This window comes from Heptranchias perlo, chromosome 1, assembly GCF_035084215.1.
Source record: "Heptranchias perlo isolate sHepPer1 chromosome 1, sHepPer1.hap1, whole genome shotgun sequence".
NCBI lineage: Eukaryota > Metazoa > Chordata > Chondrichthyes > Hexanchiformes > Hexanchidae > Heptranchias > Heptranchias perlo.
The window spans coordinates 129,623,256-129,695,344 of NC_090325.1; positions in this window are offsets into that span (position 1 = coordinate 129,623,256).

The window sequence follows — 72,089 nt, forward strand, 5'->3', positions numbered from 1 at the left end:
GGTTTAGAGTGTGAGGGGTTTAGAGTGTGATGGGTTTAGAGTGTGAGGGGTTTAGAGTGTGAGGGGTTTAGAGTGTGAGGGCTTTAGAGTGTGAGGGCTTTAGAGTGTGAGGGGTTTTGAGTGTGAGGGGTTTAGAGTGTGAGGGGTTTAGAGTGTGATGGGTTTAGAGTGTGAGGGGTTTAGAGTGTGAGGGTTTTAGAGTTTGAGGGATTTAGAGTGTGAGGGGTTTAGAGTGTGATGGGTTCAGAGTGTGATGGGTTTAGATTGTGAGGTTTTTAAAGTGTGAGGGTTTTAAAGTGTGATGGGTTTAAAGTGTGAGGGGTTTAAAGTGTGAGGGGTTTAGAGTGTGAGGGGTTTAGAGTGTGATGGGTTTAGAGTGTGAGGGGTTTCGAGTGTGAGGGGTTTAGAGTGTGAGGGGTTTCGAGTGTGAGGGGTTTAGAGTGTGATGGGTTTAGAGTGTGAGGGGTTTAGAGTGTGAGGGGTTTAGAGTGTGAGGGGTTTAGAGTGTGAGGGCTTTAGAGTGTGAGGGGTTTAGAGTGTGATGGGTTTAGAGTGTGAGGGGTTTAGAGTTTGAGGGGTTTAGAATGTGAGGGGTTTAGAGTGTGAGGGCTTTAGAGTGTGAGGGGTTTAGAGTGTGATGGGTTTCGAGTGTGATGGGTTTAGAGTGTGAGGGGTTTAGATTGTGAGGGGCTTAGAGTATGAGGGCTTCAGAGTGTGAGGGGTTTAGAGTGTGATGGGTTTAGAGTGTGAGGGGTTTACAGTGTGAGGGGTTTAGAGTGTGAGGGGTTTAAAGTGTGACGGGTTTAAAGTGTGACGGGTTCAGAGTGTGAGGGGTTTAGAGTGCGAGGGGTTAACATTGTGAGGGTTTTAGAGTATGAGGGGTTTAAAGTGTGAGGGGTTTACAGTGTGATGGGTTTAGAGTGTGAGGGGTTTAAAGTGTGACGGGTTTAAAGTGTGACGGGTTCAGAGTGTGAGGGGTTTAGAGTGTGAGGGGTTTACAGTGTGATGGGTTTAGAGTGTGATGGGTTTAGAGTGCGAGGGGTTTAAAGTGTGAGATGTTCAGAGTGTGATGGGTTTAGAGTGTGATGGGTTTAGAGTGTGATGGGTTTAGAGTGTGAGGGGTTTAAAGTGTGAGGGGTTTAAAGTGTGAGATGTTCAGAGTGTGATGGGTTTGGAGTGTGATGGGTTTAGAGTGTGAGGGGTTTAGAGTGTGAGGGGTTTAGAGTGTGATGGGTTTAGAGTGTGAGGGGTTTAAAGTGTGAGGGGTTTAAAGTGTGAGATGTTCAGAGTGTGATGGGTTTAGAGTGTGATGGGTTTAGAGTGTGAGGGGTTTAGAGTGTGATGGGTTTAGAGTGTGATGGGTTTAGAGTGTGAGGGGTTTAGAGTGTGATGGGTTTAGAGTGTGAGGGGTTTAGAGTGTGATGGGTTTAGAGTGTGATGGGTTTAGAGTGTGATGGGTTTAGAGTGTGATGGGTTTAGAGTGTGAGGGGTTTAGAGTGTGATGGGTTTAGAGTGTGATGGGTTTAGAGTGTGAGGGGTTTACATTGTGAGGGGTTTAGAGTGTGAGGGGTTTAGAGTGTGAGGGGTTTACATTGTGAGGGGTTTAGAGTGTGATGGGTTTAAAGTGTGAGGGGTTTAAAGTGTGAGATGTTCAGAGTGTGATGGGTTTAGAGTGTGATGGGTTTAGAGTGTGATGGGTTTAGAGTGTGATGGGTTTAGAGTGTGAGGGGTTTAGAGTGTGATGGGTTTAGAGTGTGATGGGTTTAGAGTGTGAGGGGTTTACATTGTGAGGGGTTTAGAGTGTGAGGGGTTTAGAGTGTGAGGGGTTTACATTGTGAGGGGTTTAGAGTGTGATGGGTTTAGATTGTGAGGGTTTTAAAGTGTGATGGGTTTGGAGTGTGTGGGGTTTAGAGTTTGAGGGGTTTCGAGTGTGAGGGGTTTAGAGTGTGATAGGTTTAGAGTGTGAGGGGTTTAAAGTGTGAGGGGTTTAGGGTGTGAGGGGTTTCGAGTGTGATGGGTTTAGATTGTGAGGGTTTTAAAGTGTGATGGGTTTGGAGTGTGAGGGGTTTAGAGTGTGAGGGTTTTAGAGTGTGTGGGGTTTAGAGTTTGAGGGTTTTCGAGTGTGAGGGGTTTTTAAGTGTGATGGGTTTAGAGTGTGATGGGTTTAGAGTGTGAGGGGTTTAGAGTGTGAGGGGTTTCGAGTGTGAGGGGTTTAGTGTGCGATGGGTTTTGTGTGTGAGGGGTTTGGAGTGTGAGGGGTTTAGAGTGCGAGGGGTTTAGAGTGTGAGGGGTTTAGAGTGCGAGAGGTTTAGAGTGTGAGGGGTTTAGAGTGTGAGGGGTTTAGAGTGTGAGGGGTCTTGAGTGCGAGGGGTTTAGAGTGTGATGGGTTTAGAATGTGAGGGGTTTAGAGTGTGAGGGGTTTTGAGTGTGATGGGTTTAGAGTGTGAGGGGTTTAGAGTGTGATGGGTTTAGAGTGTGATGGGTTTAGAGTGTGAGGGGTTTAGAATGTGAGGGGTTTAGAGTGTGAGGGGTTTAGAGTGTGAGGGGTTTAAAGTGTGAGGGGTTTAGAGTGTGAGGGGATTAGAATGTGAGGGGTTTAGAGTGTGAGGGAATTTGAGTGCGATAGGTTTAGAGTGTGAGGTGTTTAGTGTGTGAGGGGTTTAGAGTGTGAGGGCTTTAGAGTGTGAGGGGTTTAGAGTGTGAGGGCTTTAGAGTGTGAGGGGTTTAGAGTGTGATGGGTTTAGAGTGTGAGGGGTTTAGAGTGTGATGCGTTTAGAGTGTGATGGGTTTAGAATGTGAGGGGTTTAGAGTGTGAGGGGTTTAGAGTGTGAGGGGTTTAAAGTGTGAGGGGTTTAGAGTGTGAGGGGATTAGAATGTGAGGGGTTTAGAGTGTGAGGGAATTTGAGTGCGATAGGTTTAGAGTGTGAGGGGTTTAGTGTGTGAGGGGTTTAGAGTGTGAGGGCTTTAGAGTGTGAGGGGTTTAGAGTGTGAGGGCTTTAGAGTGTGAGGGGTTTAGAGTGTGATGGGTTTAGAGTGTGAGGGGTTTAGAGTGTGATGCGTTTAGAGTGTGATGGGTTTAGAGTGTGAGGGGTTTAGAGTGTGAGGGGTTTAAAGTGTGAGGGGTTTAGAGTGTGAGGGGATTAGAATGTGAGGGGTTTAGAGTGTGAGGGAATTTGAGTGCGATAGGTTTAGAGTGTGAGGGGTTTAGAGTGTGAGGGGTTTAGAGTGTGAGGGCTTTAGAGTGTGAGGGGTTTAGAGTGTGAGGGCTTTAGAGTGTGAGGGGTTTAGAGTGTGATGGGTTTAGAGTGTGAGGGGTTTAGATTGTGAGGGGTTTAGAGTATGAGGGCTTTAGAGTGTGAGGGGTTTAGAGTGTGATGGGTTTAGACTGTGAGGGGTTTAGAGTGTGAGGGGTTTAGAGTTTGAGGGGTTTCGAGTGTGAGGGGTTTAGTGTGCGAGAGATTTAAAGTGTGAGGGGTTTAGATTGTGAGGGCTTTAGAGTGTGAGGGGTTTAGAGAGTGATGCGTTTAGAGTGTGAGGGGTTTAAAGTGTGAGGGGTTTGGAGTGTGAGGGGTTTTGAGAGTGATGCGTTTAGAGTGTGAGGGGTTTAAAGTGTGAGGGGTTTAGAGTGTGAGGGGATTAGAATGTGAGGGGTTTAGAGTGTGAGGGAATTTGAGTGCGATAGGTTTAGAGTGTGAGGGGTTTAGTGTGTGAGGGGTTTAGAGTGTGAGGGCTTTAGAGTGTGAGGGGTTTAGAGTGTGAGGGCTTTAGAGTGTGAGGGGTTTAGAGTGTGATGGGTTTAGAGTGTGAGGGGTTTAGATTGTGAGGGGTTTAGAGTATGAGGGCTTTAGAGTGTGAGGGGTTTAGAGTGTGATGGGTTTAGACTGTGAGGGGTTTAGAGTGTGAGGGGTTTAGAGTGTGAGGGGTTTAGAGTGTGAGGGGTTTAGAGTGTGAGGGGTTTAGACTGTGAGGGGTTTAGACTGTGAGGGGTTTAGAGTGTGAGGGGTTTAGAGTGTGATGGGTTTAGAGTGTGAGGGGTTTAGATTGTGAGGGGTTTAGAGTATGAGGGCTTTAGAGTGTGAGGGGTTTAGAGTGTGATGGGTTTAGACTGTGAGGGGTTTAGACTGTGAGGGGTTTAGAGTGTGAGGGGTTTAGAGTGTGATGGGTTTAGAGTGTGAGGGGTTTAGAGTGTGATGGGTTTAGAGTGTGAGGGGTTTAGAGTGTGAGGGGTTTAGAGTGTGAGGGGTTTAGAGTGTGAGGGGTTTAGAGTGTGAGGGGTTTAGAGTGTGAGGGGTTTAGACTGTGAGGGGTTTAGAGTGTGAGGGGTTTAGAGTGTGAGGGGTTTAGAGTGTGAGGGGTTTAGAGTGTGATGGGTTTAGAGTGTGAGGGGTTTAGAGTGTGATGGGTTTAGAGTGTGAGGGGTTTAGACTGTGAGGGGTTTAGAGTCTGAGGGGTTTAGAGTGTGATGGGTTTAGTGTGTGAGGGGTTTAGAGTGTGAGGGCTTTAGAGTGTGAGGGGTTTAGAGTGTGAGGGCTTTAGAGTGTGAGGGGTTTAGAGTGTGATGGGTTTAGAGTGTGAGGGGTTTAGATTGTGAGGGGTTTAGAGTATGAGGGCTTTAGAGTGTGAGGGGTTTAGAGTGTGATGGGTTTAGACTGTGAGGGGTTTAGAGTGTGAGGGGTTTAGAGTTTGAGGGGTTTCGAGTGTGAGGGGTTTAGTGTGCGAGAGATTTAAAGTGTGAGGGGTTTAGATTGTGAGGGCTTTAGAGTGTGAGGGGTTTGGAGTGTGAGGGGTTTAGAGAGTGATGCGTTTAGAGTGTGAGGGGTTTAAAGTGTGAGGGGTTTGGAGTGTGAGGGGTTTTGAGAGTGATGCGTTTAGAGTGTGAGGGGTTTAAAGTGTGAGGGGTTTAGAGTGTGAGGGGATTAGAATGTGAGGGGTTTAGAGTGTGAGGGAATTTGAGTGCGATAGGTTTAGAGTGTGAGGGGTTTAGTGTGTGAGGGGTTTAGAGTGTGAGGGCTTTAGAGTGTGAGGGGTTTAGAGTGTGAGGGCTTTAGAGTGTGAGGGGTTTAGAGTGTGATGGGTTTAGACTGTGAGGGGTTTAGAGTGTGAGGGGTTTAGAGTTTGAGGGGTTTCGAGTGTGAGGGGTTTAGTGTGCGAGAGATTTAAAGTGTGAGGGGTTTAGATTGTGAGGGCTTTAGAGTGTGAGGGGTTTGGAGTGTGAGGGGTTTAGCGAGTGAGGGGTTTAGACTGTGAGGGGTTTAGAGTGTGAGGGGTTTAGAGTGTGATGGGTTTAGAGTGTGAGGGGTTTAGATTGTGAGGGGTTTAGAGTATGAGGGCTTTAGAGTGTGAGGGGTTTAGAGTGTGATGGGTTTTGAGAGTGATGCGTTTAGAGTGTGAGGGGTTTAAAGTGTGAGGGGTTTAGAGTGTGAGGGGATTAGAATGTGAGGGGTTTAGAGTGTGAGGGAATTTGAGTGCGATAGGTTTAGAGTGTGAGGGGTTTAGTGTGTGAGGGGTTTAGAGTGTGAGGGCTTTAGAGTGTGAGGGGTTTAGAGTGTGAGGGCTTTAGAGTGTGAGGGGTTTAGAGTGTGATGGGTTTAGAGTGTGAGGGGTTTAGATTGTGAGGGGTTTAGAGTATGAGGGCTTTAGAGTGTGAGGGGTTTAGAGTGTGATGGGTTTAGACTGTGAGGGGTTTAGAGTGTGAGGGGTTTAGAGTGTGAGGGGTTTAGAGTGTGAGGGGTTTAGAGTGTGAGGGGTTTAGACTGTGAGGGGTTTAGAGTGTGAGGGGTTTAGAGTGTGAGGGGTTTAGAGTGTGAGGGGTTTAGAGTGTGAGGGGTTTAGAGTGTGAGGGGTTTAGAGTGTGAGGGGTTTAGAGTGTGAGGGGTTTAGATTGTGAGGGGTTTAGAGTATGAGGGCTTTAGAGTGTGAGGGGTTTAGAGTGTGATGGGTTTAGACTGTGAGGGGTTTAGACTGTGAGGGGTTTAGAGTGTGAGGGGTTTAGAGTGTGATGGGTTTAGAGTGTGAGGGGTTTAGAGTGTGATGGGTTTAGAGTGTGAGGGGTTTAGACTGTGAGGGGTTTAGAGTGTGAGGGGTTTAGAGTGTGAGGGGTTTAGAGTGTGAGGGGTTTAGACTGTGAGGGGTTTAGAGTGTGAGGGGTTTAGAGTGTGAGGGGTTTAGAGTGTGAGGGGTTTAGAGTGTGATGGGTTTAGAGTGTGAGGGGTTTAGAGTGTGATGGGTTTAGAGTGTGAGGGGTTTAGACTGTGAGGGGTTTAGAGTGTGAGGGGTTTAGAGTGTGATGGGTTTAGTGTGTGAGGGGTTTAGAGTGTGAGGGCTTTAGAGTGTGAGGGGTTTAGAGTGTGAGGGCTTTAGAGTGTGAGGGGTTTAGAGTGTGATGGGTTTAGAGTGTGAGGGGTTTAGATTGTGAGGGGTTTAGAGTATGAGGGCTTTAGAGTGTGAGGGGTTTAGAGTGTGATGGGTTTAGACTGTGAGGGGTTTAGAGTGTGAGGGGTTTAGAGTTTGAGGGGTTTCGAGTGTGAGGGGTTTAGTGTGCGAGAGATTTAAAGTGTGAGGGGTTTAGATTGTGAGGGCTTTAGAGTGTGAGGGGTTTGGAGTGTGAGGGGTTTAGAGAGTGATGCGTTTAGAGTGTGAGGGGTTTAAAGTGTGAGGGGTTTGGAGTGTGAGGGGTTTTGAGAGTGATGCGTTTAGAGTGTGAGGGGTTTAAAGTGTGAGGGGTTTAGAGTGTGAGGGGATTAGAATGTGAGGGGTTTAGAGTGTGAGGGAATTTGAGTGCGATAGGTTTAGAGTGTGAGGGGTTTAGTGTGTGAGGGGTTTAGAGTGTGAGGGGTTTAGATTGTGAGGGGTTTAGAGTATGAGGGCTTTAGAGTGTGAGGGGTTTAGAGTGTGATGGGTTTAGACTGTGAGGGGTTTAGAGTGTGAGGGGTTTAGAGTGTGAGGGGTTTAGAGTGTGAGGGGTTTAGAGTGTGAGGGGTTTAGAGTGTGAGGGGTTTAGAGTGTGAGGGGTTTAGAGTGTGAGGGGTTTGGAGTGTGAGGGGTTTAGAGTGTGAGGGGTTTAGACTGTGAGGGGTTTAGAGTGTGAGGGGTTTAGAGTGTGATGGGTTTAGAGTGTGAGGGGTTTAGATTGTGAGGGGTTTAGAGTATGAGGGCTTTAGAGTGTGAGGGGTTTAGAGTGTGATGGGTTTCGACTGTGAGGGGTTTAGACTGTGAGGGGTTTAGAGTGTGAGGGGTTTAGAGTGTGAGGGGTTTAGAGTGTGAGGGGTTTAGACTGTGAGGGGTTTAGAGTGTGAGGGGTTTAGAGTGTGATGGGTTTAGAGTGTGAGGGGTTTAGAGTGTGAGGGGTTTAGAGTGTGAGGGGTTTAGAGTGTGAGGGGTTTAGAGTGTGATGGGTTTAGAGTGTGAGGGGTTTAGAGTGTGATGGGTTTAGACTGTGAGGGGTTTAGACTGTGAGGGGTTTAGAGTGTGAGGGGTTTAGAGTGTGATGGGTTTAGTGTGTGAGGGGTTTAGACTGTGAGGGGTTTAGAGTGTGAGGGGTTTAGAGTGTGATGGGTTTAGAGTGTGAGGGGTTTAGATTGTGAGGGGTTTAGAGTATGAGGGCTTTAGAGTGTGAGGGGTTTAGAGTGTGATGGGTTTAGAGTGTGAGGGGTTTAGACTGTGAGGGGTTTAGAGTGTGAGGGGTTTAGAGTGTGATGGGTTTCGAGTGTGAGGGGTTTAGAGTGTGAGTGGTTTAGAGTGTGATGGGTTTAGAGTGTGAGTGGTTTAGAGTGTGATGGGTTTAGAGTGTGAGGGGTTTAGAGTGTGAGGGGTTTAGAGTGTGAGTGGTTTAGAGTGTGATGGGTTTCGAGTGTGAGGGGTTTAGAGTGTGAGGGGTTTAGAGTGTGATGGGTTTAGACTGTGAGGGGTTTAGAGTGTGATGGGTTTAGAGTGTGAGGGATTTAGAGTGTGAGGGGTTTAGAGTGTGATGGGTTCAGAGTGTGATGGGTTTAGATTGTGAGGGATTTAGAGTGTGAGGGGTTTAAAGTGTGAGGGGTTTAGAGTGTGAGGGGTTTAGAATGTGCTGGGTTTTGAGTGTGAGGGGTTTAGAGTGTGAGGGGTTTCGAGTGTGAGGGGTTTAGAGTGTGATGGGTTTAGAGTGTGAGGGGTTTAGAGTTTGAGGGGTTTAGAGTGTGAGGGGTTTAGAGTGTGAGGGCTTTAGAGTGTGAGGGGTTTAGAGTGTGATGGGTTTAGAGTGTGATGGGTTTAGAGTTTGAGGGGTTTAGAGTGTGAGGGGTTTAGAGTGTGAGGGCTTTAGAGTGTGAGGGGTTTAGAGTGTGATGGGTTTAGAGTGTGAGGGGTTTACAGTGTGAGTGGTTAACATTGTGAGGGTTTTAGAGTATGAGGGGTTTAAAGTGTGAGGGGTTTAGAGTGTGAGGGGTTTAGAGTGTGATGGGTTTAGAGTGCGATGGGTTTAGAGTGTGATGTTTTTAGAGTGTGAGGGGTTTACAGTGTGACGGGTTCAGAGTGTGAGGGGTTTAGAGTGCGAGGGGTTCAGAGTGTGATGGGTTTTAAAGTGTGATGGGTTTAGAGTGCGAGGGGTTTAGAGTGCGATGGGTTTAGAGTGTGATGTTTTTAGAGTGTGAGTGGTTTACAGTGTGACGGGTTCAGAGTGTGAGGGGTTTAGAGTGCGAGGGGTTCAGAGTGTGATGGGTTTTAAAGTGTGATGGGTTTAGAGTGTGATGGGTTTACATTGTGAGGGGGTTTAGAGTGTGAGGGGTTTAGAGTGTGAGGGTTTTAAAGTGTGAGGGGTTTAAAGTGTGAGGGGTTTAGAGTGTGATGGGATTACATTGTGAGGGGTTTAGAGTGTGAGGGGTTTGGAGTGTGAGGGGTTTAAAGTGTGAGGGGTTTAGAGTGTGAGGGGTTTAATGTGTGAGGGGTTTAAAGTGTGAGGGTATTAGAGTGTGAGGGGTTTAATGTGTGAGGGGTTTAGGGTGTGAGGGGTTTAAAGTGTGAGGGGTTTAGAGTGTGAGGGGTTTAATGTGTGAGGGGTTTAGGGTGTGAGGGGTTTAGAGTGTGATGGGTTTCGAGTGTGTGGGGTTTAGAGTTTGAGGGGTTTCGAGTGTGATGGGTTTAGATTGTGAGGGTTTTAAAGTGTGAGGGGATTAGAGTGTGTGGGGTTTAGAGTTTGAGGGGTTTCGAGTGTGAGGGGTTTCGAGTGTGAGGGGATTAGAGTGTGAGGGTTTTAAAGTGTGATGGGTTTAGAGTGTGAGGGTTTTAAAGTGTGATGGGTTTAGAGTGTGAGGGGTTTAGAGTGTGAGGGGTTTAGAGTGTGAGGGTTTTAAAGTGTGATGGGTTTAGAGTGTGAGGGGTTTAGAGTGTGTGGGGTTTAGAGTTTGAGGGGTTTCGAGTGTGAGGGGTTTCGAGTGTGAGCTGTTTAGAGTGTGATGGGTTTAGAGTGTGAGGGGTTTAGAGTGTGAGGGGTTTTGAGTGTGAGGGGTTTAGTGTGCGATGGGTTTAGATTGTGAGGGGTTTGGAGTGTGAGGGGTTTAGAGTGCGAGGGGTTTAGAGTGTGAGGGGTTTAGAGTGCGAGAGGTTTAGAGTGTGAGGGGTTTAGAGTGTGAGGGGTTTAGAGTGTGACGGGTTTAGAGTGTGAGGGGTTTTGAGTGCGAGGGGTTTAGAGTGTGATGGGTTTAGAATGTGAGGGGTTTAGAGTGTGATGGTTTTAGAGTGTGATGGGTTTAGAGTGTGAGGGGTTTAGAGTGTGAGGGGTTTAGAGTGTGAGGGGTTTGGAGTGTGAGGGGTTTAGAGTGTGAGGGGTTTAGAGTGTGATGGGTTTAGAGTGTGAGGGGTTTAGAGTGTGAGGGGTTTAAAGTGTGAGGGGCTTGGAGTGTGAGGGGTTTTGAGAGTGATGCGTTTAGAGTGTGAGGGGTTTAAAGTGTGAGGGGTTTAGAGTGTGAGGGGTTTAGAGTGTGAGGGGTTTAGAGTGTGATGCGTTTAGAGTGTGAGGGGTTTAAAGTGTGAGGGGCTTGGAGTGTGAGGGGTTTTGAGAGTGATGCGTTTAGAGTGTGAGGGGTTTAAAGTGTGAGGGGTTTAGAGTGTGAGGGGTTTAGAGTGTGAGGGGATTAGAATGTGAGGGGTTTAGAGTGTGAGGGAATTTGAGTGCGATAGGTTTCGAGTGTGAGGGGTTTAGTGTGCGAGGGGTTTAGAGTATGAGGGGTTTAGAATGCGAGGGGTTTAGAATGTGAGGGAATTAGAGTGCGATCGGTTTAGAGTGTGAGGGTGTTTAGTATGCGAGGGGTTGTGAGTGTGAGGGGTTTAGAATGTGAGGGAATTGGAGTGCAATAGGTTTAGATTGAGAGGGGTTTAGAGTGCGAGGCGTTCAGAATGTGAGGGGTTTCGAATGTGAGGGGTTTCGAATCTGAGGGAGTTAGAGTGCGATGGGTTTAGAGTGCGATGGGTTTAGAGTGCGATGGGTTTAGAGTGTGTGGGGTTTAGGGTGTGAAGCTGTCAGAAGTGGCCTTGCAAGCAACTGGGGCAATAAACACCTGCCTTCCACATCCCGAGAATGAATATAAAAGATAAAATAAAGAATAATTGTAACTTTCCCTGCAACTGACAACTGACTGTGGTATCGATCGGCTTCAGCTATCCTTGTCGCAGACAGAACAGAGGTGTAAGTGGCTCTCTGCGAACCTGGAGTCTGCAGTACCAATTCTCCACAGTCATTGCAGGTTCGTGTGTTCGAGATGGTTGTTGGCATCATGGTGGGTCTTGCCAAATTGGTTCTGACACCTGGTGATCTTCTGGGTGTGTCTGCCTTCACCTCGTGCCACTTCTCGCCTAAAAACAGAGAGTAGTGATGAACGGTTGTTTTTCGGACTGGAGGAAGGTATACTGTTCCCCAGGGGTTGGTGATCGGACCAATGTTTTTTTTGATATATATTAATGACTTGGACTTGGGTGTCCAGGCCTCAATTTCAAAATTTGCAGATGACACAAAACTAGGAAGTGTAGTAAACAGTGAGGAGGATTGTAATAGACTTCAAGAGGACATAGACAGGCTGGTGGAATGGGTGGACACCATGGCAGATCAAATTTAATGCAGAGAAGTACGAAGTGATACATTTTGGCAGGAAGAATGAGAAGAGGCAATATCAACTAAATGGTACAATTTTAAAGGGGCACAGGAACAGAGACACCTGGGGATATGTGTGCACAAATCTTTGAATGTGGCAGGACAGGTTGAGAAAGCGATTAAAAAAGCATTCGGGATCCTGGGCTTTATAAGTAGGCATAGAGTACAAAAGTTGAACCTTAATAAAACACTGGTTCGGCCACAACTGGAGTATTGTGTCCAATTCTGGGCACCGCACTTTAGGAAGGATATGAAGGTCTTAGAGATTGTGCAGAAAAGATTTATTAGAATGGTTCCAGGGGTGAGGGACTTCAGTTACATGGATAGACTGGAGAAGGGGGAGTTGTTCCCCTTGGAGCAGAGAAGGTTAAGGGGAGATTTGATAGAAGTGTTCAAAATCATGAAGGGTTTAGATAAAGTAAATAAAGAGACACTGTTCCCATTGGCGGAAGGGTCGAGAACCAGAGGACACAGATTTGAGGTGATTGACAAAAGAACCAAAAGTGACATGAGGAAAAACTTTTTTACACAACGAGTAGTTATGATCTGGAATGCACAGCCTGAAAGGGTGGTGGAAGCAAATTCAATTGTGGCTTTCAAAAAGGAATTGGAGAAATACTTGAAGGGAAAAAATTTGCAGGGCTATGGAGAAAGAGCAGGGGAATGAAGCTAGCTGGATTGCTCTTACAAAGAGCCGGCACAGGCTCGATGGGCCGAATGGCCTCCTTCTGTGCTGTAACTATTCTATGATTCTATGATTCTAATTATGTATTTTCAAAACAACCCCAACATAGTGACTTGCTGTGGAATGAATGTTGGTATCATTGCCAACATTTTACTGATCCTGCCTTCTTTAAGATTTGACTTGTTCTGCAGAATTCTTGTAAAGAGTTGCTATCTGGTCCGTTTCTTTGTGATTTTGTTAAGAATGATTCTATTACTTCAACATTTCACAACCATTCCCATCACGATGTGATCTACAAACACAGAAATAATACCTTAAATGTTAGTTGGGGAGAAAAAGTGTTAGTTGTAAAAAAAACTACACAATAAACATTCGTTGAAAATATTTTTTGCTAGGAACAATAAAAAATATATTTTTTTGATTCTGTCCCTTTAAATTGGGACTTTAAAAAAGCTTCCCTGTAACATCTGCTCGCAATGGGTGGAAATTCCATTGGGGAGACTCCCAGCGGACTTTATAAAACACTGGTTCGGTCACAACTGGAGTATTGGGTCCAATTCAGGACATTGCACTTTAGGAAGGATGTGAAGGCCTTAGAGAGGATGCAGAAAAGTAAATTTAATGGGTCTGACAAAAGGCCCAGATTAGCTGCTGGATGCATGAATAATTAGTCTTCCATTTATTCTGAGAAGTAGCGAATAATATGGATGTTCAGATTGGGCAGAAATAACAGTGAAGTACATTTTCATCAAGGAAGTGCTTGCCTGAATTCCACCGCCAATAGTGATCTGCTGGTTCAAACTCATGGCTCCTGCAACTTCCCATTCACGGCAAATCTCACATAACCTACTGTTATGAGTGTGATATCCTGCTTATAGATATATGTGCCCACAGACATAGGTCCTAAAGTTATCCTGTGGGGTCCTGGTGTGTAAACTCAATACATTCATCTGAAATTCTTCTCTCTGCTATTTTATCAGAGGCATTAGCCCAGAGAGGAATTTCAGGTGGATGTTCTAAGCATTTGTACTTCGATATTCTACAGTGTATTTTAAGGATCAAATGGTATTAGGTGTTTCTAGAAATGGTGCCCCTTCTATATTCATTCTGGTATTATACTGTATATTTTCTTAATGAGAAAGTGATGGGTCAAGACTCATGGTCCAGGACACCACCAAGGTTGAAAAGAGTAAGAAAGGATTAAATCTGTTTTGTTGTACTCCTTTTCTGAAAGCAGCTTACCTAATTACGGTTTGAATAGCAGCATAAAGCAGAAGGTGGTTACTTCCATTGAAACAGTTCGCCTGTAATTAGGTGAGGTCATGTGAAGGGGAAGAAAAGGCTTTTACTAGTGATAACTTAAGATAGAACTTGTTGGGTTTAAGAACGGGCAGGTAAACGCTCCTCAGAATGTAGATTGTTCACCTTTGAGCAGTGAGCTGGACAGAATGGGATGAGAGTATTAGCCCATTAAGTGTAGGCTACTCCATTATGATAATTACAGATAATAAGGAACAATTGTCAAGGCTTAGATAGCGATCAACATTCATTGCTAACCTTACCTAGGCATAATGAGACCAATCGAGTGCATGGAGATCATCTTTTGAGAATGGCAGGCTCATTTTGCAGTCTATTGAGCAGATAATGTTTTAGGCCTGTTCAGATAGTAGCAAATTATGTTAAATAATACTGTAACATGGGCCAACAGACCCTTAGCCAACGAACTCATTACATAATATATTTTCAACCATATCCTTAGAATATTGTATTTCATATTTAGCTATGCCATAATTAATGTTCTTTATTGTTTAGAATAGCATTTCTGTGCCCTAGGCCTGACTGGAAAATTCTACAGCAATTCATAAGTAAGGAGTATGAATGTGCCAAATTATTTGGAAAGTTAGGCTGCGATTGCTTAAAGTTCACAAAATTTAGTCTTCAGAGAATATTTGGATAATAAATGGAAAAAATCACTGAAGGAGAAGGTTGCAGTGCCTTAGCATACTGCCATTTAACCTTTGGAGCATGGGTTCAGATCCAGCCCAAATTGATGGGATGAGTCACTTCTCTCTGATCTCCGAAGATCCCACGAGAAATAGGATAGCACAAAAAATGCCTACATGCATTATTTGGAAAAAGGTATGAGCAAATTCCAGAAATAATTATTCTTAGAGATGAAACATTAAAAAAACATTAGCTTAAACTTTGGATAACAAAGCCACTGTCTGCCATTTTGAATCAGAACGATGGTCAATTTGGGATTCAAATCTCACCCAGGACAGATCAGTTGAATGGTTGGTGAAAAAGAGGTTGGAGCTGGGGAAAGCAAATTCAGGACCAGGTGTATTTTAGATCAGAGCTGAGAGGAATTCTAGATCAGGACCAAGAGCATGTCAATGGCAAGTAATGACAACTTGGAAGCAGAACTTTTAAAAAATGTTTGTGCATCAATGTAACTTTGACCTTTGAGTCTGCAAGACTTTGTTAACACTCTCATTATCATTAAATTACTATGTCTCCAAATGTTCCTGCTATTTTTAGGGAGATTAAGGCATAATGACAGTGGGAAACTGATTCCAGAAACAGACTTTGGGTGGGACCCACTCTTATTGGGTTTTACCTGACAGAGTTTGTGGTGGAAGTCGGAGTAGGCATTTCCTGCAGCCGCCCCTTTTACCCATCTGTAATCAAATCATACAATAGTGATACGATAACTTCATGTGCCAAATTTCCATCATACTGTTGCTATCAGACTGGTTCTAAACAATGCCTTTATAAATAAGGTGCAGTGTTGCCAAGATCAGAAAGAACAACTGCCATATGACCCAACTAGTACCACATAAAACAAAGGAAATGATTGTGCAACAGAGCCAATTCATTCAGCAACATCACCTGAATGACTGGCCTCAGTGCCCCATGCCACAGTCCTAGCTACTTTTCATCGTGTTTCCCCTAGGTGTGTGGACGTGTCTTCCTATGACCTATCCTAGTGCTCCTTCTAGGTACAACCTGAGGGCCGGTATTATGAGAAGTATTTGGCAGCACATGTGGACCAAGAGTTTCTTGGGACTTAGGTGACTTTTGTCCAATGGCAGCTGAGTCTTGGTATGCACCAGCTGTTGGCTGCATTTCTGTTGCAGCTTGGTCCTGTTTCCTTGATATGAACCAATGAAAAAGGTGAACTGGTAAAGGCCAACTAGTTCATCGAACCTGTCCCATATGCAACTCAGCATCAGAGCTCCCATTGTCCTCCACCCACCAACAGCCACACGATTTCATGACAGGCAAAAAAAGAGAAAGAAAACCTAGCCCAATTCAGGGGAAAAAAATCTGGGAACTTCCAGAAAATCTAAATTCAAGTTGTTCCTTTCCTTTCCTTTATTCCTTTCTGACCCTTGAAGATGATTAAAACAAGTTTCAAGAGACCAGTCACCATGGGGCACATTGTCCAATGCCCCACCTACCTTTTGTAAGCTGCAATATCAGTTATAGCTAAGAACTTTTCCAGCTCACTTTTGAGCACTTTCAGCAAATCCAGACTTACTGGGCTCTATATTAGCACCCGCTATCGGGTGCGTTCCTGGCGGGGGACTCCGAAAATCGGGGAATCCCGGAGCGGGTCGGGAGCCCGGCTCCAACCCGCCCACTTCCGGGTTCCCCACAGACGCGCCGACGTGTGCACGCAGCCCCCGCTGGTGGGACTCCCACAGGCAATTAAAGCCAGCGGGATGCCACTTAACAATATTTATCTAGCAATTTCAGGTCATTAACAGACTTGATTAAGGGAACAACTGGGACTGTTTCCCATACTGGGGGAAACACTCCCATTTGAAATGGACGTGTTGCCTGTGGCAGCTGCAAAGGTCTATTTGACAGGTGGTGGGGGGAGACCCTCACTCATTGCAGGAGGCCACTCTGTCACTTGGGACAAAGTTTGGCCTCCACCACCCTCCTCCTGACAAGAAAATTCACCAATTACCTTACAGACCCCCTCAGATGTACATCTTCCGGATGGGGGCCGCCGTAGCTGCAGTCATGACCTCCTCAGAGGGCGAACAGCATCACTAGCCTCGCCATCCACGCCGTCCACCTCTGACACGTGGAGCTCCACAACACAGTGCTGTGACACATCCACCTGCACAGCAGGAGGGAGGGCAACTGCAGAGAGAGATGCATCGCAGAGGGCACTACCCTCGCCACAGGGTCCACAGACCGAGGCTCAGCTTCCTGGACCTCTCTGAGCAGCAGTGCACACGGAGGCTCAGAGTCACTCAACATGTAGTCGTGGACATCTGCAGCCTCCTTCATGCCGAGCTGCTCCCGGCTGGCCCAAGCACCATCTTCTTACCTGTCGCTGTCAAAGTCACCACTGCCCTCAACAACTTCTCCTCCGCATCCTTCCAGGGTGCCACCGGGGACATCGCCGACGTCTCTCAGTCGTCTGCACAAAAGAGCTCTGCAAATACACCTAAACCCACTTTGCAGTGACACAATGGGTGGCATCAGTTGTGGGTCTTTATAGTAATCCTCAGGAAAGGGCATTATTGCACAAACCAGACAAGATTCGCAAAGATGTGGCAGTAGTGGTGCCAATATAATATGTAATGTGAGTTGGTCAGAAATCAATAGAAATAAAAACCATGACAAACCCTCAAACACACTTGTGCATCCCCTTCATGCTCACAACATGTTTGCCTTACGCTGCCTACTGCACATATGTGATGCATGCCCTGTGGCTGCAGCACAGGTAGTGGCAGGTTGAGTGAGGCTGACTGTGAAAGAGATGCACGAGAGGGTGAGTATGAGATAGAGCTATGAGATTGTATGAGGATTGGGTTGAGTGGTAGTGGCGGGATGAGTACTGGTGAGGTGAGTAAGTGCAGGTAAGATGAGGATGAGGTTTGAGTGGGTGTGAGGGGTGATGTGTCAGAGTAGTGTTGGCAGTGCAGAAGGAGATGTGGGGTGGGGGCGGTGATGTGGCAGACGGAGTGTAGGGGAATGAGTAAGTGTACTCACTTTGGCTGACCTACTTAGGTCATTGCAGCGCCTCCTGCACTGTATGCAGGTGGGCGATATGTTGGTGGTGCAGGTGACCTCCTCTGCCACCTCGAGCCAGGCCTTCCTGGTGGCAGAGGCAGGCCGCTTCCTCCCGCCCGCCGGGGGGAAGATCTCTGTCCTCCCCCTCCTCCTTACCCCATCTAATGATACCTGGAGTTAGACATCATTAAACAGGGAGCAGCCTTCCCCCTGGGCTGCTCCATGCTGTATTTTTTCCTATTTGTTGCAGCATCAGTCAGTGGAGGACTGCCCCTTTAAATAGAGTTCCTCCAGCATGCGCAGTCCACCCGACGTGCAGCTCAGCAATGGCGAACCCGGAAGACCAGGTAAGTGGATCCAATTGGGCTGCGATCGCGCGCGGGGCAGACTGATTTCACTGGGCGCATTACCCACATGCCCAATAGCCCTCCCGCCGCGAACCCGCAGCCCTGGCAATATCGAGCCCACTGTTTCAGCTGACAATTTGTTCCAGAGGTCGATGACCCTCTGCAAAAAGAAAAACTTCCTGACGTCTAACCTAGTTCTATGCTTACGTAACTTTAAGCTAGGCATCAGTCTGGTGGTTCTCCTCTGAACCTTTTCCAAGACCTCAATATAACCTGCTATGTGAAGGGACCAAAACTGGATACAGTATTCTCGGTCAGGCCTTTCCAGGATCTATTCAAGGACAGTATAGTACATTTTGATTTGTATTGGACTTGCCTGGCAATATATCATAAAACTCTATTTACTTTTGTTATAACCCAACGGCACCGATCGTGAACCTTAAGAGATTCATGTATTATGACACTTAGGTCCTTCTCCGCTCAGCAGATTTAAGTCCTGAACTTCGCATGGTATATTCGTGCTTGGCATTAGCCCTTAGCACATGCATAACTCTGTATTTATCTATATTAAATATCTGCCACACTCCTCCATTAAATCTAGATCTGGTTGTAATTGTTTTTTTTACACCTGAGGTCCTAACACTCATACAAATCATCCGCAAACATTGCGGGCAGTTTCCACAATGCCTTTGTTCAAATCATTCATGAAGATTGTAAAGAGCAACGGTCCCAACACCGATCGCTGTGTGACACTACCAGTAACTGGTCCCCACCTAGAACCACTGCCATTAATACTTTTAATGTAACATGAATAGACATCTTAGCAAGAAGTTTGACATGTGCTGCTATCCTGAGAGATAACAGCATCGTGTAAGCATACTCCTGCCATGTAACTGGATTGGGCCCAGCGTCAGGATGGCCACTGACCAGTGGAAGGCCTGTTCTAATGGTTCCCCAATAGATCCCGACAGCTCTAAGAGAGGTGTCTTGTAACCTGGCCATAAGTATCTGAAAACTGAAAGCTCTCTCCAGTCTGTTCCCCAGGAGCTCAATGGCAGCAATACGTTTATCTGAGGAGGAGGCACCAATTTGTTCTGGGCTATTCTTGCAGTGGCAGAGGACGACTGCAAATTGCAGTGAACCTGCCACATGCTCCGTTGATACCAGCAACTGAAAAGGCTCCTCTGATGTTGCCATATGAGGTAAGTATGACCACTGACAGCTGATGCATGTCCTAGGAGATGGACCTCAGTGCCTGCATGTACAGGAGATAGCCATCGATCCTCTTTCTTTTCAGAGCAGTACCCCTGAGATCTGAGTGGGGTGGGACATATAATTTAATTAGAGCACAGTTCTGAAGTTCTGGAGTGGAATTATTTGATTTTCATGTTTTCTACGAGTTCCTTTGCACATAACTTGCTCCCGCCACGTCCATCGTTGACAGTAAAGGCATGAATTTTCATAGGGATTCCCCCATTTATCCACCGTAACTCCAACAAAAAAAGCTGTGGAAACCCTGCAAAAATAATGTAAACATCATTTATATAATTTTTCTGGGGTTTCCGTGGCTCTTCCACCTAAGTTACAGGACAAGTGGGGAACCGCTGTGGAGATTCACCCCCTAAATGGCCAAACTCATCTTAATTCTAAATGACTCATTTTTAACACTTACTTTTGGTTGTATCTTTTAAAATGTGATGCTATTAACATAGTTACAGCACCACAGGTGGAGATAAGCTCTGCAGCTTATTCTTATTTATAGAATCTTATTAACTTATAAACACTTTGTAGTGGTAATCCAAAATGTAAGGTCATCTAATACATTTATTGCACAATGTCGGCAATGATTGAATGTTCCACCCTACAGTTTTCATGTTGAATTCACTTGGGGAACGAATCAGTGCTTCTGCACAAATCTCTCCAAGTTTATTGGGACACATGTTGCTAACCTTTGGTCAGACACCAGTCCCTGCCCCTAAACTCATGATGCCACTTTCTCTAAAACTTTTATTTACAAAGAAATGTTCTCCACTCACGTTATATACCTAATATATCCTCTCTAATTACAGGAAGATCATTAATTAGTAACACCTCATCATATGGTTGACCCCTCTTCGGGTCTTGCTCCACTGACGTTCCCACTAATAAAATGCCCCCATTTCAGTTCCACAGTCAGACATACTTCCAACTTCACTTCCATCTACATCGTCTCATTGTCCAAAAGTAACCTAAATCCCTGACTCACAATAAAAACCCTCTCCCATCGCATAGGTATTCATTCTACCAGTCTCTCTAGCTTAGAGCTCAAACACTTCCTACATTCACCGGAACTTATTTAACTGAACACAAGTTACCAATCTTTTCTCTCTTCCTCTACATGCCTATATCATATCAGAGGACTATCATTTCATCCTCTCTTCATTTACATGGTACTCTGGCTAAATCACTAACTACAATAGCTTGTTACGCCAGGTCTAGGTTTTAACTCTGAGTTTCTGGGATTCCTTTGTGGGGGTGGAGTCCCCGACCACCACTACAAGGTTATCAACGTAAGGGGCTGGGGGTCAGATATTCCTTGCCCCACTGTTATTCGGGAATAGTGTTACCTACAGAAAAGCTGGATCTCACTAGGACCCTGCCGTCCCCATGCGTTCAAAAGGACTAAGCAGCTGGAATGGCCTTCCCAGTGGGCATACCCCTGTTCTGCATAATAATAGAAGAAGAAGGGGAGCAGCAGAGTTAAGAGGCTCTGAGATTGAGGCACCCTGACAGAAGACAGCAGTCCACTCGCTATTACCCCTACCGGTGGTGCTGCTTCATTTGCGCTTATTTTACGCCAGTTTTTATGTTCCTGCGTAGGGAAATGAGCTCCACAGGAAATTTGGACATTAGTTCCCGTCGGCAAGATCGGCGTAGAAACGGGAGTAAATTCTGGCATAATTTCTATGTAAATACAATCCAAGAAATTCCAGGCCGTGGTATTTATCTTGCAAGTGGTGGGGGCTGAATAACTCACAGCTAGAGAGTGCATTGTGCAACATCTGATCACATTCAGGAAAAGTACTGCACTAAATCTTTTAAATATTCTGTTCATATTAGTACTACTGCACAAAATGTCACTTGAAAGTAATTTTACTGTATTTTTTTAATAAGAAGAATAAAGGACATGTAAAAATGATTATGGGAAACAATCTCACCAAAGAAGTTTAGGTGACATTGTAAACTGTAAGAATGAAGCTCGATGGTTTAATGTCGAAATGAGCATAATTTTTTTGTAATCTTTCTCACTCATTGCTATTTAATAAATTACATAGAAATGTTATTTATAATGATAAAATTACATTGCTCCCGGCTCAACTGAATCCCAGGCCAAATAAATTGCTTCAAGCCTTACTTGTGCATTGCTCTCAGTGCTTACACAGCCATTGTAATGTCAATGTGGGGAGAAGGCTTTTTCACTTTCCCATTTGTACTATTATGCACTTTTGCACATTAAGCAGGTCACTGTGCATTGTTCACCAGGGCAAAAGCCTTCAACATTTTATCCTCGGAAAGCTAGCAGCAGAATTACAGGACACTGTAATTTTTCCAAATCACATGTTTCCCCAAGTTCAGGGTGTCCATGTGACCAGCAAGTCCCTGCACTTAATGCCACAAAGTTCATTAACTGCAACGGGTTCCACTCTGTCAATGTGCAGGTGGTCAGAGATCGTCAACACCTGATAATAGCCGAAGTACTGGACTCTTCACCTTATCTCTTTACTTTCCTTTACTGTCTATCCCAGTTCTTCATTTTCCATCTTAGTCTCTCCATCTCAGTCTTTTCCCTCCCAGGCTCTCAGTTACTCTTTACTCTTACTCCTTCCAGCTTCACCCTCTCACTCTTTATTCTCCCTCTGTGGTAAGCTCTTCTTTTCACTTTCCTTCAGGTTTAACTCCATCATTTGGTAGTTGGTCATACTTTCCTCCAACATTTATCTGAATCTTTTCCTCATATGAGGGTCGATTTTAGGATGGCCGAGCAGGTGCGTTGGAGGCTCGTAAAATTAGGGAATCCCGGAGCGGGTCCGGAGCCCGGCTCCAACCCGCCCACTTCTGGGTTCCCCAGTGATGCGTTCGGGTGCGTGCGCAGCTCCTGCATGCAGGACTCCCACCGGCAATTAACGCCGGCGGGATGACAATTTAGATACTTACTTACCTAGTTGACTACTTGACAGACCTCATTGACAGGAGATTTTGGCAGGGGTGCAATTTTCATAGATCCTCAGCGTGTTTCCCGTGCTGTGGGAAACACTCCCTGTTGGAGCAGACGTGTTTCAGCCAGCAGCCAGTGGGAGATGCAAAGGATTTTTTGACAGTTGGGGGGAGTACCTCATTTATTGCAGCGGGGCACTCTGTCACTTCAGACTAAGTTTTGGCTGCAACACCTTTGTCTTTTCACTCAAAATTATTAATTTATACCCTAAACTCTGCTGTGCAAACACATTTGCCTACTTTGTGGACCTCCTCAAATTCACATCGTCAGGATGGGGGTGGGGGCGCCATAGCTGCATTCATCACTTCATCAGAGGACGAGCAACATCACCAGCCTTGCCAGGCACGCCATCCACCTCCGCCACGTGGAGCTCCACAACACAGTGCTGCGCCACAGGCACCTGCACAAAATAGTCGTGCAACTACACATACACCCACTGCAGGGTGACCCAATGGGTGGCATCAAGTGTGGGTGTTCATGGAGAACCTCATGAAAGGGACTTATTGCACAAGCCAGTCAAGAATGGCCAAGACGTGGCAGTATGGTGACAATATAATATTTAATGTGAGTTGAACCAAAATCAAATATGAATAAAAAACATGACAAACCGTCAAACACCCTTGTCCATCCCCTTTGTGCTCACAAAACCTTTGCCTTACGCTTCCTACTACTCATACGTGATGCATCCCCTGTGGCTGCAGCAGAGGTAGTGGCAGGTTGAGTGAGGCTGACCGTGAAAGAGATGCATCAGAGGGTGAGTATGAGATAGAGCCATGAGATTGTATGAGGATTGGGTTGAGTGGTAGTGGTGGGATGAGTACTGGGGAGGTGAGTAAGTGCAGTAAGTTGAGAATGAGGTTTGAGTGGGTGTGAGGAGTGATGTGACAGAGTAGTGGTGGCACTGCAGAAGGAGTTGTGGGGTGGGGGCAGTGATGTGAAAGACGGAGTGTATGAGAATGAGTAAGTGTACTCACTTTGGCTGACCTAGTTAGGTCATTGAAGCGCTTCCTGCACAGTATGCAGGTGCGCGATATGTTGCTGGTGCTGCTGACCTCCTCTGCCACCTTGAGCCAGACCTTCTTTGTGGTAGAGGCAGGCCACTTCCTCCCATCTGCTGGGTAGAAGATCTCCCTCCTCCTCCTCATTCCATCCAGTAAGACCTGGAATGAGGCATCATTAAACCTGGGATCAGCCTTTCCCCTGGGTTGCTCCATGCTGTAATTCTGGTTGTTTGCTGCAGGAGCAGCATTGGAGGACTGCCCCTTTAAACAGGGCTCCTCCAGCTGACAGCCTGTGATGCGGGTACGCAGTCCGCCCACTGCGCAGATTTCCAACGGGAAACCCGGAAGCCAAGGTAAGCGGCTTCAATTTACTTGCGATCGCGTGGGGAACCCACCGATTTTACTGGGCGGGTTACCCACGCGCCCAGTCGACCCCCCGCTGCCAACCCGTCTCCCTGGTAATATTGGGGCCCATGGTGTTTTTAATTTTCAGAAATCTGGTCTTGCACTATTGCTCTTCATTGATGATCTCAATTGTCATCACGAACATTTCTTTACGAAAATGGACTACATTCTTTTCACAAAGCTGAGATCTCACTTCTCTATGCTACTGTACCATAGCATTACAAGTTTGTAATATCACTCAGTGGACTGGCCTCCATATTGGTAAGTATAATTGCAAAGAACATTATTTTCTTCACTTGAAATAACTAAATACATAAAATATCCTCATTTTATGGAATGAAGCATGAATAGGATACATGGTGGAGCTTAGTGGCATCTTGAAAAGTAAATTATTGGATCAGTTGGATGACTTAACTTTTGGTGCAGTTAAACTGTCACTTTTGTGTTTCTTCATTCTGGATTCAGATCTTGCTCTAGCTTTGGAGTGCAGTGGTGTGGAGCACATTTGGGAAGCTGTCTCTTACACTGCTTAGACCCGACAGTGCATGGAATACAACTCTAATGCAGTACAAAACCAGGTTTAAAAAGTGCTCAGAAAATCCTAGGCGCTTTATAAAGTGACGCTCCCATTTGTTTAATTTTGGGGCATATCATTTCTGTGGGTGTTCTCATGATCTCCCACTGTAACTTTGGACGAAACCTTAGAAAACCATTTCTTCAAGGTTTCCGTCTCTTCTGCCAATGTTATGATGGGCGATTGGGGAACTCCCACATAAATTATACCCCTAAATGTTTTGAGGGTATGGGCAGGAGCACGTGCCCTGACATGAGGTGGGGGGTATGCAGAAGATCTGGTGATGCCCCAACTTATGGAAAATGGCAGGACAGAAGAAACAGGGTGGAACCCTGATGGAACTCGGTTCGCTCCAAATTCTTGCCATAGGTGGGTGATCCACCCGCTCTCTGCCAGACCGGAATTTTGAGCCTTAACATTTAGCAGCTGGGAGCAGATCTCTGTGCACACAAGTATGCATCCATATAGCTCTACCACAGCAGAAGGAGCTCAGATTCACCATGATAGGCAGCCCACAATATAAATGCAGTGTTGTAGGCTGTCATGTCACTTGGTGACTTTTGGATTGGAAGTACAAAGTTCTACCACTAGTCATTTAATTGACTCCAAGATTTAAATACCTTCTTCAGCTAACCATTTGGCTAGGCATTTATTCAGTGAGCGATTTTCCACTGGCAGGTGTTTTATGACAATTTATCATCATGCAGGAAATAGCAGTCAAGTCATTCAATCACACTTGGGTGGTAATACTTGGTTTGCAAATTATAACATAGGTTTAACAGACTAGTAATCTTTTCAGTCCAGTGGATGAACACCACAGATTTAGCCTATTATTATTGTGGAAGAGGGTGATCAGATTAAGTTTAGTAATGTTGAAAATTCCAAATACGTACATAATGTAAGCTGATGGAATTATAAGACACACTTGGATCTTAAAATATACCAGTTTACTAAGTCAATATGGAAGGAGTCACCTTTTTAATGTCTTTCAGAATGTGCCACTTAAAATGAATGCAAATACCATCATGTGCCAATGAGTAGTGTGCACTGAAAATGGGCAGCAAACCACTGTGGCATCATATTACATTAGTTCATTATTCTGAATGCACACATTGAACGTGGCTGATGTACAACATTTATTTGGAACAAGTCATTTCTCAGTTGTAACTGGTGCAATTCAAGGCCACCTCGACATAAACACATTGATTACAGTAGGTCTACAGGATAAAAAAGAGCATTACATATCAAAGAACATTCCATAAGCTGAAACAATTACATTCAGATGGATTGACAGCCAACATGCTGCAGCTTCCAGATTCTATATGAACTGGGTTTATAAACTGTCATGCAGTAGGAAAAGATGACACAAGAGAGATAGGTGAGACAAATCAATGGCATTTTTACAGCAGCTAGAAGAACATTATAGGCAAATGAAACCTTTGTTTCTACTGTAAACTGATACACATCATTGGAATTAATTTTACTATAACTTTGGGTGATATGTGTAAAGGAGTAGACAATAAGGTTACTTTAAAAAAACACATGTGTATGCATTGTCAGCAATGTCACTGTAACTTTGCAATAATATATACATTAAAGAGAAAGGAACTGATAATATTGCTGTACCAATACATATGTTATTTTTGGTATGATTTGTGAACCATTTGTTCTGCTCATAAATTTACATTGACAGTTTTGGGAGTAACTGGTTTTGAAAGGATCCTACACTGAGTGGTACTTTGTATTGGGAGAGCCACTCCAGCCACAGAAAGACAGGATGTTGATCCTAGAACTCTCAGAAAAGACTTGAGAGAGCTCGAGAGGTTGTGATTAGCAATGTTTTAGAGCAAAGAGGAGGAATATTGGTTATGCAAATGTACGATGAGCAGCTTGACTAGTGAGCTATGTAAGTGTTCACCTGGGTGTTACCAGATTGCACAATGGAATGAGCATTGTTAGTGGCTTGATGTAACAGGAATGACCATACTCCAGCAAGCTATTGTGGTGGAGTATGGTAGGTCCAACATTTGTTCCTCCTAATCTGTTATTGCTGATATTTCTTCTAGTCTCTTATTGTAGACCCTCCATCTCGTATGGTACATTTCAGAGAAGGAGCTGCAGGGGCTCTTGGTGACTGATGAATGCTTTTTATTCTAGTCAGCCTCTCTTTACTAGGTGATATGCCTGCACTGGCTGTTAATAGTTCCCACTCACCTAAGGAGTTGATGTTCGCCTGTGCCTGGTCACTATCCTTTTCTAAATTAGTGAAGCCAGAAGAAGACACTTTAGGCTTCCTTTTAGCACCCGCTATCGGGTGCTTTCCTGGCGGGGAGGCTCCGAAAATCGGGGAATCCCAGAGCGGGTCCGGAGCCCGGCTCCAACCTGCCCACTTCCAGGTTCCCCACAGACGCGCCGCCCCCGCATGTGGGAATCCCGCAGGCAATTAAAGCCAGCGGGGTGCCACTTAACAGTATTTATCTAGCTATTTCAGGTCATTAACAGACCTGATTAAGGGATTACGTGAGGAAGGGTGGGATTTTACAAACAACTGGGACTGTTTCCCACACTGGGGGAAACACTCCCAGTTCAAACGGACGTGTTGCAGCTGTCAGCCTGTGGCAGCTGCAAAGGTCCATTTGACAGGTGGAGGTGGGGGGAGACCCTCACTCATTGCAGGAGGCCACTTGAGACAAAGTTTGGCCTCCACCACCCTCCTCCTGACAAGAAAATTCACCAACTTGCACACTTACCCCGGGGTCCAGAGACATGTACCTACCTTGCGGACCCCCTCAGAAGTACATCTTCCGGATGGGGGCCGCCGTAACTGCAGTCATGACCTCCTCGGAGGGCGAACAGCATCACCAGCCTCACCAGCCTCGCCGGCCATGCTGTCCACCTCTGACACGTGGAGCTCCACAACAAAGTGCTGTGACACATCCACCTGCACAGCAGGAGTGAGGGCAACCGCAGAGAGAGATGCGTTGCAGAGGGCACTACCCTCACCACAGGGTCTACAGACCGAGGCGCAGCTTCCTGGACCTCTCTGAGCAGCAGTGCACACGGAGGCTCAGAGTCACTCGACATGTAGTCGTGGACATCTGCAGCCTCCTTCATGCCGAGCTGCTCCCGGCTGGCCTGAGCACCATCTTCTTATCTGTCGCTGTCAAAGTCACCACTGCCCTCAACAACTTCTCCTCCGCATCCTTCCGGGTGCCATCGGGGACATCGCTGACGTCTCTCAGTCGTCTGCACAAAAGAGCCCTGCAAATACACCTACACCCACTCTGCAGTGACACAATGGGTGGCATCAGTTGTGGGTCTTCATTGTGATCCTCAGGAAAGGGCATTATTGCACAAACCAGACAAGATTCGCAAAGACGTGGCAGTAGTGGTGCCAATATAATATGTAATGTGAGTTGGTCAGAAGTTCAATATAAGTAAAAACCATGACAAACCCTCAAACACACTTGTGCATCCCCTTCATGCTCACGACACGTTTGCCTTACGCTGCCTACTGCACATATGTGATGCATGCCCTGTGGCTGCAGCACAGGTAGTGGCAGGTTGAGTGAGGCTGACTGTGAAAGAGATGCACGAGAGGGTGAGTATGAGATAGAGCTATGAGATTGTATGAGGATTGGGTTGAGTGGTAGTTGTGGGATGAGTACTGGCGAGGTGAGTAAGTGCAGGTAAGATGAGGATGAGCTTTGAGTGGGTATGAGGGGTGATGTGTCAGAGTAGTGTTGGCAGTGCAGAAGGAGATGTGGGGTGGGGGCGGTGATGTGGCAGATGGCGTGTAGGGGAATGAGTAAGTGTACTCACTTTGGATGACCTACTTAGGTCATTGGAGCGACTCCTGCACTCTATGCCGGGTTTCCTGCCAAGTTAGGTTAAAATTACCAATAACTTTACAAACTACAATTAGGAAGCTAATTAAGAATTTAAATCTATACTTTACATTGACCAGACTGTTGAGACTCTGTGGATGTACCTTCTTTCTCATGGCACAGCTGCAATTGCTTTGTCATTGTGCACCGTTCATTTCAGTACCTCAGGACTCCTGTTTAATGCTTTTTATATCACTGCCCAGTCGGTATATAGGGATGTACATGACTGCAAAGGGGCAATTTGGTCCGTCTGCCTAAGATTGCATTCCACTTTGTAATCAAAAGCAAAATACTGCAGATGCTAGAAATCCGAAATAAAAACAGAAAATGCTGGAAATACTCAGCAAGTCTGGCAGCATCTGTGGAGAAAGAAACAGAGTTATTGTTTCAGGTCAGACTTTCGTCAGACTTTTTATGTTGCCACCCATTTGAAATTGTTAATCCATTTCACATAACCATGAGTTCCTCAAATTTTGTTAACTTTCTTAGATATCATTGTTTGCTTGTGCTCATACTCTGAGGCGCACAGCATTGACTTTGCGCCAAAGAAAGCACCTTGGGTCTGTTTGACCAAAATGAACAAGTCACTGTCCACACGTATCAATTGCCTTTTGAGTTTAGTTCATCCCCATTTTGCAGTCTTTACTCTCAACAGCAAATGGTGTCACATTCATTCGATCAGCCTCATTCTTGTTCGTAAAGGCCCTGGATTTGACTAGCTCCCCCCCTAACTTGCTGATTGCAGGCAGTAAATTAAAATGCTGTATGCAGGAACTTGCAGTGTCTGAACTGGGCAATAAAAGTTTGGGCCTTTACTGCTGGAGAACTATCTGAAATAGCTCAGCACCAGTTTGTTAGGAAAACACCCTCTGTCTTTTCTTTTCTATTCACTTTTTAGCAGTGATAATTGCTGCTTAGTGATAGCAGTTGCTAGAAAATTATATTTTAATAGTTATTAATCAATTTTACAGTGCCTAGAATTAATTTGAACGCACTCTTTATTTTCTATCTGAATGTGTAATTCACACATCAAATTGGCTCAACTACAGGAAGACCTTGTATGCTAATCACGTTCTTTATGATTACTCTCTTTATCCTTTCCCTTGGCCAGAACATTCATTTCAGAACATTATTAAACATAGATTTTTATGCCATCGCGTTGCAGGAAGCGCACATTACTGAGACACTTACATGTTGCCGCATCACTTTGCTGAAACCTGAAGGGATTCATGACCTGAATTTTAAAATCAAATCAAACTCAAATCTTCAGCTAAGTCCAATTAAAAGAGCTGATTCCACGCTTTCAGCGGAGAGTGGTGCTCACGGGGACGGGTGGTGTGGGGTGGGGGGTGGGTATAATTTTGACTTTGTGCAATAGTGTAAAACGGTTGATACTCCTATGTACGTCACTCCCTACTCTGAGTGCAGAGTCGGCCCTAAAATGTATTAACTTTCAGTGAGTAGCTGAGCTAACAGATCAGGAAGGTCCCAGGTTGGATCTTAGCCAGTACAGCAGCGAAAACTGTAAAATGCCCTATGTTAGGGAGGGTAAAATTGACAATTGTTTCCATTCCCGATTGCTATCCAGAAGCTGCAGCTGGAAGTACGTATGTGCAGATGTTGAGTGAAGGCCAGATCGGTACTGGATACAATCAAATAGTCCACCAAGATTTACTGTCAAGGCTCACACGTCCGTAAGATACCACAGGGCGACTGGCATCAGTGAAAATGTACTGCAACAGGGAGTCAGCAGGAAGTGGAGAGGATGGAGCAAAAATTGGCAAAGAAACAGAAAATAACATTTAAAAAATATATTGGAATTGTCAAAAAGCTCATCCAGTTCTTATGGAAGGTTAATGTCCAAGTAGTGATCACAGATGATGTTGAAATTTTCAAGACTGAGGTCAACAGAATTTTGTTAGGTAAGGGCAATCAAAGGCAGGTAAATGGAGTTGAGGTACAGATCAGCCATGATCTAATTGAACGACAGAGCAGGCTCGAGGGGCTGAATGCCCTACTCCTCCTATTCCTATTGTAACACTTAGAATATTTTTCTTGAAAAACTGAGGCTTTTCTAATGTAGGTTCAATGTTTAGTGTGGAACTGAGTCAAATAGATCAAGTTCAATCTCTGCTCTGTTCTGAGGTAGGTGATTTTAGCTAGGGTGGCGGTAGAGGCACGAAAATCAGTCTCAGCATCCTTGGGCTAGGAAGGGGCAAAAAATGAGCCAGGGTTCCTGCTATTGACAGTTATACAGCCTTGTCCTCCTGAGAAGTGGGGGGACTTCAGGTGAATACAGAATTAAACTTAGTTGTTATGTTTCCCTCATCAACACTCACTGCTTGGATTAACATGTGCAAATGGTTACTTGGCTGAGGTACCAAAAGGCACCTACAGAATCACACCACCTTGTGAGTAGCATCTTTGGAAGATGAGGGGAGAAAATTGGAAGGCAATTTTTTTTTAAACTCAGCAATGTAAAGAAGTCTTTTGTTGTGTGTTTTCTGTTGCATTTTTTCTGAATGGAGTTAAAATTACAGTGTGTAAGATAGTAGAGTTAGTACAGCTTCAAACTGCCATAAAAACATGTAGGCAACTTTGCTAAACAATCTGTAGCTGGATTAAAAGTTAGCGACGTTTTTCTATTAAATAAGCAATGACTCGCAATCCTGACTCCTGCATTTTACAAACCAAACGGACTCTGTCCTCAAATCATTTCTTTCATGAACATTCACTTCTTGTTTAAATCATCCACAGGTAAGAAGGATGTAGACTTAAGAGAAATGGGTTTATTTCTTTTAGTTCTCAAAGGGTTTCAAAACAATATGTTCCTGGTGTAATTTTAAGACTACACCACTGGATTTAAAGTCACATATCCAAAGTTTTAAACCTTAAAGCTCACCACACCCTTGGGAGTAGTGACTCCCTTGCAGATCACATCCACTTTGTGGCTGATAATGATGGCATCATATAACAAGTCCATCACTACCCATGATTACATTTAATTTTTATACATTCTTTACAATGTCAGGAGATTAACAGAGTAATTAGGGGATTTTTTAGGGGCGGAACTCAAGAAATTCTAAAAGGAGGACACAACCAACAGGTAAATACGGTCTTCCTTTTGATTTCTATCACCGTCTTTAGACTTGTTAAGGCAGATTTTCTTCTTAAAGCACTTGAGCATAACGGATTGCAGGGCATAGAAAAAATTCAGGAAGGACATAACCCACCCAATCTCCTGTCCATTTAAATTAACGGGAAGAAAATTGAGGGGGTCTGTTATGGACATGCGATGCTCCCCACCTAATTTTCCTCCATGCTTTGTGTCAGGCGATCATTTACATCCAAATGCAACAAGAGGAAAATCTGCCCTGTTTTTCCCCACCTTTATTGAGTGTGCAAGCTTGTTAGGTCTTTCTCAAAAAGTTTTTTATTGTCGATGTATTTTTTAGTGCTAAACATCATTCTTGCAGACTATTGGTGATGTTATCACACAAATGCATAACATTCTCATCAAGCTCTTCTAGCCACAATTTTAGTCGAGGCATTAACCCAATTATTTTAAACAGTTTGATACCTCAATTAAAATAAGAGGAAAGGAATTTGATACGAGCATATTAAGTTTTCTTTCGATAACATTGGCGACAGCAATTTCTAGCTTAAAGTGTTTACTAATTAAAGTGTAGCCTGTTAATAGGATCATCTACTTAAAGGGAACATTTGCTCAGATGCCAATTAATTTACCACTCACTATAATGGAAAAAAACAATGGTTTATAGGAACACTTCAAACTGTAGCTGCTGCTTAATAGGCTCGATTCTTAGCCAGCACTGCAAGTGATCCTTTACTGGATTAGTCGATGTAAGTACTTTAAACAAAAGCAATAGGGTTTCATTTGCATGTAGTTAACCAAGTACCATGACCCTTTGTGATGAGTGCTGATTAGGGTTTTCATAAATGAAGTATACCTAGTATGATTGTTTGAGTAAATTTTGCATATCCTTGTGCTAGTGCCATACATTATAGTCCTAAGGAACTCAACTGGCCAGTTTTATCAACTCACTGAAAATTAAAGATGGAGCAATGATGTTTAGTCCTTTGGCAGTTGCAGGATATATTAAGGCCAATCACTGACAGCTCCCAAATTGTTAACAGTGCCTACTTGCTAGATTGAACAAGTGTGATCACCACACACGTTTTCCTATTAAGAGGCTTCTACTACAGAAGGAGTGAGATAATAAAAAGCCTCTTAGAAATGTCACTAAATTGTTCTGTAGTCATTTAGCAATGATTGTTGATTATGATCTTAACGATCATCTTGATTGTGAAATTCTTGGATGCTTTAATGACATTTCTGAAGGGCATCTTCAATTGTCACTCATCAGCAATGATCAATCTATAAAACACTCAAGGATTGTATCATACATACATGTTAGGGCCAAAAAGATAAAAGAAACATTTTTTGAATAAGATTGCACCTGAAAGAATCATAGTTATGGGTGAGCTCCTCTTCTGGAGTGCTGGCAAAATCCATCAAAGTGTGTGGAACAATTCAGTGCTGAAAAGTATCATATCTAAATCTAAAACACTATAACATATTTCAACATGCTTGTACACCCAATTAACACTTCCAGTGTCTCAAGTTGTATACCAAACTATCAACAGAATATGTCAAAGCATTGTTCAAGCATGGCAAGGTATTAGCGAATTATTCATCCCAGTCACAAAATAATTACTTATCAAAATTTTTTCAGTATGCTTTAAGACTGCAATTATATGTTTCAACAGACCAAATATCAGCCTTTAATGATGTCATGTAAATAGCCTAACAGACAGTTTGTTAGTTAAATGGTTAATATTTTGATGACTAAAAAATGTTTTTTGCTTATTAAAAGGGTAAAATAGACATGTACTAATAACGTATTATTCATTATCGGCCAAGATCATTTGGAAACAAAGTATAGAATACATGGAATGTACCCCTATTTATAGGACCTGCTGATCAAAATAGAAACTGGGAAACATCAAGGCATTTGTTTATCAAGGTCAAAGCCAAGTGCTAAAGCAGACACCAAAGTCCATTAAGCCAGATTAATGTACACCTTTGAGTTGATTGTTGCCAATAGCTCATAGTCTAGCCATTGCTCTTCAGCAGCTGTCTGTAATCTTTCTGACTTCCCAGTAGCAAACTAATGTAAAGCAATGAAAGGACTTCTGCTGATGAGTCAGACTATGCATTTGCCGTGCATTTAAACAAAGTTTACAGCCAACCAAATGGCTTCTTTGGCAATACTTACAAACTGTATTCATTTTGCTTGAATACTAGACATCTTAACTGGTCTATATATTTATGCTTCTGTTTTGAAAGTATAATTTTTTGTTTTCACTCCTGCAAGCACTTTGAAAATGAACTCCATGCATGTTACACAAATGCAAAAGGATTCCATTTTTCAATCGTCTCCATAAAACATGTATCCTATGTCAGGTTAAATTAAACATGTGGATATCACCAGTCAAAACAGGAAATCCATGTATATAAAAATGGTGGTTTTGTGACAGTACCTAATTGGCTTGTAATGTTTAGAGCTCTATGCTGGGAGTCCTGCAAATGTTCAGTTGTAGATTTGAGAGTTTCTAATACAACTTTCATCATACTAAATGATGAGCTACTGCCAACATGTTTCAGATGCATCCTTTTAAAAAAAATTTCATAAACCAGCTGCATCTGCTTGCTTTACATTATACAGAGAATAACAAATACATGCGAGTGATTATAAAGCATTAAACCAATCAAGGGTTTCAGATGACTTTATGAATCAGGAGGATGAGGCACAGGTGGTTTATAACTGTTAACTTAACCCCAAGATTCCATTACAGTCTTAAATATCACTCCGTAGTTTGATAATATATTATTTTATTTTATGTGGGGCTAGGGGAGAGGGTTCAATTTTTGGGCAGTTTTTGCCACTGAGAGAGTCATTACTGACCATCAGTGTACTCTGTGTTACTGGTGTAGGATAATGTTAACACTTAAGAGATGATCAGTAGCCATCATATATCACACGTTCCTATGTTTGCTAATTTTAGCAAAACTAGACATGAGTAAAAGTGGTGTGAATATAAGCAGAAAGTATTAACCATTCGTCCACATTTCATGCTGCTCTGAGGATTCCTATTCCTCAAAAAAAAATGGATTTACAAACATTATCAAAACGTGAGACCAACAATTGCTATTAGGGGTAAGGTTAGCATGCTCTGCTTCCTCTACTGTTGCGAGTGGATTTCTAATTATTATGAACGTGGTTTTGCATGCTTATATAGCTTGCACTAATTTTCTGTACATCATAGCGTGGGGAAAATGAGTTATGCGGTACTCCGACATGTCAGAAATACTGACGAATAATGAAACTTCACAGACTTGTAGGAGGTGAAATTTGGCTTGGGCGGTTACGCAAAATAGGCATTAGTGCATTGGCAGCCCATTATCCATGGAAAAGAAAATGTGTGTAGAAATGTAAAACAGGCACCAATTTGTTATTGCCTGTTTTGCACAAGATGAGTTTCACCCCCAAAATATTCTCAGGTTGTTCCGTCCCCAAGAATAGAAATTTTCCCTTGTTATTGTATTATAATATATAAATTTACCATATTCATAGGATATTATTTATGATTTCCCCATTGCCCCCTAGAACTCATATCCATGGATAAGAGAGTACTATAGAACCATCTACGTTTACAGCACAGAAGGAGGTTATTCAGCCCCATTATATCTGTGCCAACTCTTTTATACAGCAATCTAAAACTAATTCCACTGCCATACTCTCTTCCCATAGCCTTGTATCTGCCTCTCCTCACTCTCAGTGACAATTTTAAATCACTGACTCCTCAATCAAAGGAAAGTCTTCCCTATTCACTCTATCAATACCCTTCATAATTTCAAAAACATTTGTTAAATCTCCTCTTAGCCTTCTCTGCTCTAGTGGAAATTGTCTCAGCATCCCAAGACTCTCTTTATAATTATAGTTTTCCATTTCTAGCATCACGCTGGTGAATTTACATTGTACGCTCTCTATGGCTTTAATGTCCTTTCTATAATGGGGTGCTCTAAAACTGCACACAGTACTCTAATTGTAGACAAACCAATGCTTTGTACAAATTTATCATTACTTCTTTTCCCTTGTCCTCTATGCCTCGATTTATAAAACCCAGAATGCTATTAGCTTTTTTATGGCTATATCTACCTGCATTTGCACTTCCAAGAAATTATGTTTTTAAACTCTTAGGTCTCTCTGTTCCTCCACACCTTTCAGTGTCTTTCCATTGATTGTACACTCCCATTCCTTGGTTTTCTTGCAAAATGTATTACCTTACATGTATCTATACTGAATTATATCGGACACCCGTCTACCCATTCCTCTAGTCTACCTATGTCCTTTACAGTTATCCTGTCTATTTGCTAGCTCTCTACTTTTGTGTCATCAGCAAATTTGGAGATTATGCTCCCTACACACAAGTTCAAATCATCTATGTATAGAAAATAAAAGTAGAACCAACCCTGGGCTACACCTCTTCCAACCCTTCTCCAATCTGAATAACACCCATTTACCTAGCTCTGTTTCCTGTCCGTCGACTAACTTTTTATCCATGCTGCTACATTTTTACACCATATGCCTGAATTTTTCTAACGAGCCCCTTGTGAAACACCTTATCGAACAACTTCTGAAAATTCATATACACTATATCTATTCAATTTTCTTTAGCTATACAATCAATTACTTCATCAAAAAATGTTATCAAATTTGTCAAACAAAACTTGCCTTTAACAAATCCATACTGGCTGTCCTTGATTAACATACATTTCTAAATGTTCATTAATTTTATGTTGAATTATGGATTATAAGAGTTTGCCCGCAATTGACGTCAGATTAACTGACCTACAGTTACCCAGTTTATCCTTCTCTCCCTTCTTGAACAAAGGTGTTACATCGGCTACTCTCCAGTCCAAAGGCACAATTTTCATACTTAGGGAGGATTGAAAAAGTTATGGCTAGAGCCTCTGCTCTCTTCTATCTGACTTCTTTCAACAGCTCATGTTGCATGCCATCAGGGCATGCTCATTTTTTTTCAGATCCAATTCCTTTTTTGCAGTTATCTCTATCAGTTGTTCTGTATTCTCCTCCGGTACACCTACGTTCATACTTCCACCATCATTGTAAAAGGTAAAGCAAAATATTTAATTTCTCTGCCATACCTTTATCCTCAACAATTATACACTTCCCGTCATCCCCAAGTGGTCTTACTCTCTCTTTTAGCTATTATTTTACTTTTTATATGCTTATATTATCTACTAGTCTTTGTCATATTCCCTTTTAGTCCTAGAAAGAAAGAGCAGACAGAAATAACTTGCATTCATCATAGTATCACTGTAGGTACAGCACAGGAGGAGGCCATTCAATGGATCATGCCTGTGCGGCTCTTTGAAAGAGCTATCTGATTAGTCCCATTCCCCTGCTCTTTCCCAATTGCCCTGTACATTTTTTTCTCTCAGTATTTATCCAATTCCCTTTTGAAAGTTACTATTGAGTCTGCTTCCACCACCCTTTCAGGTAGTGCATTCCAAATCATTACACCTCTCTGCGTAAAAAAATGTTTCCTCATTTCATATAACACCTTTCAATATCCGAAAGTGCTTTACAGCCAATTAATTACTTTTGCTCACAGCAAGGTACCACAAAAGCTTTGGGCTGCAGGAAAAATAATTTAAATGTGTGCTTCCTCCAATGACATCTCTACTAGGTCAACTAACCGTCAATGCCCACCCTATCACATTCTTGTAAACTGTAGTGGGTTAGTCTAGTTTGTCAAATTTGTTTAAAAAAGGAATATTATGAAGTCATGTTTCTAGGTGCTATGTTATGGTCGATAGTCTTGCTGTGAGGTTCTGAAGGTTGGTCACTGTGTTTTTAAGTGCCATATAGGTAGAACCTTACATCATTTTACATGAAAGGTCTTTGACCTGAAATGCTAACCCTTGTTTCTTTCTCCACAGATGCTGCCTCACTTGCTGAGCTTTTCCACATTTTCTGTTTTTATTTTAGATTTCCAGCATCTGCAGTATTTTGCTTTTGATCATCTTACTGGAGTCAGAGCCTCTTCCAATCTGATGAATCTGAGAAAATGCACAACATGCTTTAACCTTCCTGAGGATACAACAGTATGGCATTGAGGTGTTGTCACACAACCACTGTCTGAGCAAAATGTGTAACTATTATCACAGTTGCATGCATACAGGATTACAGGGCAACTGCCGTTTTGAGGTAATAATGTGCATTCACTACTGTCATGCTGATAGGGAGAAAGCAAAGGTCTCACCGATATCTACAGTATTTTCAGCATGGATGATTTATTTTGGGGTATTGCATATGCTTATTTGTCTGACCTTGTTGGCACACCTGCCAATATCGCATTCCCAGCAGTCACATGACTATATAAAAGGAAAAAAAAATCATGTTAAATTTGGAGTAAGATCACACGTGCCTTTGACTGATGGTTGTTTGCAATAGTTTTAACAGAGAATTCCTGACCGCACTGTCCATACACTTAAGAGCTCTGATAATTGAAGTTACTTTGAGTGTTTGGGTTTTGGAATTATTATTAATTTTATATTTGTTATAGTTTGTGCAAGTGACCAGAGTGGCTTGGGGGGCAATTCATTCCCTGCAGCCTTGGAATGCCCCCCGTTCTACACCTAGAAAATACATAATATTGGTTTACCAGTCTCATGTAAAGTATCTTTGTTTCCCCACCCCATTTCCCAAATCTTGTCTGTGCCTCTGATTTTTACTGTAATATCAAAGGTTCTAGATTAATTGATTGTCATAAAAAGCAATTTTTATCACATGTAGGAAGAAAATTAAGGATTTGCTATTTTTGAAAAAAAAATGTTCAGAGCACTATTGTAAATTGACTGTTTAATTAATTAACTGCAATATTTTCCCTTTGCTTTCTATATCTAAAAATACCTTTGAAATCCTGTTTCCCAGCATTCTTTGTTTAAATCAGTCATTTTTCTTCTTCCTCCAACTTCTTCCGCCAGAGGTGGCAAAGACGGGGGTGGGATTTTTGCTGCACATCTCAGTGATAGATTGGATCTATGCACAATGCTGTGTTTGCACATTTATCATGAGATGGTTGTTATGGTTAAAGGCTTTTTCTTTATGATTGATAGGCGAGGAATTGGGTAGTTTTAATAACCTTTAGCTGGTTTATTAGTAGAGGAGGATGAAAAATATGATTTTATCCATTTAGGCTAGACAGTGCCACTGACTCATGTTAAGATGGAAGAGGAGGGAAAATGTGAGTCTTGCAGTTAGCACACTCTGTTTACTTGGTAGTTCCAACTCATGCTCAGCCAGAAGAGGTGGAAAACTTTTAATTCTATCTGGAAAGTGAATAGGTACCCTTTCAGGAAACCATGTCACGCATCTACAGAGTATTACTATGGTATTCAAACAAATTTAATGAGTCACTGGAGAAACTCAAAGGGCTACTGGGGGGGAGAGAAGACAGAAAAAAATCTATTTAATAAAATTTCAAGTAACCATCACATACCTTAACAGATCTGTCATACTCATGTTAACTGAACTGGCCTGTTGAGGGCAGATGTGATTACGTGAACATCTGCAACTCATTGTGAGAAGGATAAACTTTTGACACTGTTTTGGAAAACACAATCAAAGAAGCATTAGGTCTTTTCCTAAACCAAACTGCACCAGTTAACAAATATCTAATCATCATTATGTTGCCATGTCGCTTTTTGTAATGTGCATCATATTGGCTATTTAGGGAGCTTTCTGCCAGTGTCCCTGTTTTGTTTTTTTGTGAGGAGCATTGGTAAACGATTAAATGCATTACAGGGTATTTAGTAAACAACTTAATGGTTCTTTTGTTCGTCTAAATTCAAACTGTTAAAAAAAAATGTAACTTGACAGTACGTTATTTCATGCTGTTAACAGGTTTTCTAAATCCCAACCATGAGAGAGGCGTTTTTCACCTGAAGCCTCCTTGTTATCACTACTTTCCAAAATTATACAAAGATGTGAGAGGAAGTTTAGGTTTTGTGAAACTGCTGTAGGCATTTGATACACTTAAAACATAGCCCCCCACCCCACCACCGAAAAAAAAAGTCTGGTGCTTTAAACAAATCTGAGGATGAGGGGGTTGGTGAATAAAGTCAGGGAGGAAATAAATGGCAACTCTCCTGAATCCCACTTGTGTTAAGTAAATATCCCCTCTTGCAGTGATAGAGCATCGGACTCCTATTCAAAACAGTTGAAATTGAATCCCATTCCAACTCAGTGGAATTTGACTTCTCGCAATCATTGAGTTTTGTTAGCTCTCTCATGATATTTAAGATGAAGCACTTCACAATAGTTAAGCAGTTCATCTGGGGGGGTGGACAATAAGAACAGCCAGCATATCCAATCAAGGAGACCATTTGCGCCAGACAAGTGCCAGGCAATGACCATCTCCAACAAGAGAGAGTCTAACCACCTCCCCTTGACATTCAACGGCATTACCGTTGCCGAATCCCCCACCATCAACATCCTGGGGGTCACCATTGACCAGAAACTTAACTGGACCAGCCACATAAATACTGTGGCTACAAGAGCAGGCCAGAGGTTGGGTATTCTGCGGCGAGTGACTCACCTCCTGACTCCCCAAAGCCTTTCCACCATCTACAAGGCACAAGTCAGGAGTGTGATGGAATACTCTCCACTTGCCTGGATGAGGGCAGCTCCAACAACACTCAAGAAGCTCGACACCATCCAGGACAAAGCAGCCCGCTTGATTGGCACCCTATCCACCACCCTAAACATTCACTCCCTTCACCACCGGCGCACTGTGGCTGCAGTGTGTACCATCCACAGGATGCACTGCAGCAACTCGCTAAGGCTTCTTCGACAGCACCTCCCAAACCCGCGACCTCTACCATCTAGAAGGACAAGAGCAGCAGGCACACAGGAACAACACCACCTGCACGTTCCCCTCCAAGTCACACACCATCCCGGCTTGGAAATATATCGCTGTTCCTTCATTGTCGCTGGGTCAAAATCCTGGAACTCCCTTCCTAACAGCACTGTGGGAGAACCTTCACCACACAGACTGCAGCGGTTCAAGAAGGCGGCTCACCACCACCTTCTCAAGGGCAATTAGGGATGGGCAATAAATGCTGGCCTCGCCAGCGACGCCCACATCCCATGAACGAATAAAAAAAAATAGTGGTCAGTCAGGGAGTAGTAATGATGGTAGCTATGGACAAATCCATATTGCAAACAAACCAGCTGGAGCAGGACGTTTTGAGACAAGTGGGAGCAGGGGGAAATCTAGCAGTGGTAAAATGCATATATTAATAAAAATCAACACCTTACTCTAAACAACCATTTAATTGTGCTTCCACTATCAGGGGGCATAATAAATATTGTGATCTGTGAAGAGATTGCTTTAATGCTTTACAGCTAAATGCCATTATCTGTAATTATCCATAGCCTTAAAAGTGGTACCTTCATGAAAGAGAACAGATGTCAGCATTTGGAGAAAGCAGTGCAAACCACTAATCAATTCGGTGATTTCTTCCTGCCTGAATTTTCCTACATATCTGTAGTTGTCCTCCATCTTGCACAAAATGGCAATTGACTCCAAGTGATATAATTGTTTCGAAGCATATCTTAGGTTTGCATAGAACTCCCTTTGACAAAATAAAGTGTCACTAAGAGAAAAAAATAAATAAAAATATTGTAACATTAAATAGCAGAGCGTAAGGGTGGAACAGCTGTATGTAATTACAAATCATTGGGAGCTCTCCAATGTTTCATGAGATGTTTTCTGCTTACAGTATTTTCCTGCTTTTGTCAATTTGAACCTGCTTGTAAAATTAAATACAAGGTTGATTCTCTTAGTGCCAATGAGAAGTCTTGCTTTTCATGTCTGAAATAATAAGATTGCAGCATTTCCTTGGTGAAATATTGTAAGCTCTGCCCGGCTTTCTTCATTTATAAAAAACATTCTAAACAGTAATTTTGACAATTTGAGAAATGCAGCCAGAAGATGAAGTTCGAAGTGAATATACATAATGCATTTTAATAAACATCAACTAAAGTCTAAAAAGATCACGTTAGAAGTGATTACAATTGGACTTCTTTGATTTTTTTTTAAAAAGTCAATTTGCCAAAATAACGCGAGCACAATTCCCAGAGGAAAACTTTGTATTTTGTGTTGGGGGAAGAGTAAAAGTAATATTTCACCTCCTATGCATCCCTCAGACTACTAGACCTTGTTTTAAAAATATGTGACATAGCCATGCGGCAGCAGAGCTTGCCTTCGCTAGTCAAATTGAGGGGATAGCCCCAAAGCAATCTTAGTACTTGTGGAATTATAGGGGTAAAAATGGGACCTTGTTGCGCCTGTTTAACGAGCATAAAATAAGCACAACGAGATCCAATTTCAGGGACCAACATTCTGCGCCCCAAGGATGACTGAAAGATGTCCGACCCAATTTCGGGTCGAATGATTTTTCAGGCGCCCCTGATGGCCACCTAAAGCAGGTGTTAGGTCTCTTGCATATATAAAAGAGAGGCCGAACGCCAATTTTAGGCCCCCTTTGTCAAACTGGGCCTGCTCCACTGAGGAATCTTTGGCAACTGCTGAGGCCGAAGCAGCGGCTGCCAGCAAAAGGTCAGTTTAAAAGCAAAGTAATTTAAAGAGACGTTCCTGTGGAGCCGGGAGGAGCCAAAGTACTCCCACGACTCCATAGTATCCTGATCTGAAAACGGGTTTAAACCAATTTCACATCCATAGAATTGTACATTACAGAAGATCATTCAGCTTTTTAGCACCTTTAGTGGCCTCAGGACTTCCCAAAGTGCTTTACAGCCTTCATGACTACACTTCAAAAATTAAGTGATTTTTGAAGTGTAGTCATTGTTGTAATGTAGGAAACGCGGCAGCCAATTTGTGTACGGCAAGGTTCCACAAACAGGATAATGACCAGATAATTTGTTTTAGTGATGTTGTTTGAGGGATAAATATTGGCCAGGAGAGAACTCCCCTGCTCTTCTTCGAAATAGCGCCATGGGATCTTTTATGTCCAACTGAAAGGGCAGACGGGGCCTCGATTTAACGTCTCATCCGAAAGACAACATCTCCGACAGTGCAGAACTCCCTCAGTACTGCACTGGCAGTATCAGCCTAGATTATATGCTCAAGTCTCAATCCCCATACCCATTTAAATTTTTATCCAAATAATTATCCATTTCCCTTTTAAAAACCATAATGGATTCTGTTTCCACCATTTTTTGATAGGTCGTTCCATATCATAAAAACCCTCAGTTTCTCCTGTTTAAAATTAAGTTTTTCACAGTTGGCATTTTAATATGCTGTGACACTGACTGTTGAACACTGGTTTGCGCCTTTGAATTCTGACATGGGAAACTCCTGCTCTCAGTCATGCTATTCTCACAAGAGTGGTGTTGTCAGAGGCCTGGATATAGAATACTTAGTTGTACTCTTAAACCAGTCAATGGTGTATCTTTAGGGTTGCCAACCCTCCAGGATTGCCCTGGAGTCTCCAGTTCATTGCTGCGAGCAACCCGAGAGAAAAACCATAGGGGCATTAAAAAATTGTGGTTTGTAAGAAATTTTCTTTGAATACTTTTGTTTACTAGATAAAAAAAATCCTGGATATGGGGAAAAAAGACTGTTTGACTGACAGTCAAGAATCATTCAATCAGGTAATGAAGAATCTATTTGCTTTCCGATTGGTGTGAGGAGGCAGTGCACTGCGAGTAGGGACATGTCAGGCGAAAAATGGCAGGAGTGTGGGGGCAGGGCAGTTGGAGGCAGGAGGTCATGTGATGACACCTCCAGGAATATGTCAACCAGAGTTGGCAACCCTATGTATTTTTTTATGTAGTCCTAAAAACAGAGGGGAAAGAATTATACTGGAGACAGAAATTCACCTGTTTTCTTTTCTTTTTTTAAAATTGTACTTTAATAGACTTTGTTTTGTGTTGGTGTTATTTCTAACTAGTCCTTTACGCTATTTTTGGAGCAGTATGTTAACAACCTTAACTAATTCTGCCTCCTGACTGGACTGATTACCCCACTTTGCATATAACAAACAGTATCTCAATAGTAATGCTGCTATTGGGGGCCAAAAATAGCAACAGTGCAAGCTTTGCTCATTATGGAATAAATGTACACGCCAACACAGTGTTGTAATATGATGAAAATTTAGCCTTTGAAATCTATATTTAACTAAGAAATTGATAAATAAATATTATCAAATGTTCCTGTCCATTCAATGCTCCACTTTATATAATATTAAACTTGCCAATCTCAATTTTGGTTCTCAATGTTATAATAAAGAGGCAGTGTACTTCTTTGTCGTTGTGCAACGGTGGTATTATAATTTTTATTGTTTAATATGTTTTCTCTTACTTGATAAGTTATGTTAATCATATTTAGCATTTGGTTCTAGGATTTAATTGAAAGGTTTTTAAGTAATTTTAATCTATATGGTCTATCTGGAGTTCAATGTATGGTATTAATTGAATAAAATACAGGGTACAACCTAAACTTTAAACAAAAAACTTTGGCCATTGCTAGGGCCGCACAGTACTAGTAACAAAATAAAACAGCGAGTTCCATTTTGTCTCCTTTAATCTCTAGGACATAATGGTGCATGCAACCTCCAAAATACAGTAATTGTTTTAATGGTATTGTGAGGAATTTCTGGTTTGCAAACCAGAAAAGGTAATGTGGACATGCTGTAGCAGTAACACAGGATCCTGCCATGTTGCTCTATGGGTTTTATTCTCCTCTTTTCCTGTGGTTCTTTCTTCTTACACATCCCGATTTTAATCACTCCACCATTGGCAGCTGTGCCTTCAGCTGCCCAGGCCCTAAGCTCTGGAATTCCCTCCCTAAACCTCTCCGCCTCTCTACCTCTTTCTCCTCCTTTAAGACGCTCCTTAAAACCTGCCTCTTTGACCAAGCTTTTCATCACCTGTCCTAATATTGCCTTATGTGGCCCAGTGTCAAATTTTGTTTGATAACGCTCCTGTGAAGTGCCTTGAGACGTTTTACTACGTTAAAGGCGCTATATAAATGCAAGTTGTTGTTGGTTTCGATGAACAGTTAGTGTCCACCTGGTATCAGGTGGGCTGCTTTGAAAGTATTCGTTAAGGTGCAACTTCATAAGTTGAGTGATTTATTTTAAAACTAATAATTGCCCGCCCATTTGGATTGCTGCTTTTCATTACTGCAGACAGAGCGAGGGTTACAGTGCTACACTGTGGAATACCTTAAAGAGAGGTCTGCAAAAAGGAAGAAGACCTGCCACTGGTTTTGACATGGGCACCAGTAACTGAGTATGGGAAGGATATACTGATAGGTTAGATGAAGTAGAGTGGGAGGAGGCTCGTGTGGAGCATAAAAACACCAACATCGACCAGTTGGGCTGAGTGGCCTGTTTCTGTGCTGCAAATTCAATGTAATTCTACGTAAGCCGTACTGCTCACTGTTGGCTTAAAACTCTCTTACCTCCTCATGTTTATTCCGTGGACCCCAAAAGCATATTAAACCGTCTCTGCACAGCTGCTGCCGATTTCACTCACGATTTTGCAACGGAGGTTCTTTTCTAACTGCAAATCAGCCACGAAAATTCAGAAAAGCCTTTTAATCCTAAGAATGAAATGGAACTATTAAATCTGTGTGGTTATGAAACATTTTTAAATTAATAGCCCTTTAAAAAAATCTGCAGCACTTACACAAGCACATTGCTTGTTACAAATTTTATTTTATTACATATCAGTAATGGGGATTAAGAAGCAGGATGGTGTTCCATAATTCAACCATTCTTGTCAAAAATCCCTTTCTTTTAGAAGTGCACAACAATATCCTCAATACAGCAATGATTCCTTTCCAATCATGAACAAAACACAGTGTTTCAAATAAAATATGATGCAATGTCAGATGGTACTCGTTACTTTTAACTTATTTTATCTAATGTCATATTTATTATTTTTCAGTTTTCCTTAACAAATAGAAGATAACCAGGGGGAAATTATTTTTTAAATATTTACTAATATTATTTGGAAGAAATATTTGTTCCGTTCAAATAAATTATCTCATTCATTGCTTTCAACATGAAAGTATGAGAAATACTTGATAATAGCCTGCCTTGGATTACAGATATTGATAGTTTTAATTGTCTTAATTACAAAAGAATCAACAAACTAATAATATTTGACACACAGTCACTTATAGTAAGCCTGCCTGAAAATACCTTGCTACATTGCCATCCCTTACACTTAGTTTAGATCTCTTGCAGACTGAAATAACAACTAGGCCACCTGCATGATGATTAACGAACGCTGTAGTTGATCATTTCCAGGGAGGTGCTCACCTTCTAAAATGATATTTGCTTGTTGTTGCCAAACTGCATGTGAACTTTGATGTAAAATGATATCCATGATGTCACCTCTTGTATGTGTGCCATTTCCCCTTCCTATAGGGATACAGGAAATTTTCAACCATTTCCACAATGATCGCAGTGAACATTTAAATCACGTGTTTGGCTCAGGTTTTTCAAAGCTTGTTCCATGCAACCTTCTAATCACCAATGGAGCAGCGAAATAAGAACTTTGCACTTTCTAATGGTGTGTTCTGATATAGTCAAATATTGATTTTTTTTTCATTTACCCAACTGCTGACTCAGGTCTGTTCAGTTCTTTGCACAAGAAGAGTGTCAGCTTTCTCCCACTGAATGATACCACTGCCTTTTAGCTAGCCAGAGGCATTTGTTGACAGAGGGTACAATGGTAATGCTCCCTAGGTGCTCATTTATCAGCTTCTGAAGGCAGCTAGCTTTCAAATTTCATGTACACTTTTACATAAATACCATATGACAATTACAAGGAAAGCACTGTAATGTAACACTACAGCTCACATTGCTCACTTGGTTTGTGCCACAACCTTGGAAATAAACAGACTTGAACAGGATTAGAAAATGAGTATCAATGAGGTAATGCGAGAATATGCACTCTTACATTTAATAGCACTCACAAACTTGTCTTTTTCCCTGTTGTACGTATCTACATTTGAGATGGTGGTTGATGTTGTAAGTGTGTGGTATTCGATGTGATGAATATCTAATGTAATACTCTGTCCCCCAAATGGGTTCTTCTCATCAGACAGATGAGATTGAGATTTGAATCAAGCCTCTGGAAACATGAGTTGTGTGTCAACCAATTGTTTTACTGCTGTGCCAGTGGTTCACGTCAGAGACACCTAACATCCTTCTAACTGAGCGTGTATTTTATTTCATGATAAGTTAACTTGGAATAATATGTACAAGTCAAATGCATTGAGAATTGTAATTACATACTCTTCCCAACATCACATGTGAGATGAATTGATAACATGCTGGGGATCAGTGTATCTGCCTTCATTGCATCGGAGGAGCTAAAAGCAACTGTCTGACCCAGTACTGAGATCACGGTTGCTTAGCAACAGCAGTCATGCAAATGTTTTCTTACTGAACCTAAAAAAACAATTAAAAGGTTTGGTTATGAAACTTTATTATGCTGATTATTTAGAGAATCGAGACTATAAAGGGGCAAATATTTATCAAACAAATGCTGAATTTACATCAATATGCAATATAGAGGTAAATAATATCTATTTTGTTCCATTATTTCTGATCATAATCATTTGGCTAAAGCCATAATGCTCCATATAATTAAGTTAAAGTTTTTTCCTGAAAGAACTAACTATCAAGTGCCATTTTTATGAGTTTGTATTATTTATTATGCTAACTGTATTAATAGTTGTGCAATTTTTTCGGGTTACACATGCATTAGACAAGCACAACCCTCTTAATGTGAAAAATCCTTCCCTCATTTCAAATCCTACTCTAGGTAATGTTGTAATGAAGCATAAATAGCATTAAATTCAAGAATTATCAGAAAGGCTGTAGAGTTCAAGGCAGCTTCTGGATTTAATACAAAACAACTAAGAACCAGGTACTACGAGTGATGAGAAAATCTTTGCTATCTGACAGTGCCATGGTCTTTACAATATCAGCTCATCGTTGCTTCTCACTATGTGAGTTAGCCTAGATGTCCACCATCTTGTATTGCAAGAAACTACCTGCAGATGAAAGTATTACTTCTAAAGAAAAAATCCTGGCCAGATTTTCAGACTTACAAGCTGTGTCCTTGAGTTTTTCAGACTGATATTTTTTGGCATGTTTATCAAAGGGAAATCAGCCATGTTCCTGCGTTGAACTATCTAGGGCGGGTTTAGAAACAGGAGTGGGGGGTGGTGGGAAATCAAACATGTGCATACTCCCCTTAATTCATAGCCATTTAGAATCCTACAACTAAGCCCTGGATTACCAATGATACTATCTACTTCACTTAGCACCGCATTGCAAGAAAAACGCGCTCTCATTAAAGTGTAGTTTAAAGCCAAATAATTCAGGCTGGCATAAATCTTTAATAGGAGTTACCTACTCAAAATTGGCTGCACTTTCATTCTCAGCCCAAGGGAAGCACTATATGTCTTAGCAAAGAATAGTGGTAAACTCCATGTTGTGTGACATATGATATCTTAAAGTAATCCTAAGGATTTTTGCTTTGTCTCCCATAAACAAAAGGCCACCCATACATAATGCATCCAGGCTTTTGGAGACTCCTTGCTTTAGCAGGTGGCAGATAGTAGATGGACATTCAACTCTTAGTCAACTTACAGCTGCAGGCAAATTTACTTTCAAGTGATTATAGGGAGTAAAACAAAGCAAATTGTCTTTCAGAAGAAACTGGGTGTTCTTTTAACTGCCGTATTACTGTGGTAGTTTGTAGACAAATTACAGGTAAAGCCAAACCATATATTTTCTCATTCATAAAGTTGCATAACTCTTTGTGCCTTACAGTCTGGTAATTAATACTTATGGAATATATACAACATAAACAATGTTTGAGGTTTAAAAAAAAATCAGTGCACAATTCTTCAGCTAATGTACTGCTGAACAATTAAGATTTATTTTCTTAAATTGAACTCAAAATTTTAAGACAGGGACCAAGACCACAAAAGATACTAAAGGTTAGATATTACTGTTGACGATAAGAGCAGATAAATGCTTAGTATATTTATATTACATTCCTCTGCCCATTATTTTAAAGGAGACATTAGCCCATTTAAAATGGGTTATGTTAATGAGAAGTTATGTTAAACTTGTATAGAACATTGGTTAGACCACACTTGGAGTACTGTGCACAGTTCTGGTCTCCATATTATAGAAAGGATATAAATGCATTGGAGAAAATGCAAAGAAGATTCACAAGGATGATACCAGAACTGAGAGGATATACTCACCGGGAAAGGAAAACAGGCTGGGGGCTCTTCTCTCTAGAAAACAGAAGGCTGAGGTTATTGAGAGATAGAGGTTTTTAAGATAATGAAAGGATTTGATAGGGTAGATGTAGACAAAATGTTTCCACTTGTTGGGGAGTCGAAAACTAGAGGACATAAATATAAAATAGTCGCTAATAAATCCAGTAGGGAATTCAGGAGAAACTTCTTTACCCAAAGAGTGGTAAGAATGTGGAACACGCTACCACAAGGAGTAGTTGAGGCAAATAGCATAGATGCATTTAAGGGGAAGCTAGATAAGCACATGAGGGAAAAAGGAATAGAAGTGTATGCTGATAGGGTTAGATGAAGTAGGAAGGGAGGAGGCTTGTATGGAGCATAAACCCAGGCATAGACTAGTTGGGCCAAATGGCCTGTTTCTGGTGCTGTAGTTTCGAAGTAACTCGATGTAAAATATTATTGCCAACAATAATTTTCAACCTTAATCATCATTGCTTTTCTAAAGAAAAATGTATGTCTGTTGACGTTTAAATTCAGATATGTCACCTAAACAAATCCTAGTAAAAAATGTATTACTACTTTTTTGATCCTGAAGTGAATCTATTGTAAAATTGTGCTGACATGCTCGTTGTATCAATGTATGCGGCTTTAAGTGCAAGCAAAATGTGCAGCTGCACTGATATCCAAATCAAATTAAGAAGGTTGTGCTTATTTTTTAATTTGTTCATGGGATGTGGGCATCACTGGCAAGGCCAGCATTTATTGTCCATCCCTAATTTCCCTTGAGAAGGTGGTGGTGAGCCGCCTTCTTGAACCGCTGCAGTCCGTGTGGTGAAGGTTCTCCCACAGTGCTGTTAGGTAGGGAGTTCCAGGATTTTGACCCAGCGACGATGAGGGAACGGCGATATATTTCCAAGTCGGAATGGTGTGTGACTTGGAGGGGAACGTGCAGGTGGTGTTGTTCCCATGTGCCTGCTGCCCTTGTCCTTCTAGTTGGTTCGCAGGTTTGGGAGGTGCTGTCGAAGAAGCCTTGGTGAGTTGCTGCAGTGCATCCTGTGGATGGTACACACTGCAGCCATGGTGCGCCGGTGGTGGATGGGGTGCCAATCAAGTGAGCTGCACTCATCCAGGAGGGTGGAGAGTATTCCGTCACACTCCTGATTTGTGCCTTGTAGATGGTGGAAAGGCTTTGGGGAGTCAGGAGGTATGTCGTTCGCCACAGAATACCCAGCCTCTGACCTGCTCTTGTAGCCACAGTATTTATGTGGCTGGTCCAGTTAAGTTTCTGGTCAACGGTGACCCCAAGGATGTTGATGGTGGTGGATTTGGCAATGGTAATGCCATTGAATGTCAAGGGGAGGTGGTTAGATGCTCTCTTGTGTGCCGTGAATGTTACTTGCCACTTATCAGCCCAAGCCTGGATGTTGTCCAGGTCTTGCCGAATGCAGGCACGGACTGCTCCATTATCTGAGGGGTTGCGAATGGAGCTGTACACTGTGCAATCATCAGCAAACATTCCCACTTCTGATCTTATGATGGAGGGAAGGTCATTGATGAAGCAGTTGAAGATGGTTGGGCCTTGGACACTGCCCTGAGGAACTCCTGCAGCAATGTCCTGGGGCTGAGATGATTGGCCTCCAACAACCACTACCATCTTCCTTTGTGCTAGGTATGACTCCAGCCAGAGGGGTTCCGAGGGTTGTGCTTGTCTTATGTTTCTGCAACTCTACAATTTTTAAACAAAGCACACAATGTTTGAAGTTATAAATACATGGGGTTTAATCCGATGCACGTGCTGCAGATACGTCAGCACGCATGCCTTATTCGCTCTATCCCTGCTCCATAACTCAACCCATCTTCTATTGTCATTGCAGGTGCCCAAGAACTGGAGCCAGCACCGTCCGAGGTGGAGGAGGAGGAAGACACTGATAACGAAGCCGTGCCATCTGACACTCACACCCACCAGCTCAGATCTGACACTACACGTACTGTAGAGGTTAGGTTAGAGGTGGGATCTGCAGGTGATGAGGCACCGGGCACAAGTGCACAGGAGTCTGGGTGGAGGGAACGATACCACATGTGTCAGCTCGCCGGAGGGTGAGGTTGCACAATGGTTCTGCTGCCGAGGCATCAGATGAGGACTTCGATGGGCCAGGCTACAGAAGATGGGCATACACCACCAAATGCTTGGTGCACCGGAAAGCCTGCCAGAAAGCCTGTGCACATTGTCAAGGGGCATGGAGGAGTCCAGCTCCAACTTGGCACAGGGCTTTGCGCAGAGCTTGGAGCCCATCCTTACCCACATGTAACGGGTGGTCACCTCCATCTGCACACCTCTGGAACACACCATGATGCAGTATCTGGTGACCGATGTTGAGGCTGCCATTGCCGCACAGACCGATGTCATCAAAGGTCTGCATGCTTCAGTTGAAGCTCAGACTGCTGCTTTGGAAGCACAAACTGCTGCTATCATGGCTCTGGGTACCATCTTGGGACCGGGCTTCCAGGGGGGTTGCAGCACTCCAGCAATCTGTTCTCCAGCTGATCACCAGGAGTGCTGAGGCGCTGCCCCGTACGAGTGGCTGTGACGCCATGGCAGTCGGACCTGCCATCCTCTCTCCAGACAACAGCATTCCTGCTCCCACCCCTGCATTCCGCCAGTGCTCCTACTGTTGCCTGTCAGCCAGCCAGGCCAGACTGCTGCAGCCCATGCTGAGATGGTGCAGTATGAAGCCAGGCTCTCCCGGCCCAGAGCTGCTTGAGGTTGTCCTCCACGGCCATCTTCACGCTCCCCCATTGAATTCCAGCAGCTTTCCACCATCCATGCTCCAGCCACTGGGAATGCACCTCGTAGGAGTACTAGGAATGGCAAGGGCACACGAACAACGGGCACTAAGGGAATGCACAAGGGTGAATAGTTTGATACTTGAGTACATGTGCTACGTTATAAATTTGGAATTGAAGTCCCAGTTGGTGGTGGTTTTTATTTATGCGATGAGCTGCTGGAGGAGGCAATGTGTAATCATCTGGAGGGCGATTTGATGGTCATGTGGGAGAGAACAGCTGGGGGGGGGGGGTGTAGGAATGTTGTTGACTTGGGAGGTGTCGTTGAGGTTAGTGATATCGCTCACAAATAAGGGCAGACAGGGCCTGTGCACCTTGTTGCCTCCCTGCATCTTCCTCCACTTCTTCCTCCTCCTCCTTAGCCTCTTTCTCCTCCATCTCCTCCTCAGCCTCGTCCTCTTCATCCTCCTCCTCCTCTGCCTCTGGCTTAGGGTCTTGGCGGATAGGCGGTGGCAAAGGCTGTTCCCTCATAATGGTGAGGTTGAGCAGCATGCAGGATACCACGACGAATCTTGACACCTGCTCAGCGGAGTTCTGCAGGGCTCCACCAGAACGGTCCAGGCAGCAGAAGCATTGCTTTAGGAGGCCTACGGTGTGCTCAACAACGTTCCGTGTGGCCTCGTGGCTCTCGTTGTATGCCTGCTTTGCACGTGTGCGTGCGCGACTGACTGGGGTCATGAGCCACCTCATGAGGGGATTGCCCTTATCACCCAATAGCCAGCCTTTGACTTGCCGAGCCGGTGCAAAGATAGTTGGGACGTTGGACTGCCGCATAATGAAGGCGTTGTGACTGCTGCCAGGGTAACAGGCATTGACCTGAATGATGCACTGCGTGTGGTCACACACCAGCTGCACATTGAAGGAATGGAATCCCTTTTAGTTCATAAAGATGGCCGAGTTAAGATGTGGAGCACGCATGGCTATATGCGTGTAGTCAATGGCACCCTGCACCATGGGCTAGCCTGCAATGTGAGCAAACCATCGTGCTCACTCGTTCTGCTTCTCTCTGTCAAGAGGGAACGTGATGAACCTGTTGTGCAGCTCGTACAGTGTGTCCGTGACCTCCCTTATGCAGCAGTGCACTGCAAACTGCGACATGTTGCACATATCGCCAGCAGAGGCTTGAAAGGATCCAAAACCGTAAAAGCTCATTGCCACGGTTACCTTGACAGCCAGAGGCAATGCTGTCCTTGCCCTGCCCTGAGGCTGCAGTTGTGGCTGCAGCAGTTGATATATCTCTGTCCTCTGTCATAACCTCTTTGGTGAACCGCAGCCATCAGATGCACTGATCTTTGCTCATGTTGAGGTAAGAGTGATGTTCCCTGAAGACCCTCATGGGATATGGCCTCCTGCTCAGTGCCCTGCGCTTCCTCCTCCTTCCTCTCCTCGCAGCTTGACTTGCTCTGCGTGGCCTCTCTGCATGCCTTGCAGGCCACCTGTGTTTGCCAGGAATCTTGTTCAGCACACTGTTATAAATGACACCAACCGTAATGCAGGACCTGCCAAACCACTCCTTATATACTCTAGCAACTCTATCCAAGTATAGGAAGCTTCAACAAACATGTACAATTGTACCAACAGCCAGAAGCTGTAATCCAGCCACTAACCTGCAACGCCTGCATGATCCCTTTAAATAGTGCTGGTGTGGAGTCCTCCAGGTCGTCTAAGACATGTTCAGCTGTTCATGGTTAAGAAAATTCGTTGGGTGGAGCATTGAGTGCTAAAATAGTGTCCATCCCATTAAATCAGCATTGCACACTGATCTATGCATATTCTCCCTACTTTACATGATGCTGGTATTCGTATTTGTGCGTACGCAAATGCCTTTACCAAAATGGCATCCGGCCCATGCCATGCTAGAAGCATGCATGCGCATTCCAGACACCATTTTGGGACTCAGGAGGCCGCATAGCACCTGAAAAACGGGCGCTACATGGCCCGATTTCTAACCCATGGTATTTTTACAACTTCTCATGGAAAAATTTAAAGTATTATACTGATGTTATTGGTTTTGAATGATTGATTAAGTTTTAAAAGAGCAATGTAAGTGTAAGAAGGACGTTCAAGAACCTTGAACATTACCCAGCGTAATAAACCTTACGGTTTCTTCAATATAACTCTGTTGTAGGTCGAAGAGAATTACATGCAGGAATGATTATTGTAACGTGTTTAATTCTTGCCCAACAAATACCAGTGCTAATGTATTACAGATTATTCAGTCAATTTGATAGTTCCAGGTGAAGAAAAAGACACAAATCTCGTTTCCTAGTTTAAAAGGGTCATCTAGACGACTTCCCCTGCAAGAGCAGAGATGATGCTTGACATGAATCAATCAAGCAAGCTCAATTTTACAGTTAGAGCACCTAATGCCTAAACATGAGCATGCAGGTGGAAATTAGCACCAGATTATGAGCATACATGATCTTCCCGTGGAAGACAATAATATTGGCATTAAGCTCCTCAAGAGGGAAGATGCTGCTCATTTTTAATATATCTTAAATTATGTCAGAAAAACACTGGAACATCACACAAAAGCCACAGTCAGTGTATATTGCTATCTCATAAAGCTCGAGATCTCTACAACAATATTGACACAGGAGCAGGCAAGCAAATGTCAGCCAATATAACATATGAAATACTTAACGTAACCAATTTTCAGCTGTCAATCAGACTGGAATAATGACTGATGCTGGGAATCAATACTGCACAATTGAATTCCAGCTCACAAACTTGTTTCACTCTGCACTATAAAAGTCTGTCAAATGCCTCACCCCTAGAGCTGCATTAGGATTCCAAAGATTTATTTCAGCCAAACAAGCCCATTAGTAAAGCAAAACTCTTGACAAAATTATTATTTCTTTGTCACTCATAAATCTCCCAACCGAACTTTGTTGGATAAATATCAGATCCAGCCAAAAAAGCCATATTGTTCCTATAAAGAACAATTTATGGAATGCTAAAAGCAGTTTTATTTTCCAGTTGTGACTAGACATATGTGACATATTTGAAAGACATTCCCCACCACACAAAGGAAAGCAGAGCCAAGCTTGTATTCTTCACTCGCACTGTGTTTGAAATGATGACTGCATTCCAAGGACTATGATCAAGGCAGAAGACCCGTTGGCTCGTCGTCTAATTTCAGCCCTGACAACTGGTGTTCTCTCAAAGTGAGTCAAGGTGGTAGAAGATTACAGGTCACAAGATCTTCGTTATTTCCCACCTGTAGCTTCTACCAACATTTTATTAAGGATTTTTTCCATCTTCTCTCAGAATGATCTCTGTGAGTAGGAATTCTACACCCAGGGGACCGAACAGACTCCTGTTTAGTAAATGGTTGTCAGAGTAGAGAAAACTAGTGCTTTAAAAAGGCAGTATCATTATTATTAGGCCTAAAGAAATACACCGGCATTTTTTATACATTCTTCCAGAAACCTTTAAGGTCTCAAAAAACATTTCATATTTATCAATTCAACCGCACTTTAAAAAAAAATTGTGACCATGTTTAGTCTTAAAAAAAATTGCTTTATCAACTTAATCTTTGAAAGAGAGTCCTGAAAGAATGTAGAGGATACTGATGTTGCAGTTAACTGTAAATGATCCACATACAGGAATTTCAGTTATTTATCAAGGATCAGATATCAACACGACATCCATAATGATTTCTGCACGCTGCTGTAAAGAGTGGTAATAAGTTTTAAATAGAACGTAAAGAAAAACAGGACCCAGAGCAATTCATTTCTTAGTATATTAACCTTTTCAGAACTAAAGTTAACATTTAGGTAGGGGCAGATAATAATGCATAATTCTGTCTACATACGTATCATTCCATTTATCTATCTATCTGTCTATCAAATTTCTATATTAATATGTTCAAAGTGATTTTTTTCCATTATCTTTTTATTAGGTTTTCAGATACTGTTTAAGTGCAATCACAAAGTACACAGATCAAGCTGAATATCATAAAGTACAGAGCATAATCAATTTGTCATTGACAATGCAACATTCAGTGAGAAGATACATGATAAAATAATAGCTAAGCTAGTGATTTTCTATAAAAAATGATATTCTTTAAGAGGCTAAGTGGTTTAGTTAGCCACTGCACTTCCATCAGCATTAGTCTTTCATGTAAATATTTTGGAAAGTAGATATAGTCCATCCTGTCAGTCAGAAATCACAAATTTATATGCAGGTGTACAAATTGATCACTTGCACCTCTTTCTGATAGTCAATGAATTAAAAAAATACAAACACAAAGATATATTTAAAAGTCACTATTTTGGTCCTGGCTGAGAAGAAATTGCTGTGAGGAACCGAAGGAGGAGAGCTGAATGGAGATGCAAGCATCTGTAGCCACATCACTCAGACGGCCGGGGGTGAAACTCAACTTAAGGCTGTCTGTTTTCCACCTGCAAAACAAGCAGCCAGGAGTTGGAAAATCGCGGGTTGGGGGGGTGGGGAGATGGGGGGCACCTTGGCTGCCCCATTGCTGTCCAAGGCCCGCCTGATGCCTTATTCAGGCTCCCCCTTCAAGGACCTACCTGCAGGACGGCTCAGTGTTGGAAGTAGTCAAATTCGTCAGACCCCCACCGGCGAGCTGCACTGGGATGCCCATTGGCACCCATAGCTCACGGCTTCCATTCAAAAGGAACCTGATGCCGAATTTGACTCAAGCCTCAGGCCGGCACGGACCAGTGAAACGAGCAATCGCTCTGACCATTTGCTGCCCGTTTTGGGCGCAAGTTGATTTCCTGCCCCCGCCCGCTAGTAACAGTTCCACATACACATACTCAGGCATCAATTCAGACATCTGTTATCACCTAAACATTCAGTCATGCATACTAGGGCAAGATTGAACCATTGTTAGTAATGGCGGGCAATAATGCCACTGGTAAACTTACTTTTCATCTGGTAGTAGGGGTAAAACTATTCTACCAGTTTTCTGATTTCATCATATTCTTAGCAATACAAAACTTCTGCCAGTAGTACCCACAAGAGCTATCCACATGGCAGCCGAATTACCATTTATTATCAATTGTTGGCAACCACTGAGATGAGACAGTGGAGATAAAAAGCTGCTGCTATCTCCAATGGCACCAAAAAAAATTAAAATTTCCTTTGCAATGGCCAAAGAAAATTATCTAAATTAGGCTCCCATAATGTCTCAACAGGATTATCCAATGAACAGCTGAGTCATACAGACCAGGGATAGTTGGCCTATGCTGATATAACTGATCTCAGTGCATAGAAAGGCCATTAGAATTGACCCCGGGGCTCCTAGGATTGACTCTGGGCTCCTGTGATTGGGAATGAAAAATCAACCAGGGTTCCTGCTCCTGCATGAAACTTCAGTGAAACTCAGTTATGACTTTCTGAAGGTGAAGTAGCATCTTCATTGTCAAGGCTCACTCATGAATAACAACCACTTGCGTAAGATACGGGGGTTGTGGCGGGGGGGGGAATGGCTTTGGAGGAGAGGAAGGAAGAAAACTAACAGAGGAAAATAAAATCTTCGAAAACTCAAAGCAATTTTCCACAGATATGACATCACAGAGATAGTTTGTTTTGATCTTTTTGGGCTAAAAATAAAACTGCAAAAACATTTTTAAACATTATTAACCAAAAGCACGCTGCAAACATTATATCAATAGAATATACTAGTAAGTCTCTTGTGGTGTTTTACACAGGGAGTCAAGACCAAGGGTAGTATTCAGGTAAAGTGGGGTTAATGGGTGGGGGATAACTGGACAAGGGCATGCAACATAATTCAGTCCCCATTTTAAAGTCATACTTTCTGTCCTTATTTTTATGATATATTGGATCTGATATTATCACATATAAAATATATTAAACATCTTGGGTCTGCGTGCTTTTCCTGCCAAAGTCCTCCATTGTAAATGATTAAGTTCACATTTATAATGGACACTGCCTAAGTAAACTTGGTTACGCTGTAATTACAGTCTTCTTCCAGTGGTGGTGCTGTAGCATCTCCACTGACAGGAGACTGCAGTCACAGCATGACAAATTGACATAGGCAGTTCCTATTATAAATGTGGACATTGGAATTTAAAATGAGCAAGTATGACAGGAAGTGTGTGCAGATGTGAGATTTTTAATATATTAATAGATATTATGAACAATTTGATGTGATAAATATTATGGATTCATCGCTTGTATATTTCCTGGACAACCTCACTATGGGAGATGTGTCATGAAAAACCCTCTATATTTAGTATAATAGTGTTAGACCTTGTTTTAACTTTCATCATTATGATTGCCCTCTTTTAGTTCTGAATTACAGGCACTTGGAAATGTCAGGCAATTCAGTTTATTGAAAACTACATTTGGGACCTGAAGGTCCTGGGTTCAAATCTGGGTAGATTGCTCTCAGCTTTTCATCCTCCCGTGGTGAATAAAATGAGTACCATAGAGTAGAAATATTTTCATGTTCACATTACAATCCTCTCACTGATTTTTAACAGAGATGTTAAACTATTTAAAACAGCAGAGAGAGCAATTGGATCTGAACACATTAAGCAATCATACGATAACATTGCTCAGTAATTTCCACCCTCATATCTTAGGATATCTCTTCTCAGTCACTGCTAGATTTTTGGAAATAGAATTGGCACCACACCCAATAGAGAGTTATATCTAACGAAGACTAACTTCTGTGAGTATTCTCTCCAGCCAGACCACTTATACTGCAGATTTTGTAGAGATTCAATGTGGTCTTTGCATCGCACTGAATCTTCACTATTACAGCAGATTAAGGCAAGTGATCTGAATGCAAATTGATTTATTAGGAGCAATGTAAGACCATTTGGAGGAGGTAGTCTTATATTGCTACAATTTCATGCTGATTGCAAGATATCAGCAACCTGTTTAAAAAAAACAAATTTTACATAACTTTAAAATTAAAGAACAAAAAGTTTCCAACTGGGCCACTGAATGGCCTTTAAGTTTTTATCAGTAATAAAGAGTTGATAGTAAAAAAGAAACAATAGTCCTATCAAAAATGTCACTGGCATTCAGAAACCAATGGTCAGAGCTATGTACACACAAGTTCCACTTTAGACAAGATGCATTTAACTGACAGTGAGGGAAGAATTGCTCTGGTCACTATATGTAGTGAAACTGTAAAAACAGATAATGCATCTATTCCTTTGCCGCTTTTTTTAACAGAGGTGTTAATCCATTTAAAATAGCAGACATGAATTTAATAGAAAGGCAATATGCATTCATATTACACAGTGCCATTTCCAAGCTATAGTTCCAAGCTATAGTCACATACCAAAAACCTAAGACCTGTCAATAATATATTGTTAAAACAAGGTGATGTACTACTTCAATAACACATATATAGATCAGACTTCTTAATCTCTCATTGCCAGCATTTTTATAAAGTTCACCTAGTCTTATAAACAAAATGTCTGTGCTGTGTTTTGCGGGATGTTTCTACTTAAATGCATGTGGATAAAGATCGTTTTCCCACTGAGTTGTGGTTTGGATCAATTGGCAGCAATGGAAATGTATACTCCTGAATTCAGAAAGTTTCGTGGAAAAGTCAATTAGAAGTGTCGGGGGCGGGCAGGGAAGAGACAGAAACTGGGATTGTTGTACAGTCAGAGGGAACACATACAGGTAAAATTGATTACAGAGAGCTTGCTGAGGCCAAAAAATGAAACAAAGCCACAGCTGCAACAGATACTGCAGTTTAAGACATTTAGAAACTAGTCTGAAATGTTGAATGATATAATATATAAATGAAGATTAAAATGCAGTCACAGCTCATTGTTATAAACTTAGGGTTTGCCAAAGATGGCCAACTCAGAGATTTGAGCACATAATCTTGGCTGGCACTCCAGTGCAGCACTGAGGGAGTGCTGCACTGTCGGAGGTGTTGTCTTTTGGATGAGACGTTAAACCGAGGCCCTGTCTGTCCTCTCAGATAGACGCAAAAGTTCAAATGGCACTATTTCAAAGAAGGGCAGGGGAGTTCTCCCTAGTGTCCTGGCCAATATTTATTCCTCAGCCAACACCTAAAAGCAGATTATCTGGTCATTATCACATTGCTGTTTGTGGGACCTTTCTGTGCGCAAATTGGCTGCCATGTTTCCTACATTACACAGTAACTACACTTGAAAAGTACTTCATTGGCTGTAAAGCATTTGGGACATCCTGAGGTCATGAAAAGCACTATAGAAATGTAAATTCTTTCTTCTGTAAAGTCCTTCTGTGGAAAAATGGTCAAATGATCCTGAGAGCGATTAACAAACATGCAGCTATAGAAAGGCCTGCTTCTATGAGACATCTGTGGAATTAACCAAAAATAACAGCTGCTAGAGCTCACTGAGTGCTGTGGGTGGAAATTATGTACACACACTAGTTCAAAAAGATTGCAATTAGCATGACTTTAGCTTGGACTAGAATATTTGTGAAACTGCCCCTTTCATCACACAGAATGTCAACAATTCCCAAAATTTTGTGATGTCAAGCTAAGATTCTTTAAAAAAAAATCTTGTCAGTTTGTAGGAAAAATGAGTAAAATAATGGGCAAGGTACAATTAATCACACATTATAGCCTTCCTGCAGGCACGTAAAATACATCATTGGGTGTGTAAATCCTAACGAGAAAGATGTTGAACACACATAGTCTGCAGCCTGGATTCTGAAACCAGCAGCCCAGTCAGATTTCCTTGTCCAGTCCTCAGGATCTCAAAAGAATCAAAGTGGAGAGAAAGTTTATTGAAGTTCTGATGTTCTGCCTATAGTTGTCTGTTGCATGTTTTGTAAATATATAATACGATATTTATTAATTGTAGTTGTGACATTTTAGTGGCACAACATCAATACTGCATCATCCTTAATCGGCTGCCAAGTTATGATCCTTTTTATGATGTCTATTTATATAGGATTACATAGAATTACATAGAATGTACAGCACAGAAACAGGCCATTCGGCCCAACAGGTCTGTGCCGGTGTTTATGTTCCACACGAGCCTTCTTCCACCCTTCTAGCTTCCCTTTAAATGCGTCTATGCTAGTCGCCTCAGCAACTCCATGTGGTAGCGAGTTCCACGTTCTAACCACTCTCTGGGTAAAGAAGTTTCTCCTGAATTCCCTACTTTATTTATTAGTGACTATCTTATATTTATGGCCCCTAGTTCTGGTCTCGCCCGCAAGTGGAAATATCTTCTCTACGTCTACCGTATCAAACCTTTTCATAATCTTAAAGCCCTCTATCAGGTCACCCCTCAGCCTTCTCTTTTCTAGAGAAAAGATCCCCAGCCTGTTCAATCTTTCCTGATAGGTATAACCTCTCCATTCTGGCATTATCATATTAATTCTTTTTTGCACCTTCTCCAATGCCTCTATATGCTTTTTGGAATATGGAGACCAGAACTGTACACAATACTTTAAGTGTGGTCTAACCAAGGTTCAAACAAGTTTAATATAACTTCTCTGATTTTCAATTCTATCCCACTAGAAACGAACCCCAGTGCTTTGTTTGTTATTTTTATGGCCTTATTAACCTGCATCACTACTTTTAGTGATTTGTGTATCTGTACCCCCTAGATCACTCTGCTGCTTTACCCCATTTAGAGTCTTATTTTCCATGGAGTATGTGGCCTCCTTATTCTTCCTACCAAAATGTACCACCTCACACTTATCTATATTGAAATTCATTTGCCAATTACACACCCATTCTGCAAGTTTATTAATGTCTTCCTGTATTTTGTCACAGTCCTCCTCAGTATTAACTATACCCAACAATTTGGTGTCGTCTGCAAATTTTGTAATTGTACTTCTGACTCCCGAGTCCAAATTATTTGTGTAAATGGTTAACAATAGTGGTCCCAGCAGTGATCCTGTGGAGCATTTAGTATGTAAACCATATGATTAACAAAGTACATATTATTCAAACAAGCTGAAATATTCTAATTTTATTACAGTTTTGTTTTAATAATTTCAGATTTGGGCAAAAAAAGTAAAAATGATTCATATATAATAACCAATGCTGATTTTTTTTGTACATATTTTCCATTATGAGTGGCCAGGTTCAGATAATTCTGTGCAGGTGTGATTTGGTTCAGTGTCACTCGTTTATATGACGAATTCCAATTTTGGTATCAGTAAATGGTTTACTTACTGATTGATTGGTTTATTCATCAATGTTTTCCCCCACTCCTCCTCTGTTTGCTGGTCATCCTCCAGTCCCTTGCAGGTTACTGGACTGCGAGGCATCAGAGTTAATTTTATATTCATATTCTTTATCCCTGTACTCAAAGTCCAAGGTAAATAACTTGCTTGCATCTACATCATTCATTCGTTACAGCATTTACAATTTGCCTTTAATGTTCCTTTTGCAAATGAAAGCAGGCTCGTTTCTGTGAATCTTTCTTCATAACTTACAGTCCAACGCCCATTGCTTTCCTCTGAATTCTCTCCACCACATCAAGTTCCTCTTGAAAGTAGCCTAGCCAGATCTAATGGCGGTATTCACTTTACTAGGTTAGCTTTTATAAGCATCCTCATAAAACAAAAATCTAAAGTTACTAGATATCAAAGGAGCAGAAAATAAACAATAAGACATTGTCTTCAGCACACAACACTAATTCCTTACCCCTTTCATCAACTCCATCCCTCTCCCTGGCCACTGTCTCAGGCTGAACCAGACTTTTCGCAACCTCAACATTATGTTTGACACTAAGCTGAGTTAACAATCTATATCCTCTCCAGCACAAAGGCTGCCTACTTCCACCTCTGTAACATTGCCCACCTCTGCCCCATCTCAGCTCATCTGGAAACCTCATTCATGCCTTTTTCACCTCCAAACTCAATTACTCCAATGCTCTCCTGGCCAGCCTTCCAACCTTCGCTCTTTTACAGCTCATCCAAAATTCTGTTGCCCATATTCTATCCCGTGCCTCGTCCTGCCAGCCCATCAGCCTTGTCCTTGCAATTTACGTTGGCTCCTGCCGCCCCCCACCCCCCACAAAGCCTGAAATCTAAAATTCTCATCCTTGTGTTTCAATCCCTCCAAGGCTTTGCCCCTCCCCATCTCTGTACCTTCCTCCCAACTTTTCACTCTCCTGAACTCTTGTTTGTCTCAGCATTCATTTTTCTGTATGGTGCTGTTGAGCATCTTGGGATATTTTTCTAAACCAAAGGTGCTATATAAATGAAATCTATTATAGTTGCTATTTCTAAGCTGACTGAGAATATGAGAAAATAACAAATATTCAATTGTTTATACCAATTATATAAATGAAATAAGTTTAAACCAATCAGAACCCTGGAATGATCAACTGATTGACAGAGCATTACAGATATATAAAAAACAGATGCAAAACAGGTCAACGTGTAAAAGAAGCCATCACTTACTAACCAATGATTGAAAATGAATCCATACATGCCAACCTAGAAAACTAGCAAAGCTGGCCAACAACCTCAAAAAAACTGGCAAACAAGAACAGCCCTGAGCATCGGCCTATGACATGTGAAAACAACTAGTTACATGGGCTTTGTAATTTGAGCTGCAGTTATACTGCACTTGTTTGGAAGAAAGAAAAAAGCATAAGTACATAAAAGCCTGAAGGGGAAAGACAAAATTGGTGGTTCATTACTAAAGGAGTGCAGAGGCATGCTCCTCTGCACAATTTTTACATTTAAAAATTATACATTCCGTTTAATTTTAAACACTTTTTTATACTTTGTAATTTGTAGATTTTTAAATTAAAAAGGAAAAAAAAAAGTGACATTTGAATTTTCAACAGACCAACCAGACCATCACTTCTTCAAAAGTTACTTCATCAATCAGAGTCTCACATGTAATTCCCCACTCTAATTTACAGAGATATTCTACGCTGTGGGCCCAGGCAACCAAGGCATTCTATCCCATCCAACTGCCAATCTTTTCACAGAGACACACGCTCCACCTCCGACCCTTTCAATTCACACAGGCACTTTTCTCCTCCTCCTCCACTCAATTCAACCTGGTACTTTTCTCTGCCTCCAATCCAGTTCAGGCTGGTACTCTGCTTCCAGCAACCCCTCATTTGTGCTGGTACTATTCTTCCCCCAAATTCATTCTTGCTCTCTTCTCCTCCCCTCAGAAAATGCTGACACTCTCCTTCCCCCACCCAAAAGGGTCACTTTTAGCTTCTGCCCCCTTCCCTTTCCACCTCATTGCCATCCATTTTCCCTTTTCCTTCAGCGCCATTTCTACCCAAGTGCTGCTGCTGATGGAAAGGATTCCAGTTGGTGCATACTGTAGATGGAATGCCAGTGCTTTTAAGAATTCCTGCCTACAATATGCAGCGACTGGAATCGGTTCCATTAGAAGCAGGACTCTTATAGGAGCAGAGCTGGAGGGAGAGGTGCCCAACCCATGCTTTATTTTGCCAGCAAACGTCACTACACAGATTGGGCTTCCAAAGCACTGTCTGATAGCATGTATAGTAATGATTTCTTTCTGTATTTGTCAAAGTTCTGTTTGACGAGACACTAGAAAACAATGCCTTGCTAAACATACTATCAATAAGTAATATGAGCCTGAGCACTACTAGATTCAAATTGTGTTAGCAAATTTGCTAGGTAATGGAAAATCAAAACATTCAGCATCATTGTGACATCCGCCAAAGTTGATAAGTCCACTCAGCAAAGGCAGCTTCCACTTGCTCATAAATTTATGCCTCAACCTTGTTGTTTATTGTACTTAATGCTGTCATACGTTAGATATGTTCAAATGCTCCAAAATTATAAGGGTACATTTGGAGGTGATTAGCAACATTCATTGCTGAAGATATAGTTGCAACTATGTGCCATATTTACTGGTTTACTGATCCATATTTAGCATTGCTGAGGATTGTTTTAATTCAAAAGTGAGCTCAGAGAAATTAGCAAAAAAGAAAAAATAAGTAGCTTTTTGCTTATTTAGGCTTCATTAAAAGCCAATCATGAGAAATGAATGGAATATTATGGGAGGTGAACTAGAAAGGGAATAAAAAACCAACATGAGTATTAAACCCCGGGTCATATCAGGCATTAGTCAGTTGAGGGTACAGAGGAGATTTACAAGGATGTTGCCAGGGCTGGAGAATTTTAGCAATGAGAAAAGATTGGATAGGCTCGGGTTGTTTTCTTTGGAACAAAGGAGGCTGAGGAGAGATTTAATTGAGGTATATAAAATTATGATGGAACCAGATAGAGTGGATAGGGAGGACCTATTTCCCTTAGCAGAGGGATCAGTGACCTGGGAAGATAGATTTAAAGTAACTGTTAGAAGGAGTAGAGGGGAATTGAGGAGAATTTTTTTCACCCAGAGAGTGGTGGGGGTCTGGAACTCACTGCCTGAAAGGGAGGCAGAAACCCTCAACTCATTTAAAAAGTACTTGGATGTGCACTTAAAGTGCCGTAACCTACAGGGCTACGGACCAAGTGCTGGAAAGTGGGATTAAGCTGGATAGCTCTTTTTCAGCCAGCACGGACACGATGGACCGAATGGCCTCCTTCTGTGCCATAACTTTCTATGATTCTATAAACGAAGGACAAGATTTTAAAGTATCACCAAAGCACTGACTAGAAGTGAATGGTAAACAGCAGGTTTGTGACACACAGCGTAAGTGTAATGCACATTGATAAATATCTCATAGTGCAGGAGGGGAAAGTGGACCAGGAACAGCAAGGACAGGAGATGCACAATTTGCAAAACAAACTATGCTAATGCAATAGATTTACAGCAACACAAGCAGGGCATGAAGGAGGAGCAGTGCACGATAAGACTCTGACTTAGGCTGAGATTAAGGTGTACCACCTGGTCCATAAAGACCTTCAGTGACAGTGAACCATCTGCACCAGTGGTAACCACTGCCTTCAGCTGTATGCCACAGGGTCCTTTCAGACACACAGATGGAACACCACCATTAAAAAGTCCTGTTTTGCCATGCACTTATCTACATGTACTTCAGTGGTGCAGTAACACCAGCACCAAGGGCAAATAAAGCTTTCCCAACTCGCTAGCTTCCCCAAGATAAAGGACATCATCAATTGTCCACATGCAGCAATACTGCACCAATCAGCAATCCAATGGCATACTGAAATAGGAAGGTCCATTATTCCATCAATAAGAAAACGGTATGTAACCTCTTGTGTAAAATAATGCAGGCCAATGCATGCTTTCCAGGAAATGGAGTGGTGTGCATGGTGCAATCAAATACAATGTAGCCCTTTGAAAGAAAAGGATGGATTGCTGGCTTCATGGAAATATGGGCTACTTAGTGAAATGTGACTGTTGACAATCCTTGCACAGAACTGATGCTAACTGGGTGACAACCAGCTCCTCCAATGCTTTTCCATTCATTTCAATGTTGAGAGATCTAGGAGTACAGGTTCATAGCTCCTTGAAAGTGGAGTCACAGGTGGATAGGGTGGTGAAGAAGGCATTCGGCATGCTTGGTTTCATTGGTCAGAACATTGAATACAGGAGTTGGGATGTCTTGATGAAGTTGTACAAGACATTAGTAAAGCCACACTTGGAATACTGTGTACAGTTCTGGTCACCCTATTATAGAAAGGATATTATTAAACTAGAAAGAGTGCAGAAAAGATTTACTAGGATGCTACCGGGACTTGATGGTTTGACTTATAGGGAGAGGTTAGATAGACTGGGACTTTTTTCCCTGGAAAGTAGGAGGTTAAGGGGTGATCTTATAGAAGTCTACAAAATAATGAGGGGCATAGATAAGGTCGATAGTCAAAATCTTTTCCCAAAGGTAGGGGAGTCTATAACGAGGGGACATAGATTTAAGGTGAGAGGGGAGAGATACAAAAGGGTCCAGAGGGGCAATTTTTTCACTCAAAGGGTGGTGAGTGTCTGGAACGAGCTGCCAGAGGCAGTAGTAGAGGCGGGTACAATTTTGTCTTTTAAAAAGCATTTGGACAGTTACATGGGTAAGATGGGTATAGAGGGATATGGGCCAAGTGCAGGCAATTGGGACTAGCTTAGTGGTATAAACTGGGCGACATGGACATGTTGGGCCGAAGGGCCTGTTTCCATGTTGTAACTTCTATGATTCTATGATTCTATGAGTAGCCTATCCTTACGATCCCAACTCATCTGCCTCAGAATAGTACAGTGGGCATTTAGAAGCCCTCTGAACCCCTCCTCCTGTTGACATGTAAACATTTTCCAATTGAATTGAAGTTGGCCCAAACTGCTTCTTGGAGTTTGGACCCCAAAACAGAAGAGGCAAAATGTTCTTACTATCAGGAATATGGTCTGGCTTATTAAATCCGCCATAGTAATTGCCATTGGTTCTGGTCCCTACTCAAGTGCAGACTGCAATGCAGACAACTGTTCATCAAACCATGTATATAGAGGCAACTGGCTACTCAACAAGGACCATGTGTTATAACATCCTTTATAGAAAAGCAAGCCCACTGATCTAACATATTGTGCAAAGTATTCAAAATAACAATTAATAAGAGATGTATCAATTGTTTTGCACATCTTCCAGTCTCCACATGCCCAATGCTTTGGAGGGCTTTCCTCACAAATAAACCAGCAATTTATGCTTCACAATCAGCTAGAGATTTCTCCTGGTATGGCCCACCAGCTGTTCCATTCCATCTCCTCTTACTATGTGCGAGTTTTGCATTTAAGTATAAAAGTAATATGGATTAAAGCAGGATGATTTGGGCCATGTAAATACCTTCTTGCATTGCATTATCTTTACCATCATGTGCATACGTAATGTAATTTGAATAATCCTGCCAGTTTCATTAGAGCTACCTTCCTTGCTGTCATTTTGTTAGGGGGCTGTAAACAACTTTACAAAAAAAAGTTATGAACTTTTTTTTGAAGAAAAATGAAAATATGGTCCCATAGTTTTATGAGAAATATTTACGTAAGAAAATAATTATTTTTAAACCTGATTTTCTTTTAATAAATCCATTCTGGCTTTCATTTAGTAACCCATGTTTTTCCAAGTGCCAATTAATTTTGTCCCGGATTATTGGGGTCGATTTTGCAATGGTGGTGGGTTGGCAAGTAAACTAGCAAGGAATATAAAAACTGACAGTAAAAGCTTCTACAAGTATATAAAAAGGAAGAGGGTAGCTAAAGTAAACATTGGTCCCTTAGAGGATGAGATTGGGGAAATAATAATGGAAATCAAGAAAATGGCAGAGGAAATGAACAGATATTTTGTATCTGTCTTCACAGTAGAAGACACTAATAATATACCAATAATAGTAGAAAATCAAGGGGCAAAGGGGAGGGAGGAACTAAAAACAATCACTATCACTAGAGGAAAAGTACTTGGTAAACTAATGGGTCTAAAGGCTGACAAGCCACCGGACCTGATGGCTTGCATTCGAGGTTCTTAAAGGAAGTTGCTACAGAGATAATGGATGCATTGGTTGTAATCTTCCAGAATTCACTAGATTCTGGAAAGGTCCCAGCGGATTGGAAAACCGCAAACGTAACACCCCTATTCAAGAAGGGAGTGAGACAGAAAGCAGGTAACTTTAGACCAGTTAGCCTAACATCTGTCATTGGGAAAATGCTAGAATCCATTCTTAAGGAATGAGTAGCAGGACATTTGGAAACTCATAATACAATCAAGGAGAGTCAACATGGTTTTATGAAGGAGAAATCGTGTCTGTCAAATTTATTAGAGTTCTTTGAGGAAGTAACTGGCAGAGTGGATAAAGGGGAACCAATGGATGCAGTATATTTGGATTTCCAAAAGGCATTCGATAAGGTGCCACATAAAAGATTACTGCACAAGATAAGAGCTCATGGTGTTGGGGGTAATATACTGGCATGGATAGAGGATTGGCTAACTAACAGAAAACAAAGAGTCGGGATAAAAGGGTCATTTTCAAAATGGCAATCTGTAACTAGTGGGGTGCCGCAGGGATCAGTGCTGGGGCCTCAACTATTTACAATATATATCAATAACTTGGATGAAGGAACAGAGTGTCTTGTGGCCAAATTTGCTGATGACACAAAGATAGGTGGAAAAGCAAGTTGCGATGAGGACATAAAGTGTCTGAAAAGGGATATTGACAGGTTAAGTTAATGGGCAATACTTTGGCAGATGGAATATAATGTGGGAAAATGTGAAGTCATCCACTTTGGGAGGAAAAATAAAAAAGCAAAATATTATTTGAATGGAGAAATACTACAAATTGCTGTGGTACAGAGGGATCTGGGTGTCCTCGCACATGAAACACAAAAAGTCAACATACGGGTGCAGCAGGTAATCCGGAAGGCAAACGGAATATTCGCCTTTATTTCTAGGGGGATGGAGCATAAAAGCAGGGAAGTCATGCTACGACTGTACAGGGTGCTGGTGAGGCCACAACTTGAGTACTGCATACAGTTCTGGTGCCCTTATTTGAGGAAGGACATACTTGCTTTGGAGGCAGTTCAGAGAAGGTTCACTAGGTTGATTCCGGGTATGGAAGGGTTGTCTTATGAGGAAAGATTGAACAGGTTGTGTCTATACTTATTGGAGTTTAGAAGAATGAGAGGAGATCTTATTGAAACAGACAAGATTCTGAGGGGACTCGATAGGGAGATGCTGAGAGGATGTTACTCCTCATAGGGAAATCTAAAACTAGGGGGGCATAGACTCAGAATAAGGGGTTGCCCGTTTAAGACAGAAATTAGGAGGAATTTCCTCACCCAGAGGGTCATGAATCTGGAATTTTTTACCCCAAAAAGCTGTGGAGGCTGAGTCATTGAATACATTCAAGACTGAGTTGGACAAATTTTTGATCAGCAAGGGAGTCAAAGGATATGGGGAAAAGGGGGGAAAGTGGAGTTGAGGTAAAAATCAGATCAGCCATGATCTCATTGAATGGCGGAGCAGGCTCGAGGGGCCGAATGGCCTTCTCCTGCTCCTACCTCTTATGGTCTTGTTGGCAGCAGGGGGAGTGAAGGTGCGTGTGGCAAACTCGCATGAACAAAACTTAGCGGGGAAAAAATTCGATAAGGGTCCGTTTTGGGCGGTGGTAGTGCGATGCGCTACCACTCTGTGCCCGACGGACCCTACGCAGGCAGCACATGAATTTCGTGCTGCCTGCTACTTACCATGAAATCTCCATGCGGCCAGCACAACCCTCGCTGCTGAGAGGCTGCACAGAGAATGAGGAAGTTGGAAATGGGGCGTGTACAGTGCACGCCATTAGCAGCCTGCACTTCTTAAAGGTGCAGGCACATTTCAAATGGCAGGTACACAACTTACCCGCAGGAGGGAAAGCTGGCCACGAGAATAGCTGGACCAGCACGAGAGAGGGCTCCACGCTTCTCCGATGATGCTCTCGAGGCCCTGGTGGAAGGTGTGGATGAAAGGAGGGGCAGCATGTACCTGCAGGGTGGCAGGAGCCCCTCCAGACTCCAGCTCCGCAGGCATTGGCAGGCTGTGGCACAGGAAGTCAACGCTAGGAGCATTGCACCACCCACGTGGGTGCAGTGCCGAAAGAAGTTCAATGATTTGACACGAGTGGTCAAGGTGAGTGAATACAAGTGTCAAGTGCCACATCCTACCAACTGCACCAATACTCCATGCACGACACCCCCCCCCGTCACCCAGCCACCAACAAACACTGTCCATTCATACGCAATGCTGCACTTGGCATGCTGCATCTCAGCTGCATATAGTACCACACTTGCAGGCCACACAACCACCACTCACAAGTCAAACAAACTGGTAGCTATTCAACCATGACAGGGACATCACCCACACACCTTGCAAGACACTCACTGACACACTGTCCTCTGTCTTGCAGGCGAAGGTGGCGCATAACAGCCGGCAGCAGGAGGGACCTGAGGCAGGATGGGCACGTTTGCACGTCCTCACCCCACTGGAGGATCATTGGGCGGGCCGTCTCTGCAGCCGTCACAACATGCCGCGCTGGAGGTCCCGGTGAAGGGGGTCTCTGCATATCTAATGCTCCTTCTCCTTTTCCACATCTCCCTCCTCCCATAATCTTTTCTGACTCATGTGCTGCAGATGCTGTCAGCACACACGTCTTACTTGCTCCTCTCCCCACTCCACAACTCAACCTGTTTCCCTTTGCCATTGCAGATACCCAAGAACACGTGATGGCACCCTCCAAGGAGGAGGAGGAGGAGGGGGTCACTGAAGCCACACCGTCACTCGATCTGACACTTGCTTCCACCAGCTCAGAGACTGACACTGCTCGTCCTTTCGAGGTTAGATTAGAGGAGTGATCTGCACCTGGTGAGACACCGAGCACAAGTGCGCAGGAGCCGGGGCAGGGGGAGCGGATACCACAGGTGCCAGCTCGCCGGAGGGCGAGGTCCCTCACTAGTTCTGCAGCAGAGGAGTCAGATGAGGACTTCGATGGGCCAGGCTACAGAAGACGGCTGATGGGCGTACACCAACAAATGCTTGGGGCACTGGAAAGCCTGCCAGAAAGCCTGTGCACAATGAGAAGGGGCATGGAGGAGTCCAGCTCCAACTTGGCGCAAGGCTTTGCGCAGAGCTTTGAGCCCATCCTTTCCAACATGGAACGGGTGGTCACCTCCATCAGCGCACCTGTGGAACCCACCATGATGCAGCGTCTGATGGCCGATGTCACGGCTTCCATGGCAGCACAAACATCTGCCATCCAAGGTCTGACTGCTGCATTTGCAGCTCAGACAGCTGCCATGGAAGCTCAGACTGCTGCTATCGTTGCTCTGAGGACCACTGTGGAATGGGGCTTCCAGGGCATCACAGCACTCCAGCAATCCGTTCTCCAGATGATCACCAGGATTGCTAAGGCACCGCCCCAGGAGAGTGGCAGTGACACCATGGCAGTCGGACCTGCTGTCCTCTCTCACGACGACAGCATTCCTGCTCCCACCCCTGCCAGTCCGCCAGTGCCCCTGTTGTTGCCTCTCAGCCAGCCAGGCCAGACTTCTGCAGCCCATGCTGCGATGGTGCAGTCTGAAGCCGGGCCCTCCCGGTCCAGAGCGGCTCGAGGTCGTCCTCCAAGGCCATCTGGACGTTCCTCCATTGAAGGCCAGCAGCCTCCCACCACCCATGCTCCAGCCACTGGGGAAGCACCTCGTAGGAGCACTAGGATAGGTAAAGGCACACGAACAACAGGCACTAAGGGAATGCACAAGGGTGAATAGTTCTGTTATGTTTGCATAATTTCATTTATTCATCGATAAATTAGACTTTGATTTTGCATTTGGTGGTGGTTTCTATTCAAGCAATGAGCTGAGAGGGACACCAATGTGTCTTCAGATGGAGGGTGATTTGATTGTCTTGTGGGAGCAGAAAGGTGGGGAGTGTAGAACTGTTGGTGAGTTGGGGGATGTAGTTCAAATTATTGATAGCGGGCACAGATCAGGCGAGCAAGCAGAGCCCTTGCAGACAAGGCGTGTGGTTCCTGTTGCACCCTTGCATATTCCTCCACCTCCTCTTCCGGCTCCACCCTCTCCTCAGCCTCTTCCTCCTCGTGCTCCTCCGCCTCTTCCTCCTCAGCCTCCTCCTCCTCCACCTCTGGCTCAGGGTCTTCTCCAATCATTGGTGGCAAAGGCTGGTCCCTCATGATGGCGAGGTTAGGCAGCATGCAGCAGACCACCACAAATCTGCCCACCCACTCAGGGGAGTACTGCAGGGCTCCCCCAGGCCGGTCTAGGCAGCGGAAGCGTTGTTTGAGGAGGCCTATGGTGTGCTCCACGATGTTGCGTTTGGCAGCATGGCTCTCATTATAGGCCTGCTATGCACGTGTGCGTGGGTTCCTGACCGGTGTCATGAGCCATGGTGTGAGGGGATAGCCCTTGTAACCCAGTAGCCAGCCTTTGACTTGCCGAGTCAGGTGAAAGCTAGCTGGCACGTTGGACTGCCCCATGATGAAGGCGTCATGACTGCTCCCAGGGTAGCGGGCATCGACCTCCATGATTCAATGCATGTGGTCACGCACCCGCTGCAAGTTGAGGGAGTGGAAGTCCTTTCGGTTGACGAAGATGGCCGAGTTGATGTGTGGGGCATGCAGGGCAATATGTGTGCAGTCAATGGCACCCTGCACCATGGGGAAACCAGTAATGTGAGCGAACCCCCGTGCTCGCTCGTTCTGCTTGTCTCTGTGGAGAGGGAAGGTGATGAACCTGTTCCTCATGTGGTTCAGTGCGTCTGTGACCTCCCTCATGCAGCAGTGCACTGCACACTGCGAGATGTTGCACTTATCACCAGCAGAGGCCTGAATGATCCTGAGCCGTAGACATTTAGCGCCACGGAGACCTTCACAGCCACAGGCAATGCTGTCCTCGCCCTGCTCTGAGGCTGCAGTTGTGGCCGCACCAGTTGACAGATCTCAGTGACAGCTTCCTTGGTGAACCTCAGGCATCGGATGCAATCCTCCTCGGTCATGTTGAGGTAAGAGAATTGGTCCCGGAAGGCCCTCATTGGATAGGGCCTCCTGCTCAGTGCCCTGAGCCTCCCCGTCCTCCGTCTCCTCGCAGCTTGAC